The sequence below is a fragment of the Nicotiana tabacum genome, chromosome 11 (assembly GCF_000715075.1).
Source record: "Nicotiana tabacum cultivar K326 chromosome 11, ASM71507v2, whole genome shotgun sequence".
Classification (NCBI taxonomy): Eukaryota; Viridiplantae; Streptophyta; class Magnoliopsida; order Solanales; family Solanaceae; genus Nicotiana; species Nicotiana tabacum.
This window is the reverse complement of record NC_134090.1, coordinates 168,492,515-168,564,603: the sequence shown is the minus strand read 5'-3', so window position 1 is coordinate 168,564,603 and position 72,089 is coordinate 168,492,515. Positions and strand designations below refer to the sequence as shown.

Sequence of the window (72,089 nt, the reverse complement as noted above, 5' to 3'; positions counted from 1 at the left end):
CCTATTTGCCCCAATAATATCTTGTTCATAAATTTGGCCTCGCAAAAATCTCAAAGATTAGGAAGATAATTAAAATGCGTAGTTGCTTTAGGCGCGCTATTTAATAATTTACCTTCCTAAACTCGGGTGCGTATTTATGTGACCTAAATCCAAATCTCATCAACGTTGGATAAAATGTGTCGGGTACTGCGGGTGCATTTGTGTGACGTGGTTCGAGACGTGTTTTAATAACGTTGCAATCTTCTTAAAAATGAATAAAAGCGGTTAAGGTTGAAAAATGCTCATAGGTTTGAACATGTACTAAAATAAGCTAATTAAGCCGAATATAACAGTTGAGCGACCGTGCTAGAATCGCGGAACTCGAGAATGCCTAACACCTTCTCCCAGGTTAACAGAATTCCTTACCCGAATTTCTAGTTCGCGGACTGTAATACAAAGTCATTCTTTCCTCGATTCGGGATTTGAACCGGTGACTTGGGACACAATAATTATCCCAAGTGGCGACTCTGAATTTTTAATAAATTAATCCCGTTTTGATTGTCACTTTAAGTTGGAAAAAACTCTCTTATATACCCTTTACGGGGGTGTAGTGAAAAAGGAGGTATGACAACTCTGGCGACTCTGCTGAGGACCGAACCCAAAATCTCTGGTTCAGGGTTCAGAATTCGAGCTTAGATGAGTTGTTATATTTGGCTTTATTTATCATCTGATTTTATTACATGTTTGGGCCTAATGTGCTAAATGTTGCTTTTACCGCTTTGATATTATCTGAACTGTATATAAACTGCTACGAAACCCTTCTTTTCTCTCTCCCGAGGAGTGCACGCTGGTCGTGACTTCTTTCTGTTAGTGTCATATCCCAAATAGAACGAGGTTCGGACAAGTTGCAAAGCCGGACGATCTTTTGGTTACCGGTACGCAGCCCCCTTCCCTCGGCTCGAGTTGTCCGCTCGGGTAAGCCAGGTCTAGAACAATAAACCCAGGTTTTTAAACCTAGAATAACTCAGCCTCATACCGGATCCCTAGTAGGAACGCTTGTTTGCATCATGTGCACTTGACTTAGGGGACTCAACACAGGGGTTAGGTCCGTCTAGGACAGATATACCCCAAAAAATCAAAGACCATCTTGTTGCATCTTATGTGCTACATGTTGCATTTATTCAAGGGTAAAAAGGTCATTTGGCGGACCAATGATAGCTGAGGGTAAATGAAGAAATGAAAAAAACAATGGAAAAAGAAAGAAGAAATTAAAAAAAAAAAAAAGAGGGTGAAGTGTGAAAAATAAAGCAAGTAGGGCTCGATCATGTTTTCTCTCACATTTTTGTTAAGAAAAAAAGCATGAAAAATTCAAAAAAAAAATTGCACTTTTTCATCATTTTCCGAAAATCAAGAAATCAAAAAAAAAAGAGGAAAAGAAAATTCAAAAAAAGAGTTTACATGTTTCATCATTTTTCAAAAAAAAAAATATTTTTTTTAAATTAGTTTTTTTAAAATATCCAAATTGTCCGAACTACGCATACCTGATTCTCATCTCCCGGGGCGGGATACGTAGGCAACCCACATAGGATCCGGTCTTCCTAGTAAGTCTTAGGTTCTTGGCTTCGCGGGGTCTTAGCCAATCTTGCATTTTTATCCACTTTTAGCCGCATAGGTTAATTTTGCAGAAATAGCTTCAATCATGTCTGACATGTGTCTAGTAAGGAATGTTATTGTCTTACATAGTGTTGGTTTCAGTTTTCTCATACAGGTGTGGATTTACTTACTGGAGTTTGGGCATGACAGATACCCCAGGATTACTGCATTCAGAAGTTGCTCGAGGAGTCATTTTATATTTTTGAGTCAATTGTTCATGTTTTACTTTCTAGTCATGTATAGTAGTATTTGATATTTTAGGTGATGTTAGAGTTTGTAATAGTCTAGTTAAGTTTGCCTAGTCTTTTGTTATTGTATTCCTTATTTTGGTATTTGGAAATGTGTTACAAGTCAAAAGAAAAAAGAAAAAAGAAAACAAAAAAAAAGAAATTTTGCGTTTTTATATTTTCGTTATAAGTTTTCTTTAGAATACTAATTCTATGAATAAAAAAAATTCCCTTGAGGTTGTTTTTCCTTTAGGCAATTAATATCAAAATAAAAATTATTTTTATATTCCCTTTAGTATATTAAGACTAAAAAATTCAAAAAAAAGAGAAGAGAATTTTCTCTTAATACCTTTTCAAAAGTTTTGTTTAAGGCATTAATTCCAAAATCCAAAAAGATTTCTTGTGAGGTGTTTCTTTGGGAAATTAATGAAAGATGAAAAAAAAAATCTTTTTATTTTCATTAGAACTTTAGGATATTGTACATAGAAAAAAATATACTTTATCTTTTGTTTATCATTAGAATTTTTCCTTTAGGCAATCAAAATTAAAATCCAAAAATATTATATTTTATCTTTTTCATTGTTTGCTTCGAAATCTTGCGTCAAGATATCAAATGAAGATTCAAAATGTTTTTCTGTGGTTTATTCCTTAGATTTCTTTCATAAAAAAAAAAAGAATCAAAAAATATTTTTTTTTCTTTTAGGGTTTTTCCTTGATAATTTCTCATAGAGTATCTGTTTCCTTGATAATCAAAAAGAAGAAGAAGAAAATGAAAAAGAAAACGTTAGTTCATGTGCTTTACTCTCGATCTTCCAGAACTACGCAAAGATCTGATTCATGCGGCATCATGATACGTAGGCAATCTACATAGGGTTCGATCGAATCATTTTTTTTATTATTTAAAAGAAAAGAAAAAAAAAAGAGAAAAGATGGTGAAATTAGGGGAGGTGAGAATTGAGAAGGAAGAAAAGAGCGACAATCAGAAAGAAAAGGGGAAAGAAAGTGAGCGAGCTAAAAAGTGCGAGGAAAGAAAAGAAAAGAGAAGATCCAAATGGACAGATTGGGATGATGCCAAGTGACCTTATGACCCTCGAAGTCATTCTAGAACCATTAATTGTTGTTAGGTGCATTGCACGCAATGTGATATTTTTGTTGTTAAATGCCGTAACGCTAACGGGATGACCCCATTTTGTTCATTTTGATATCTTCATAGCAAAAAGGTGGTTGGTTTGTGGTTCTCGAAGTAGTAACTCCTCTCCACAACATAAAGTTAAAAGGCAATGGCAGACAACAACAAAACTGAGTTGGTTGATACAGGCGCCCAAAAGCAATTGGTTGAACATGACAATGGGTTAACTGAAGAGGTAAAGATGTTGAGACAACACATGTCGGACATGTATTAGGCTTGGATGACTGGGAAGGCACCACCTCCGCCACCACCTAGCTTCTTAGATGTCGCCCTTACCCAAGCTTCGAACACAATGCCAGATGATCCTCCATACTCTCCAGATCTACCCGCTTATCACAGCTTTCCCAACCGTCGCAGTAGCTCCATCACTCATCCTCCAATTGCCTCTCCCTAAAATCGCCCTCCTGTCACATCCACTATCCCCGATAATGAATACTCACTCAAAGCTCATGATGCCCAATATTACCCCTCAGAGGTTGCCCACAAGGTTTTCTACTCATACAAACAGGGCCCGCGGGACGAGCCTCATGTTGAAAATAAAAGATTCAAAAGAAGAGAAGGGAAAAATGGGATACCCAGGAGGCTGAAAGGCATAGAACAATCTTTGAAGAACAAGCAAGGAAGGGGAGACCATGGAAGTATGGCTCATAAAGAACTGCCTGTGTCCCCCTGACGTTCGTCTGTCGGCGGGGTTTCGAGTGTCAAGTTTAACTTGTACGATGGGTGTGGAGATCTGGTAGCCCATTTGAGGGATTATTGCAGTAAAATGAGAATTGTTGGAGAGAAAGATGACTTGATGATGGCATATTTCAGTGAGAGCCTGACTGGGGAAGCTTTGGACTGGCATACTCATCAAGATATTGGTTAGTGGCCCACATTGGGTGACATGGCTCGAGATTTTGTTCGATACTTTCAATACAGATCAGGTGTTACCCTAGACCACTTCTCCCTATCTAAAATGGAAAAGAAGCCAGAGGAAAGCTTTAGAGAGTTTGGGCTCAGATGGAGGGAACAGGCTGCTCGAGTCAATACCTCGATTGGTGAAAAAGAAATGGTTGAGCTTTTCCTACAAGCCCAGGGGCCCACCTACTTCAGTCATTTGATCCCGGCCTTGGGAAGGCCTTTCAAAGATGTCTTAAAAATTGGGTAGCTAGTAGATGAGGGAATCAAGTCAGGCAAAATCTTGAGTTGTTCGAAAAATATTCAGAACACCCCAGTAAGCTTGGGTGGAAGAAAGAGAAACAGAAAAGATGATCCGATGGTCTTTCCCGATCAACACTTCCAGCCTCGACATCATCCCCGTGGATATCCTTATGCGCCAGATGATCCTTCCCAATGCCACTTCTCTCCACGGAACTCCCAAAATCGTACATCACTTTCCCAGTACCCAGCTCTACAAAATGCCTATCCACCCCCACGAGCCTACCGAAAACCCCCTGGATCAGGTTTCTGGCCCAATCAAGTATTTAAGAATGAAAGGTTGCTAGAAAGAAAAGGCTTTCACCCCTATTGGAGAATCATATGCCAGTTTGTTCCAAAAGTTGAAGCAATTGGACATGTTGAAGCCGATTCATATAAAAATGTCAAACCCTCTATCAAAGAAGTTTGATTTTTCTCAAAGGTGTGCATATTGCTCAGATGACCCGAGGCATGACATAGAGAAGTGTTGGAATCTGAAGAAAGCAATTCAGAAGCTTATTGATGCATGTCACATTTTCGTGCAAAATCTAGATGCGACAAACACTAGCCAAAGCCTATCGCCTGTTCGTAGTGAGACGCATATGGCGAGTATGATTTGTTTTGAAAAGGAATATGAGAATTCTTCTGAGATCCTCAAAAGTCCACGCGTTACAAAGTTTTCAGTGCTATCAGTGGTTGATCTTAAGAACGAGCCAGCAAAGGGAACCCAAAAGCAATTTGTTAAGAACAATGTGATGGAAATTTGTGAAGGTCCTAGTAATGTTGATGCGGAATTCAGTGGCTAAGATGCCGAGCTTGGCAATTTTAAAGATGCTCCTTTCTTGGTTAGCCAGGGAGGAGTTTTGGTGGTTTAGTTTGTTGTCATTTCTGTTGTCCGGGTTATTGCAGGGTTGTAATCTGGATATCGTCTTGTGACTGAAATCCTTCTATCCTTTTATTTTGTCTAGTTCCTTTAGTCGTATTATCTCACTTAGTGTTTTCTAGGTTTGTTCTAGGTTTGTAACCCCGGTCTAGTTTGTCTATTTTGTTGTCCAAACTCTTTCACCATCTGTCTAATGCAATTTTCTATTTTCAGTTATTTCTAGTCATTTTTGTTTAGTTCTCTTTTCCTTTTATAGTCCTTTTGATGTTGACTCTAATGACATGACATGCACACGTAATTCTCAGCCTGGTTTTAAAAGTCAATTTAGTCACGAAGCAATGAAACAATGTTGAAGATGTAGGGACATTTGAGGGAAATAAGTGAAGGCATTTTGAGATCACTTCAAACCCGAGTTGTGTGAAACTGGGGCAGATAGAACATAAAAATACACTATTGAAATGCATCATGCTGCATCGGGTGAAGCTAAAGGCAAGTTTGCCCCAAATTGGCAGGGGCCATTCGTGGTAACGAGAGTGTTGCCCAATGGTGCTTTGTGTTTAACAGATGACAAATGTGTGCATATGGTTATCCATTCTAATGCAGTCAAAAGATATTGTGTAAGATTCCTTTAGTTTGTTTAATTGTGTTTATTTGTACTTGGCATATTTTGAAGATTGGAATGACGAATTTATTTTGTTCTGCTATCTAAACACCTTATCCTTCGTTACCCCTTTGAGCCTTGTTTATTTTCATTCATACCCCTCTTTTGAAATCAGTATTAAAGATGAGAAACACAAGCGTGAAAGATAAGTAAAGGAAAAAGAGAAAAGAAAATAACGAAAAGGGAGAGAAGAAAAAATGAAAATCGAAAAAAAAAGGGGGAAAAAAGAGGAAAAAGAAAGAAGAAAAAAAAACAACAAAACAACAAAAAGAGAAAAGGGAAGAAAGAAAAGAAAAGAGAAAGAGAAAGGAAAAATCACAACAAGAGAGCAATTCCTATGACATGAACTACGTTCGACCTGATTCCTTTTAAGGATACGTAGGCAGCCTCACGGTTCAGTCTCATCAAAATAAAAATTCAAAAGTCCCCAAGCAAGAAACTGGGGCAGAAGTTGTGGTTGTTGTAAGAAATCTGATTCTGAAAGTTGTAATTTTGAACCCATGTGAATTGTTTTGAGCCTTTGATATCCTTTATTTTTAACCCTATCCAAAATCCCACATTATGGTCCAAAGAAAGACCTTCCGATCAGTCTTCGAGAGATGCCAAGCAAGGAGAGGTAATTCATATCAGGGGCAACACTCTGGTCCAAGCAGAAAAATAATGAAAATGAGAGTCTTATTGGTGAAAACCCTCACGGGCACCGTAAGGCGAAAGTAAGTTGAGAGAAAGAACAAATGAGAGAGGCTTGATGGTGAAAACTCTTCGAGCACCACAAATCGAATAAGGATTGTGAATCAGATTGGATAATCGGAACATAGAAGCCCATTTTCATGGTTTAGAGGTATAACAGGAGTTGAACATCAGACTTGCTCAACAGAATAGGCCACAGGTGCATGGCATGGTCATTATAGTTGGTATCCACATCTGATAGGTTTCTGCTTTGTAGTTTTCTTGTTAGGAATCACCTCTTTCCTTTGTCCTTTACTCTGTTCCTTTTGTCTTGTTTACTTCCTCTTCCTGAGTCTGTTTGGTCAAAATAAGTGAGAAATGACTTCAAAATTTGCCACCAGCTTACCAATTGCACAAAACGGGATCTAGCCAGCACATCAGTGTCATAAGTCAGGAAAGAATAACAAGCGCATTGAGTTGGTAACAATCAATATGCTTTGGGGTCCATGAGAAATACAAAGGTTTGGTATATTTCAATTCATGTACAGTGAAACAGATAGAGGATGTTGGGTGAACGGGTCAAAGGTATTCTCTGTGATGAGATCAACAAAGAAAGTGTTTAACCAGTGACAAGCAAGGTATTCCAAGCAGAAATCAAAGTTATCGTGACAAGTGAGGGAACAATAGACTTCAAGGCCAAGGCCAGTGATTTAAGTCAGGAAGGAACAACATGCGCACTAAGTGGATGGCAATTAACGTGCTTTGGAATTCATGTCAACACAAGAGCACGATGCAACAGATGGAGGGTGTTAGGTGGACGGATCAAAGGTACTTTCGGTGAAACACAAAGGTAGGTAAATGTCAGTTCATGAAGCAATGCAACAGATAAAAGGTATTGGGTCTGAACGGAGAAGAGGTATTTTCTGTGATAAGGATGACAAAGAAAGTGGTTAGCAAGGTCTCCGGTTGGAAGTCAAAGTTATCATGGGAAGTGGAGGAGCAATCTCCCTCAAAGTCAAGGCCACAAACCAACCACCGCATTTTAAACTGGCAAGATTTTTCTTTGATTGAAACAGGGGCAGGAAATTTCGGTTGTTTCGGGGAAACCCTCCGTGGTGAAAGGCGATCACCACACAGGTTTGATTTTTGATTTTTCAGGACCCTCCTGGAAAATGGGACCTAGTTTAAAGTTCAGAAATAGCATAATCTAGCATAAATGTATCCTAAAGGAATATAAGTTGGCTTAGAAGTTTGCATGTTCGAGATATGATTCAATTAGGAATTTCCAAGACCCTCCTGAATAATGGGACTTAGCTTTAAGATTTCGATTAGATAACAACATTTAGCGTAAATTCTGTTGTAGGATAGTATAATCCAGCCATAAAAGCTGTCACTCTTAAGATAAATTTGACCTTTGAGCTTCAGGACCCTCCTGGATAATGGGGAGTAGTTTAAAGGCCCTCTTAGATAACAAGATTTAGCAAAATTCGCACCTTTAGAAGATATAACTTAGATTTAAAATTGTCGTTTAGGTAAGAATTGTCAGGACCCCCTGGATAATGGGACCTAGCTTTCAAATTCTTAGTAATACTTGGTAATATGATTAGTTTTACACTCACATCTGTGCCCAGCCACCAAACTGGGGCAGGAAATTTTTCTTTGTTTTTGTCTATCTTGTTGAAGTCAGGAGCCCGCCTGGAGAGCAGGGAATACACTTCAAGTCAGAAGTTAGGAGCCTGCCTGGAGAGCAGGGAATATATTTCAAGTTAGCAGTCAAGAGCCCGCCTGGAGAGCAGGGAATACATTTCAAGTTAGAAATCAGGTGCCTGCCTGGAGAGCAGGGAATACATTTCAAGTTAGAAATCAGGTGCCTGCCTCGAGAGCAGGGAATACATTTCAAGTTAGAAATCAGGAGCCCGCCTGGAGAGCAGGGAATACATTTCAAGTTAGAAATCAGGAGCCCGCCTGGAGAGCAGGGAATACATTTCAAGTTAGAAGTCAGGAGCCCGCCTGGAGAGCAGGGAATACATTTCAAGCTAGAAGTCAGGAGCCCGCCTGGAGAGCAGGGAATACATTTCAAGTCAGCAGTCAGGAGCCCGCCTGAAGAACAAGGGAGTACAATTCAAGTTTTAGTTTTCAAGTCCTTATTGATATTTGGTAATGTGATCCGTTTTACACTTAAATGTGTGCCCAGATACCCAAAAGGGGGCAGAAAGTTTTCTTTGTTTTTGTCTATTTTGTTGAAGTGAGGAGCCCGCCTGGAGAGCAGGGAATACATTTCAAGTTCAGCAATCAGGAGCCCATCTGGAGAGCAAGGGAATATAGTTCGAGTTTAACAATCAAACGTCCACCTGAAGAAAAGGAAAAACATCTCAGATTTCAATTCAAGTCAGCAACAAAAGAAGCTCACGGCAAGAATGCGAGTTAGCAGTCTGAGGTGATCAACAGAAATTAGTCACAATAAAGAAAAAAGAGAAAGGCAAGAAGTTAATCCAAATGCAGAAGTTTATGAAAGATGTGGGCTGCTCTAGACATTGCCGAGGTCACAAGCATTACATGTCCGATCTTGATCCGAAAATCTGAAGAAGAACGAGCTAGCACCTGCAACTAGCAAGGGTCAAGGTTCAAATCCAAAGTCTGCATGAAGAACCATTCAAGACTCAAGATCAAACTTCAGAAGACTTATAGATAGGAATCTTGTAACTCGTAGTTGACAGGTTTAGTTAGTCTTTTTCATTTGATTTCGATGTAATAACAGGAAACGCGGACCGGAACCTCGGCGGAACGGCACCTCGACCGACTCTCCACCTCGGTACTTCATCATCTCATTCACTTCTGAACTACACGTGGCCTGATTCGTTTACAGCCAAGGATATGTAGGCAGCTCAAATACCAGAGCTCGGCCACATTCCCCTCTCTCTTAGTTTTAGTCTCTTCAAATAAGGGTCGGGTCAAAAAACCTGTCTAGTCGTTCTTTGTCTGAAAATACTTCGTCTTTCCAGTCAAAGAGGGGCAGCTGCAGACATGTGATTTTTGACCCTCCCCAATATTTTTCATATTTTAGCACGTAAATATTTAATTTAGGCCCAATATAGCTATTTCAACTCATTTTTACCCTTTTACTTTATTTTACTATAAGAAAATGAAAATTACAACAAAACTATTTTTATTTTATGTACCTTTCATAAAGTAAAAGATATACAAAAAATAGTACCTTAATTTTATCTTTATATAATCTTGAAAAATACAAAAAATATGTAATAGTTTCATGTTTTAATATAGTTTAGTTTAATTAATTAGAATTTATTTCTGCATCGTGTAGTATAGTTATCTTATATTAAGGGAATTTAGCTATGATTTTAATTAATAATTTTTGGAGTCTACTTAGCCCAAAATTGAAACACAAAAAAAAAAAAAGACATGGTCCAACCCAATTACCCTTGGCCCATTCTTCCCAACCCATTAGCCCATTTAAGTACAAGATTTAATCCTAGCCTTCTATTTTCTTCCAATCTAATGGCCATCATCCTTTCCCACTTCCATATAAAATACCTAATTATAGAAACCATACTCTAACTTTTTCAATTCCTACAACTCTAAAGCAACAAAAACAGTACGAAAAGGTAATAACTGCAGGAGTGTTGTCAGCGATTAGTGACAGTGGCTCAGAAGATCACTGGCATTCAAAATCTTCAAGTCAGACGTCTTCTCCTCAAAGTACTTTTGGCGTTGTTATATTGGACCATTTAGACATTTTCTTCACTTAACTAGCATTGCACTGTGTAACGAAAGCATTGCACTATGTATAATGGCATTTTCGATCGTCTGCCATTTTCAAGGATCTAATCTGACCAAAAATTTTAGTTAGTCGATTTGGGTCTCGGGCGTGCCGATGTCAATTCGAGGTTCCGGTTCACAATTTTAGTTTATCAATTCGAGGTTTCGGTCCAAGGACTGTTGCTTTATTTAGCCCGATTGATTTGCAATTTTCAACGTTGTTCACCAATAAAAGATTCATTTCTCAATTTTCATTCTTATTTCATTGTGTTATGATAGCTTGGTACGTGTGTTGGTTGATTTGTGATTCTACGTTGTTTGAGTAGTATGCTTTAGTTTTCATTTAAATTATTTTAATTAGTTTTTATTTCGATTGTGATATATGTAGTTTTGGTTCTTGATTATATGCTTTTAATTGCGTAGATAGAAAAATTGAAGTTGTTTCTTTCTTGACAAGGAATAAGAATGGGCCATAAGGCGGGTTTGGACCATAAGGAATCTAGCCAAGTAATGATCATGTTAGCTAGCCTATTTGCTCCAATAATATCTTGTTCATAAATTTGGCCTCGCAACAATCTTAAAGATTAGGAAGATAATTAAAATGCGTAGTTGCTTTAGGCGCGCTATTTAATAATTTACCTTCCTAAACTCGGGTGCGCATTTATGTAACCCATCCAAATCTCAACAACGTTGGATAAAATGTGTCGGGGACCGCAGGTGCATTTATGTGACGTCGTTCGAGACGTATTTTAAAAACGTTGCAATCTTCTTAAAAATGAATAAAAGCGGTTAAGGTTGAAAAATGCACATAGGTTTGAACATGTACTAAAATCAGCTAATTAAGCCGAATATAACGGTTGAGCGACCGTGCTAGAACCGCGGAATTCGGGAATGCCTAACACCTTCTCCCGGGTTAACAGAATTCCTTACTCGGATTTCTGGTTCGCGGACTATAATACAGAGTCATTCTTTCCTCGATTCGGGATTTGAACCGGTGACTTGGGACACCATAAATTATCCCAAGTGGCGACTCTGAATTTTTAATAAATTAATCCCGTTTTGATTGTCACTTTAAGTTGGAAAAAACTCCCTTATATACCCTTTATGGGGATGTAGTGAAAAGGGAGGTGTGACACTAGCAAATCAGCAGCAGTCTTATCAACAACCTCCACAGCAACAGATTGTGAGACATGAAGATGGGTTTGCTAAACTCGAGGGTATGATGCAACAAGTGATTGGGTTCACTGGAAAGCTAGTTGACAGAGTATACTCACATGAGTCAGCGAATAAAAATATTAAGATCCAGCTAGGACAGATTTCCATGGCCCTAAATAATTGTCCTCATGGGACGTTACATGCAGACACCCAAATCAATTCGAAAGAGCAGGGCTCGAAGCAGCTAATGGTAGTGAGTCTCTGAAATGGTAGGGACTTAGATCTAGAGCAAGAAATTGCTCGCGAAAGTAGGCCGACTGAGACACTGGTGCCATTACCCATTGAGATAGATGATTCAGTAGGTTTAACTGAGGTGACTGTACATAATGCTCAAGAAAACACCAACAAGGAAGATGTGGTTGAGAAAGAGATTAAAGCTGTACCAGAACCGATAGTAGAAGCAGTGTCTGAACAAGAGAAAAATCAAATTACAGGGAAGAAGCGACCTCCAGCACCATTCCCACAACGATGGGTTAAGTATAAAAAAGATGAGCAGTACAAGAAATTCTTGGAGATCTTGTGGCAGATTCAGGTAAACATTCCATTGATTGATGATTTAAAGGAAATGCCTGGGTATGTAAAGATGATGAAAGACTTGATGTCCCGCAAGTTCGACTTCTAAGACTTGGCCACGGTTACACTGACTCAGACTTGCATTGTTGTTGTGACGAGACCCATAGCTGAGAAGTTGTCTGGCCCAGGGAGTTTCACAATCCCTTGCACAACAGGCAACTTTGCATTTGCTAAGGTACTATGTGATTTGGGAGCAAGCATAAACCTTATGCCCCTAGCTATCTATAAAAGGCTAGGCATTGGAAGAGCTAGACCCATGTCTATGCTACTACAGATACCTGACCAAACTATGAAAAGGCCCTCCAGGATTCTAGATGATGTATTGGTGCAGGTTGGGAAGTTTGTGTTTCCAGCAGATTTTGTCATCCTTGATTGTCGGGTTGACGAGGAAATTCCCATAATTTTGGGAAGACCATTCTTGGCCACTGGGAGAGCTCTAATTGATTGTGAAACTAGAGAACTCAAAATGAGATTAAACGATGAAGAGATAACATTTAACGTGCAGAAATCTATGCACAGACCCAGTGAATTTGCCAATTGCTCTCTAATAGATGTGGTGGATGTAGTGTTGGAGGAGGACGATGTAACATTGAACCTTAAAGACCCTCTAGCACATTGTCTTATGAACTTAGACGAAGCTAATGATAAATACTTGGCAGAGTGGGTACTTGTTCTTGAAGGCCAAGGTTTTTGGAAAAGGGAGCTTGAATTTGAGCCTTTGCACTTGGAGGTAGGGCTGGGCATATATCGGGTATAACCGACAGACCAAATCAAAAAAAGCTTATTGGGTATCGATATCGGGTTATTGGGTTAACGATTCGGTAATGGTTTAATATTTTTTCACTATTGGGTTATTGGCTCGGGCCTCAGTTTGCACAATTTCTTAATGGGTAAACCGATAACCCAATAAGAATTAGTACTATTTGGACAACTATTGAACTACTAGTACTCTTGTTGCTCTTGCTACAATTAGACTCTGAAAAAAGACAATGATCTCTTGATTATGGTTTGGCAGGAACCCAAAAAATTGTTATTTATGTTCCTGTTAACTTCTATTTCCAGCGAATTGGAGATGAAATGTTTGTGGAGTTGTAGTATCAATTTTTGAGATTGCACAAGTCTTGAATTTGTCAAAATGAAGCATGCTTCAAATATTAGCTGTGGCCAGAACACATAAATGGGTAGTATACTATATGTGAATTCTTCTCTTTAATTTTTTGCTTAACTCCAGTGAATTATTTCTTTTTTTGCTTAACCCTAGATTGAGTTATCTTATTGGGTAAATCGATAACCGAACCGATAATAGTCAATAACTGATCAACCGATAACTGATATCTTATCGGTTCGGTTATCGATTTATCATATTTGTAAACTGAAAATTGATATGCAAAACCGATAATATTCATAACTGAACTGAACTGACTGATGCTCACCCCTACTTGGAGGAAAGAAAAACTCCTCTAGCTAAGTCGTCAATAGAAGAGCCACCAAAGCTGGAACTGAAGCCATTGCCATCTCATCTCAGGTATGCATTCTTAGGACTTGACTCAACTCAACCTGTTATTATCTCATCCAGTTTGTTAGATGTGCAGGCAGAACAGCTTTTGCAGGTACTAACTGAGTGTGAGACTGCAATTGGGGTGGACTATTACAGATGTTAAGGGGATCAGCTCGGTCTTCTGTATGCATAAGATTCTGCTGGAAGATGGGCATAAACCTTCCAGAGAACATAAAAGAAGACCGAAACCCAACATGAAAGAAGTGGTGAAAAAGGAAGTGATTAAATGGTTAGATGCGACAATCATATTTTCCATCTCTGACAGCAACTGGGTTAGCCCAGTGCAATGTGTATCGAAAAAGGGAGGTATGACGGTAGTGAAAAATGAGAAGAAGGAGTTGATCTCTACACGAACAGTCACAGGATGGCGAATCTGTATGGACTACAGGAAGTTGAACTTGGCCATCAGGAAAGACCATTTCCCACTGCCATTCATTGATCAGATGCTAGATAGATTGGCAAGGAGGTCTCACTTTTGCTTTCTAGATGGGTACTCGGGGTATAATCAGATTTCCATTGCCCCAGAGGATAGAGAGAAAACGTCGTTCACTTACCTTTATGGAATCTATGCTTTTCGGCGAATGCCGTTTGGCCTATGCAATGCACACTACATTCCAAAAGTGCATGATGGCCATCTTCAAAGATATGGTAGAGGAGATAATGGAGGTTTTCATGGATGACTTCTCAGTGGTGGGGAATTCATTCGATGATTGCCTTGTGAACTTGAGGCGAGTTTTGAAAAGGTGTATCGAGACTAATCTAGTACTCAATTAGGAAAAGTGTCATTTCATGGTATAAGAAGGTATAGTCTTGGGGCACCTAGTGTCAAGTAAAGGTATTAAGGTGGATCGTGCAAAAGTTGATGTGATAGAAAATCTTTCACTACCCATCTCACTCAAAGCAATCAGAAGTTTTCTTGGGCACGCCGGTTTCTATAGGAGATTTATTAAAAAAATCCAAAATTTCTAACCTTTTGTGTAAATTGCTTGAAAAAAATTACCCTTCTATGTTTTCTAATGATTGTAGGGTAGCTTTTGAGGAATTAAAGAAGAGACTGGTGACAGCATCTATCATAGATACCCCCAACTGGGAGCAATCATTTGAGCTGATGTGTGATGCTAGTGACTATGCTGTGGGAGCTGTGCTTGGGCAGTGAAAAGATAAAATCATGCATCCAATATACTACGCAAGTAGGATGTTGAGTGGAGCCCAGCAAAATTACACTGTGACCGAAAAGGAGATGCTGGCAGTGGTGTTTGCATTTGACAAGTTCAGGTCTTACCTGATAGGCTTAAAGATAATTGCTTATACTGACCATGCAGCTCTCAGGTACTTAATTGAAAAGAAAGAGTCAAAATTGCGTCTGATTTGATGGGTGCTACTGCTGCAATAATTTGATTTGGAGATCCGTGACCGAAAGGGAACGGAGAACCAAGTAGTTGACCATTTATCTAGGCTAGAAGGAGCTGAAAAGAAGGTTGAGGTAGAAGAGATTCTGGAAACTTTTCCAGATGAACAACTATTAACCACGAGTCTCGAGGAAGCGCCATGGTATGCAGACATTGCAAACTTCATGGCGAGCGGTATTGTTCCTTATGACCTTTCTTCGGTTCAAAAGAAAAAGTTCTTTCGTGATTGTCGCATGTATTATTGGGATGAACCTTATCAGTTCAGGATTTATGTTGATAACATGATCTGGAGATGCATCCCCGAGATAGACCAGTCTTCTATTTTGTAGGCTTGCCACGTGTCACCATATAGTGGGCACTTTGGGGAGTGAGGACAGCTGCAAAAATCTTGGAGCCAGGGTTTTATTGGCCAACACTATTCAAAGATGCACATCTATAGATAAAGGGATGTGATGAATGCCAATGAACTAGGAACATTTCCCGCAGACATGAGATGCCCATAAACCTAATTCAGGAAGTAGAAGTGTTTGATGTATAGGGGATTGACTTCATGGAGCTGTTCGTCAGCTTATATGGCAACAAGTACATACTCATCGTTGTGGACTACGTGTCCAAATGGGTAGAAGCTGCAGCACTCCCTACAAATGATGCAAAGGGGTAATTGGTTTTCTGAGAAAGAATATTTTCACCCGATTTGGCACCCCAGGGGCAATAATCAGTGACAGAGGCACTCATTTTTGTAATCGAGCCTTTACAAAGTTATTGGAGAAGTATGATGTACACCACAAGGTGACCACCCCATATCATCCACAAATAAGCGGGCAAGTGGAAGTCTCAAGTAGAGAAATAAAGAGCGTGCTCACTAAAACTGTGAATGCAACTAGAACACATTGGGCAAGGAAGTTAGACGATGCACTGTGGGCGTATTGAGCTGCTTTCAAAACTCCAATTGGCATGTCGCCATACAAATAGGTGTTTGGGAAAGCATGTCATTTACCAGTAGAGTTGGAACATAGAGCTTGGTGGGCGTTGAGACAGTTGAATCTTGATAGTGAAGTAGCTGGAACAAGTAGAGTAACATAATTGCATGAGCTGGATGAGTTTAGATATCACGCTTTTGAGAGCACAAGATTATACAAGGAGAGAATGAAGATGATACATGATAAGAGTATTATTGAGCGGAATTTTAAACCTCGTGATACGGTATTGCTATACAACTCGCGTCTGAGGTTGTTTTCGGGCAAGTTGAAATCACGATGGTCAGGCCCTTTTCATGTGGTTGAAGTTTACCCCACAAGAGCAGTAGAGATTGCTGCGAGTAATGACTCTCGCACGTTTAGAGTCAATGGGCATAGACTAAAACATTATGTGGGCATGTAGGATGCAAAGGAAGTGTCAGTGACCCATTTGATCGAGCCTCCAAAGTTGAGAGTACCTTAAATGTGTTTATCTGCATCGTGCCGCGACGTTAGGTGCTTCATGTGAGGCAACCTATTGAATTGTTGTATTTGTCGTGCCATGACAGTAACTAAGGCTTTGGTTGGGAGGCAACCCAATGCATAGTGATTTTAGTATGGTTAGATCATACGCTGAAGGAATAGGTAAAAATTTGAGAAATCTCGAGGCCCAGGTGCGTGACCACGCTTAGACCATGCAAAACGCAAAGTATTCTACCTCAGGTTTTCTCCCAGGAGTGCGGCTGCACTCAAACCGCGTATGTGTCTAAGTATTCTGTTTTGCAAGCGTGGTCGCGCTTGGACAGCACTTGTACTGTTCCGCTTGCCACTTGAGTTTAAGCTATTTTTTGTTATTTATTTACTTTTTTCTTTTTTTAGTTGTTTTGTCCTTTTAATTGTAATATACTAACTTATCCCTTCCCCCTAACCTGATATCTCTCTCCCTCTTTTAATCTATTCATGCCTAAACCTAAGCCCTCACTCCGAAATCAAAACACCCAACTCCTATATTTCTTCCCAAAGAACCCCAACCCTCATACTCCTCATTCACGATCAAATCATACTCAATCCACTCTCTTCTCTCTTATAACAGTCTCTTCACCTACTTTAACCACATCTCTACCAGGTAAGATCCATTGTTTCAGTTCTTGTTAGGATAGCTAAGTTCTTGGTGATGTAGTAATTTTTCCTTTCTTTTATTTAGTAGATGTTTTTTGTAGTGTGCTCTTGTATGCTAGTAGGTTTGTTGAGGTTGTTGTATATGTAACTCTTGACATATGTTGGTGACATTGGGGCAATTGCGGTGGAGTTTGGCTTATAACTTTGTTAATTGGGGAATCCGGTGAATGGTGCATATAAAGTGTTTGTTAAAATGCCTCAGTGAGTTACTAATGTTAATTGTGACCAATTGTGCGGATGAAGTCTGAGTAACTGCCTTTGGTTCACATCTTTTGTGTTTCGCTGATGTTGTTCTTGATTTCAGGTACTATGGCACCTTCCAAGAAATGCCGAACCACCGGTGCTTTATCCAGTGGCCAAGATGGATCCTCCAGAGCATGCGCTTCAGCTCCCACTCTTCCTTATGACAGTAACAGGTTTGTCTCCACCGTAGTTCAAGACCATTTTGCTGCTAAGGAACCCAAGAAACCAATACCGGAGAGAGGCATGGATATAGGGTCATCCAATATGGTTGTCCCAACTTGTATAATGAGTTGGTCAGTCATGGGCTGGAAATTTTATTTGAAGAACCGGATGATGGAAATTTGATGGTTGTGCACGAAATTTACGCTAACGTTAAAGAACATGTGAATGGTGTGGTCATAGCATGCAAGAAGAATGTGGATGCCTCTATTGAGGCTATTCAGAGAGCATACCGACTGACCGCACCTGTAGCGGAGATGGAGGATTACTATGAAGCTTATGGCAGAAAGTACACTCAATGGGAGTTATTCTTTAAAACAATTTGTGTGCCTGACAAAGAGATTGCGTGGATGAAACATGGGCGTAAGTTTCATTCAGCGGCACTTACCTTTGAAGGGAAGTGTTATCTATATGTCATCAACAATCGTATGCTCCCGTCTTCCAATACTACGGAAGTGAATGCTCCTCGAGCTGCATTGATTTGGTGTTTTATGAATGGCCCGAATTTTGACGTGGCCAAGTTTATTCACGGGGAGATGTTTACTCGTTGTCCGGTGAAGAGGTTGGTTTCTTCTTCCCTTCCCTAGTCACTAGGCTATACCGGGCAGCTCGGGTGCCAGAAAACTTGAGCGTGGATGGAAAAATGTCGAGAGAGGAAAAGTTTCGAGCAGATAAGGTAACTACTGGGAAGGAGCTTGTGGCACCTAGTGGTAATGATAGTGATGACTCGGATGCACCTGGGAAGGGGGAGGATGAGCAGGAGGAAGTGGGAGCTGAATCGCCCACCCATGAGCATGCTGCGGAAGCCGCAGGACCGTCTGGGGTCGGTTGGGTTACTTGGTTAGCAGCCTTAGAGTAGGAGATGGTAGGGATGCGTACCACTGTCGCAGACTTGGGGACTAGAGTTGATGCTTTGGCCACCTAAAATGCAAAATCAGAGAGAAAATCATGGGCTGGCTGCGTGTGTTGGTCGGGCGTGTCACCTTGACCCTGGCACTGTCTCCGACTATGATTGATCTGTTAGGGAAGTTCCTTTACCTCGCATTTATTTATTTTGTATGACATGGGGACATGCCATCTTTTTAAGTGTGTGGTGGGGGATACTTCGTTTGTATGTTGTACACATGTAGGAACATAGCTTGACCTTGGTCTTTAGTTAGTTGTCTAAATATGTGATTCGACTTGGCCCGACGATGGATATCACTCGACCGGTTTCTTGAGGGTCTAAATCGATATAAAAAATAAATAAATTTTTTTTTTGTAGGTAGTGTATCAATTCCCCGTTAGTTTTTCTTTGGACCGCGGTTCTTTTCCAAGGGTTTTGTTTGAACCGGATGTAGTTATTTTTTTGTTATTTTTTTAGGTACTTATGGGCTATGAGGTGAGATAGAAAGAGAATCTCTTAACATTGTTACGCCTTGAATACAATAGACATTTTAGTGTGACGCTTAGTATCAGTTGTTGATTCTTGTTAGAGTGCCTTAAATTGTATATTCTTAACTTGACTTAAGTACTCAGACGAGAGTGTTTTGATAAGCCAATCTGGAGTGAGTCATGTGCCATGTTCTATGTGCGTGTGAGATTATTATATTATGCGCACTGCATTTGATGCCTATAACTTGTCCTGTGTGTTTGCAAAGCGAAATAGTAGTTTTGTTCAGTCTTGGAAGTGATATAGGCGTTTATTTGTTGAACCAAATATGTATATTTTACCCGTCTAATTGTTATGTACCGTAGTTAACCCCTTTGATCCTGTAATCCTATTTCATTGGCAGCCACATTACAAGCCCCGCCCAATTATTTGAATGAATCATTTGTTTGAACCCTTTCACCTCCCGTAAACATGTGAATTGTGATAAACTGGTAAAAGTTAAAGTGTGGGGTGTTTGGTTTGGCTTTTGAGTGGAACTAACAAAATCAGGAGAAAGGTGCACAGTTTTGAATAAGTAAGAGCCACTTGAATGAAAAAAAAAAGAATAAAATAGTTACATTGTTGTGAAAAAAAATAGTCTCCCGTAAACATGTGAATTGTGATAAACTGGTAAAAGTTAAAGTGTGGGGTGTTTGGTTTGGCTTTTGAGTGGAACTAACAAAATCAGGAGAAAGGTGCACGGTTTTGAATAAGTAAGAGCCACTTGAATGAAAAAAAAAAGAATAAAATAGTTACATTGTTGTGAAAAAAAATAGTCTTTGATAAATAGTGGTTCTTGATTAAGTGTGCTTAAAGAAGCAGGGAGTTAATATATATTGATGTAAAAGGTAGAGTCTTGGTTTGACATAAGTGTGGGGTTATGAATGTGAAAGTATATGTATTAAAGTGCTTAGGGAGGTGTAGTCACTCTTATATCCTAAATGTATCCTACCCGTCCCTTAGACTACATTACAACCAAATAAAGTCCTATTTGATCCTAGACTGAATGTGCTCGATTAGTAAAGTACTACACTACGGGCAAGCCAATGGTGCATCTTTTGTGGCATATGGATGTTCTTTCTGAGAGTGAGTGAATTTTGTCTATTTGAGTTCCTAATTGTTCTGAATGTTTATTGCTTGTGGAACTACTCTCGTTTGTGATGTGAGTGAACTTGATTCATGAAGGAAATGTACATCTTGACCTCTGTATAGAGTAAGTGAGTAAGTTAGGAATATTGCACGGCATGTGAGAGTCAACTCTTGAGGCAAAGATGTTACACTACTGGAGTCAATCCTTGTGGTATGTTCTTGGTGTGGTACGTTAGAAAAGTTGCTTAGTGAAGGAACCTTTATAGAGTATGGTTGGTTGCTCGGGGGCGAGCAATGATTTAAGTGTGAGGTGTTGATAATAGGCTATATTCATGTAGTTTAACGACCATTTACGCCCCAACTTAGCTATGCTTTATTGTTATATGAAGGTTAAATGACAACAAATGGCTCTAATTATGAATTTTGTGCTTTGCAGGAGCAAGTCTTGATTGTGAGGACATTGAACAATGTTTGGAGCTAATTTGGAGCAAGGAAAGTCAATCGAAGGTGAATGCGCGTGAAATAAGAAGGAAAAAAAATAGAAAACAACTTAACTTCATGAGCGCGGGCGCGCTCCAGCCGCGCTCGTTAGCAGAATAGAACGCGATATGCACGGCCCAAGCGCGGTCCAAGCGCAACCGCGCTCGTCACTTCGAGGAACATTATTTTCAAGGGCAATTTCGTAAGTTCGGGGACAACTATCCTTAACATATAAGAAGCCCAGGTCGCCCAAAGAGTAAGGTATCAAGGTTTTTGAAGGGTTATTGAAGGCAAGAAGAGGCAAGAGGCAAGGCAGAAGATTCGACATAGAGTTTTACCTTTCTTTCTCTTGTTTTGATAATTAATGATGAATTCTACTATTGCGATTGTGAAAACGATTATGTATAGCTAAACATTTAATCTAGGGTTTTGATGGAACCTCTTGGAGGATGAATTTCTGATATGTTAATATAGATTTGCCTTAATAATTTCTCTACTTGTTCAACTATATTGTGATTGTTGTTGATTGAAGGGCCCTCAATCGGTTGTGCCTATTTAGTATGCATTACTCGGGAGAGAGTGTATAATTAGGTAGTTGTTGAACAACACCACTCCTAACGTATATGAGGGATAAATACGAAGGGTTTAAAGGTGGGATTAGGGATAACGAAACCTTGGGTGCGATCTAAGTGAGCTGTAATTAAGGCCAACTAGCGTAATTTGGGAGAATATGTCTAGTATATTGTTGTAATTACTCGGGATAGAGTTACGACAATCAGAGTGCTTATGATCGATAGAGAAGATTTAGGCAAATTTATAGCAAACATAGCGGAAAGGATCCGACAAGAGGGGAAATTATAACCTTAGACCGTTCTCATTCTTGCTTACAATCAGTCTATAGCTAGTGTTAAATTACTGCATTTTTATTACATAATATTTAGTTAATAAACACCCAAATTGTTAATCAAATATCTTTGAAGATTGAATACGTGAATTTCTGTGAGTCCAATAGTTGTGATTGATAGGTTAATCCCCTGTGGGATTCTACTCGGACTTGTTAACCGGAATATATTTGCAGCGACCGCTTTGTCCTTTTTATAAGGCATAGTTGGGCGTGATCACGCCCCAGTGATTTATCAACCAGGGGAAATGCTTCACCTGGTCTTGTCGCCATGGTCGTTTATGAAGTAGGGGATGGACATCATTAGTCCCTTGCCATGGGCACCGGTAAAGCCCAATACATACTACTCATGACCGATTATTTCTCCAAGTGGGTCGAAGCTCAGGCGTTCAAAAAGGTTCGGGAGAAAGAAGTCATCGACTTCATCTAGGATCATATAATATGCCGATTTGGGATACCGTCCGAGATCGCTTGCGACAACGGGAAGCAATTCATCGGCAGCAAGGTAAGTAAGTTTCTCGAAGACCACAAAATTAATAAGATCTTGTCAACACCTTACCACACTAGTGGGAATGGTCGAGCGGACTCAACAAACAAAACTATACTACAAAACTTGAAGAAGAGATTGACCGATTCGAAGGAAAAAAATGGAAGGAAATCTTGCGCCAAGTTTTGTGGGCATATGAAGGACTTCAAAGTCAAGCACCGGTGTGACCCCCCTTCTCTTTAGTCTACAGTACAAAACCTCTAATACCGGTCGAAGTGGGGGAACCAAGCCTAAGGTTCTGGTACACTACCGAGACAACAAATGGCGAGGCCACAACCACGAGTTTGGACTTATTGGACGAAGGCGAGAAGCCACGTTGGTCCGGTTTGTTGCCCAAAAGCAACGAATGGGGAAGTACTGTAACTGAAGGGCTAACCTTCGATATTTCCTAGTAGAGAACTTGGTTTTAAAGAAAGTTATGCTACACAGCAAGAACCCAAATAACGGGAGACTAGGCCCGAATTAGGAAGGTCCATACAGAGTTGCCGGTATAACCGGGAAAGGTTCGTATAAGCTCGGAGACGTCCCAGTCCGTACCTAGAAAGTAAGGTCCTTACAAATGATTAAAACCAATTAAAAAAGGTCACCCTCAGTAAAACACCATCATGTGCAATTGAAACATTCAAGTATTTTAAAGTCTTCATTTTTTATCAAATATTCTGAAGCCTAAGCAACTCAGAGTTGTTGTCGAAACCAAGCCTCATTCGGGCTTTGGGGGAACGATCACTCTAAATTATGCACAATTTTATGTTAAGGCATTAATGACATTCTTCAAGTAAAAAGTTGCAAACAGATACTGAAAAGTAAAAGACATAGTATAGCCGAAGGGGAATTTTTTATATATATTCCAAAAATATTTACAAAGGCACGGTAAAATGACCTCAAAATAAACAAAAAAATGTACAAAAGAAAATGAAAAATGAACTAAGGCGTCCCCGCCTAGTCTTCGCTAGAGCCTGATTCACTATTGGAACCCCCGTGCTTGTATATCTCTTTAGCCTCGGCCTCAAGCCTCTTGGCCTCTTCAATCTCGGCCAATAGATCTTGGCAATGAATCTCCTCGAGGGGCTCCCTTCATAATAGCCATTTTATATATGCCTTGTTATTAAGTAGGCCTCGGCTATTTCCACGTTGTTCTTGTATTGGGCTATCATATCCTAGACCTCGAAGGAAATGGTCAAAGCTGCCTCTAACTTGGACTTCAATGCGGTATACTCCCGGACAAGGTCGTCCCATTCCAAAATGATCGTACCCAGTTGTGCCCGAAGCTCTTATCCGAGACCACTTGTTGGCCTAACCCTTCACTACCCTGAGCTTGTCCTTGACTAATGCCAACTCCTCTTTGGTAGCCTCATTTTCCGAGGCCAGAAGGTCCATCTTGCTCCTCAATGTCTCGGCCGAAGCTTTGGTCTCGTTCGTCTCGGCTTAGAGCTGGTCGATTAGGTCTATCTTCTCTTGGACCTACGAGGTTGAGGCGTTAACTACTACGCTTAATCTCTTATTATTAATCTCAAATATCCTTACCTTCTCGACCAATATGGCATGCTCCTGTTTCACCAACAAGGCCTCGTTTTGAGGTTTTTCCAGCTCAGCTTAGAGAATGTGGAGGTCTATAAGGGCCCCGTCTCTTTGCTTGCTGAGAGCTTTGTACATGTCCTTCGATTGGACTTACTCCTTGAGATCGAACTCGAGCTGGCTCACCTCCATCCGATATCGATGGAAGCTTTCGTGATGAATCACCAAAGCTTGAGAAACAAATCGATGAGATCTTGAAGATATACTGAGGCTAAATGAGCTACACAAAGAAATAGAAGCGTACCCGGTTCAACGCCTATTGTGCCTCATTTAAGAGGCTTAATGTGCTCACCTCATTCATTTTTGCATGGTGCTCTTCGGTCACCAAGCAATGAAGATAGCTGACAATGCTAGCCGGTCCGGACACCCAGGTATCCGTCGGGATCGTAAACACAACCATTCTTTTGTGGTCGAGATCCATGTTCGGGGCGGGGAATTGCCTCACCAGCTTCGGGCTCGAGCTCGACCTGCCTGACTCTAACGATGCATCCTTTTAGGGATCTATGGGTGGCCAAACCCGGAGTAGTTCTCTAATGCATCGATGTTCACGCCCTCAAAGAAATGGTTGAGGGCCTCTTCTGCGACCCGTAATGTCTCATTTGGTTTATCTTTGATGACTTATGCCTCGTCAAATAAAGACTATGCGTGGGATGGAGACTCCGCGATGTCAATGACACCAGCGGCTTCTCTCGGAGTAGGAGTAGCCTCTCGGGAGGTCATAGTCATTGGCTTTCCTTCGGGATCCCGAGCCATAGAGGGTTCGACCTCCCGGTCACTTCCCCCAAATGTAGCCCGCTCTCCTTCATCAGAGGCTGGAGCATGGGCGACAAACTCCAAGTCGTCATCTTTAGGGTAGTCCCTGAGCTGGTAAAGGGATTCGGGTCCAGTACCCTGGACCGGGTACTCTTCTTGTTGCTCTTTCGAACTCGGACCACTACCCTCTTCTTCTTGGCCTCGGTGTCCGTATCCGGGAAACCCGAAGACTTCTTCTTTTTTTTTTCTCCTCCTTCTCTGTAACGACCTCGAGCTATTGATAAGTAGGAATTTTGAGTACTTATTAGCGCCTTTTATCTTTTGTTTTAGTCTAAAAGCATTGAATTATATTCCCAAAACTGATGAAATGTGCAAAATTGCAGGAGTGTTGGAAGTTGGACTCCCGAGATGAAATCTGACTCAAATGGAATAATCTAAACACAATACAATAAAAGGAACATAAGCTTACAAAGTGTTAACATCAGAATTTCACCTACGGCCGCAAACAATGAAGGGAATCCCAGCAGACTTTCTAGCAAACTGCGGACCTCACAGGAATTGTGCGGCCGCAAAAGATGAGCTTGGGATCAACTTCAGAGAGTGTGCAAATTACCACGTTCAAAGACCCTCAAAATTATGGACCGTACAAGAATTGTGTGGCTGCAGAAGAAGTGCTTTACAACAACAACAACAACAACAACCCAATATAATCCCACAAGTGGGGTCTGGGAAGGGTAATATGTACGCAGAAGAAGTGCCTTGTAACCGCAAAAGTAAAGGTGCGGACCACAGAAGACTAAGTTGAGGCCGCAGTGCTAAATCTGCGGACCGCAGAAATGTTGCCTCGCGGCCGCAGTTAAGAATTGTGCGGTCATAGAACTCCTCCTCCTATAAGATGAAGAATTGTGCGGACTGCACATAGAATTGGGCGACCGCAGAACCTCCCAAAGGGCATTTTTTCCGAAATTGTTAGCCTTGTATAAATAGAAGAGTTTCACGAAGTTAGGTCAAGTTTTGGATATTTGAAGTACTGTAGCCGTTTCTCTTTGGTTCTTTAGGCTACTTTAGCTTATTTTAGTGATTTAACATTGGATTTCTCTATTTTTAATCCTTCAATATGAGTTTTATTATTTTTCTTCTTTGTTTTCTTCTACACCCATAATAAGTAGCTAGATTTTTACTAGGGTTGTCACCCAACCATAGTGTGTAAACCTTATGGGTGATTAATTGTATGCTTGTTTATGAGATTGGTGTTTATTATTTAGCTTATTTCATGCTTCAATTGTAAAATCAATGGTTGCAACATTGATTCATGCCTATTTGACTTAGTCTCTTCTTGAGAAAGAGGGTCCTAGTCTAGGTTAACTTAGCTAACAAGGAATTAGGTCAATTGAGAGAATGATTAACCCTATTAAAGGGTTCAACCTAGAGATAGTAGCAACCCGACTTGAGCTCTTATCAACCATTTTGGTAGATACCCATTTGGACTTAAGAAAGCCAAATTGGACAAAACCACTCTTTGTCCGAAAGGTATTGAGTGAGCAACGTAGTGTTGTGAGCTATAATACACCTAGTCAATAAAACGAGCATAAAAGTCTTTATCTCATTAGGCAAATATCTAGGTCATGACCACAACCCTATGCCTTTTTATATATTTGGAAAACACTCAAAAACAATCATCTTTAGTTTTATGTCTTTAGATTTGAAATCATTAGCTTAATTTTAGAAGTAGAAATGAAAACCTATTTGTGGAAGTGCAACTTAGATACTTCACTTGCTTATTCCGAATATATACTTCTAGAGGCGTGCATTTGCACGTGATCAGTTGTCCCGAAGTGAAAGGTTTAGCAGGTGGGGACGAAGCCTCGTCCTCGTCCACTACTCGGAGCTCAGTGGTCTTGGGCAAACCTGTGGCAGGAAGGTAAGGACTTAGTGAAAATGATAGTTGAACATGAAAGGAAACTTGATCGAGGGGGGGGGGGAGAACACTTACCATGGGATCGAGCCTCCCACTTGCCCTTTGATAGTTTGCGCCATTCGTGCTCGAAGTACGATAGTTGTTTGCAAATCTCCTCGATCCACTCTTTGAAGCAAGGAACTGTGTTGGGGACTCGGGCAACCGCTGCACGATAGTAGAACCAAGCGATAAGAAAGAAGAACAAAAATCCAAAAGAAATTATAAGTACTCAAAAAGGAGAGGAACTTATGGGCTAAGTTCAACTTTTCAGGGAACGACATGAACTCGAGGGGGATGAGATCCTCGGTTTTCACCCGAACGAATCTCCCCTACCATCCCTCGATCCCTATCGTTGTCAATGCTAGAGAATAGAGCTTTATTTGCCCGATAAACGAACTTGATTAATCCCCCCGAAAGATTCGGGGATTGTAGAGACGGAATAGATGGTCGATGGTAAATTGGGGTGCCTCAGTGTTATTAACAAAGTGGCGGAGGAGGATCACTATCCTCTAAAAGAACGGGTGAATTTGCCCGAGGCAGACCTCGTACCTTTTGCAAAAATCAAGGACTATGGTATCCACCGGGCCAAGTGTGAATGGGTATATGTAAACACTTAGATACCCCTCCACGTGTGTTGTAATGTCCTCATCAGGACCAGGGATGACTGCTTCTTTGCCCTTCCACTTGCAGTCCTCCTGAACTGTTGGGAGCGTATCCTTGGTAATTTAGCATATGTACCTCCACACCTCCTCGTCTCGATCCCCTTTCCTGGAAGCTTTTTCGACCTTGACGTCTATTTCTATAGAGCAGCCTCCGGGGATGAAATTCTTTAGAGGAGGCTCCGAGGCCATTTCAGGTACGACCACCTCAGCATCCATGACCAGGTTATAACTTGAAGGGACGATCTATAGGGGCATAGATTTTGAAGTCTTCGCCAATGAGTTATGGGAAATATGAATGTATGAAGGCAGGTATAAAGATTTGAAGACGAGGATGGAGGTTTGAAGATCAAACTTGAAGATTCAAGGATGAAGTATGAAGATTTGAGGATGGGAAGATGAAGATATGAGGTTATGAAGAACAATGTATGAATGTTTTAAAGGGTTAAGAGCGAGCGAAAAGTTCGAAGATAAATTAAGATGTTCTGGAATCGGAAAGTAAAAAGTGCAAAAGGACCGAAACTTTTATAGGGAAAAGGTAATTAATGCGTGGTGTTTCGCATTCGAGGACAGTTAACCGACTACTGACACGTGTCCAAAGTCAGAACGACGCGATTGATGGGACGTTTCACTGACCCGTCGACCCGATTGTAGCGTACAGAAGAAGGAACCAGGTTAACGAATCACTTCTCGCCACTTCGATAAATCTGCTCTCCAAAAAGTGAGGGAATTATCGGTGTATGGGTAAAATCGGGGATAATGTTACCCCCGATTTTTTGGTAAGAAAACGAAAGGAAGGCATGATCTGACGCAACCTCGAGCGAAGCCGAAGGGTCCATTGTTTCGGTGCCCGGGGGTATGAACGGTGCATCTGGGATCGAGCACGACCAAATAACGGATTCAGACCAAGTAAATTTTCAAGACAAGGAAAAAGAGAAACAATTGAGCATGACGAGCAGGGAGCCGAATATTCGCCCTCAACCTGATATTACAGTGCAAATCCTGTCCGATATCAACTGCAGAAAGACATTTGCCGAAAAAAAAAGATTCTTACCTTATTTAGACTTATATTAGGATTGAAATTACGCCACTGTATAAATGAAAGAACTTTTTTATTTTAAATCATTGTTGGCACACATATCAAAGCAGTAAAGTTCATTTTTGTTTTCTAGATGTTGTTCAAAAGTGTGGTTCAGTTCTCCTTCTCTTTAGTTACAACCGAGCCCAGATCGAGGGCTCGATCGGAGCCAATCTCAGTGTTCAATCAAATTCAGGCTTAATTGTTCCATTGCGTTGGGTTTGATCTTTTTATTTATCTTTAATTTAATTATTGGATGTTTTTACATCATTTGTGTTAAATTAAATCACGTATTCTTTAAATCGCAAACTAATTTAATTGTTACTTTTAAAGGATAAATCGGTATAACTACTCAAAGTGAAAGGATACAATAGATAAGAAGTGTCAGCTAATTAATGAGATGAGATGAATGCCACCAATATAGATACAAATCAACTAGAGGTGGTTCTCCACTTTGATCTAGTTATTGATTATAGTGTCCGAAGCACAATAACATCTAAGATAAGATGTAGCGAACAAGTTTGTAATGCTAGCTTTTCTAATTAAGTGGTTAATTTGTATATACTGAAAGTTTTGCGCAATCAATTCATCTCTCAAAAATATAATTAAAACTAACTACTCATAATCAGTTAAATTAGTAACCTTAAAATAAGCTAAGTAACCTTTTATAGCATGCCAAATTATAACAATTATATAAACGCTCATCTATCTACACTATTAGTGAATAGTGTAAGATAAATATCATACCACATAATAATTTATCTATTATAATTATTGCATAATTAGATTGTGGACCCAACGACCTTGCTAATAACATTACGTCTAACTGTTCTTGTAACTTTCCAAAATACATTATCAAAATGTTGCCCAAAATGGGAAGAAGATATGATAGAAACTTATTCCTATTGGATGTTTACCTTAAAGCATATAACATATATGTGCATAAGATCTAATTATTTAGAGCAAAATATCAAATTTGTGGGTCAGCTGATATTAATTGTATTTGCTAGCCAAAAGATGTATAATATTAGTATATATTAAAAAATATACATTTTATTAATTTTTTTTTTTAAATTGACGAAAAGTACATATTTCTCAATTGTTTATATTTATAATTAATTTGGTATAAACACGACTATAAACGATGCCCTTCCCGCCATTTGTTCCCTACGCCTTCCCGATGCGAAGCGTGAAGAGAAAGAAGTGAGACTGTAGAACTGTACTTCAGTGCCATCAACTCAATCGCGATATCAATCTTTTCTCTTCGGTAGAATCGGCGCGTGTAGCTTTCAAGAAAAATGGAGGATAGGGTTCCGGCGACAGGGAGGCCGAAGCGTCTAGAAGCGGGTATTATTTCAAAAATCCGACTGGAAAATTTCATGTGCCATAGTAACCTCGAGATCGATTTCGGTGATTCCGTTAATTTCATTACTGGTCAGAACGGAAGTAAGTTCTCTCTTCCTCTTACTGCGTTTAAGTTCCGTTACGTTCTCATTTTCCCCCTTTACTGTAATGGAAATTGCATAAAGTCACTGAGTTCCGAGTACCTCTGCACCCACCATTATTCCTCTGTGAGAATGCACGCGGACTTAGTATAAATATTATTTTTTCAAAATTTATGTGGCCTAGTGGTCAATAATGAAGTAAGAGGAGAACCATAAAGTACTCAGGTTCAAATCCTGGCGGATGCAAAAAATACTACTTCTTCCATTCCAAAACTAAAATAAGAAAAAAATAATACTTTTGAATCTTGGAGTCTAAAATAAGCCATAAATATATGTGTGGATGTACATCACGTTTAAAGTTAAATTGTTCTTAAATAAGGAAGTATGATATTCTTTTTGGACAGACTGAAAAACAAGTATGACCCATAAATTGGGACAGAGGGAGTAGATGATTTCTTCCCATTTGCTTAAGCCTTAGTGGGCAGAGTTGCTCGGTATTTGTGCTGGTGGGAGACTGCAGGTGCCCGGTAGAATATTCGAGGAGCTAGCAATCTGGCCCAAACTCCACATTGATAAAAAAAGAGTCACTATTACATATTTTTTCTAGAATTAAAAGGCTAGTAGGTACACCGTGCTATTGAGTGCAGACTTGGTCAAAATTTGATTTGTTTATAATTTATCTGCTATTGCCTTAAAATCTAGTTTGCTTTGCAAAGCAGGAGTACAACTTCCCCAAATTCATTTTCCCCTAGTGTATGCGCACAGTCCTAATTGAAAATGCGCTCGTACTTGTCTGCTCTACCTGGGTGCAGGGAATTGCAGATAGGTGGTTCACTCTTAATTAGTGGGGTGTCAGGTTGGGATTAGAGTGGCAGTTTGAGGTGCACAGCAGAGGGAATCCTGTTGTCAGCCTTTAGTAGTTTAGTATATGACTTGAGACCGGCCCTCAAGAGTGTGGCCTAGAGGTTGATGAAGTGGGAGGAGAACCATGAGGTCAAAGTTTCAAAATCAAATCTAGGCAAAAACACTAGGTGATTTCTCCTCATCTGCTTAAGTAGAGTTACCTGGTACTTGCGGTACTTGTGGGAGGTAGCGTATATCCGGTGGAATTTTTCAAGGTGTACGCAAGCTGGCGCGTACATCGCCATCATAAAACAATAACTTGAGACCAAATAACTTAATTATTTTGGTTAAAGAAAAGTTTACTATGTGTGAATCATTGACTAAGTTGGTGTTTGCTTTCTTATCATTTCCATGATGTGGCTTGAGAGGATCTATTTTTAGTTTTTGTACTGGTTTTTGATTGGCGTAGGTGGGAAAAGTGCTATACTCACAGCATTATGTGTGGCATTTGGGAGCCGCGCTAGAGGCACACAAAGGGCCAATACACTAAAGGATTTTATAAAGACAGGCTGCAGGTTTGTTATTGTTTGATTCTTACCTCGTTCTGTTTTGCGAAGAAGCATTTACTGTCCTCTATTTGTGGATTGTGTTACAAGCTTTGAGATTATCTTCTGGTTTTAAATTACTGTTAGAACTTAGATCTGATGAAGATAAGCTTTAGAGGAAATGCCCGTCTGATGTGATTCATGGATAAACCAGAAAGTTAAATATAGATTAATATCTTCAGTATATACCCATGTTATGGAGGCTTGAAAGTCGAATGATTCTCTTCTTAATGTATCAAAAAAAGAAAACATTGAATGAGTATAGCCACTAAAATAGTTTTGTTTTCTTTCTATATGTAAAAAAAATGGAAACAAACAAATGGATTCATACAACAACAACAACCCAGTAAAATACCACCAGTGGGGTCTGGGGAGGGTAGAGTGTACGCATACCTCACCCATACCCCAGAAGGGTAGAGAGGCTGTTTCCGCGAGACCCTCAGCTCAGAGACAATAGATCCGTGACAACAACAGAAACCAGAAAAATAATATCAGCAACGTGAGAGACAACAAATAAATGGAAAAGCAGTGACACCGATATTATGCAAAATATGAAACACAACATAAACCGCTAGCAGTGCTAGACAAAACATTATCATACTAGCCAGTACAAAGAGGAAAACTGGGACAAAGAGGAAAACCGCTCGACTCCCCCTTAACATGTAACCCTAATGTTCTACTTCCACACCTTCCTGCCAAGAGCCATGTCCTCGAAAATCTGGAGCCGCACCATGTCCTGTCTAATCACCTCTCCCCAATACTTCTTAGGCCGCCCTCTACCTCTTCTCGTACCTGCAGGTGCCTGAACCATCTAAGCCGCACTTTCCACATCTTGTTGTCCATCGGAGCCACGCCCACCCTCTCCCGAATATCTTCATCCCTAATCTTATCCAGCCTAGTGTACCCGTACATCCATCTCAACATCCTCATTTCTGCTACTTTCAATTTCTGGATATGTGAATTCTTGACTGGCCAACACTCCGCCCAATACAACATGGCCGGTCTAACCACCGCTATATAGAACTTACTTTAAGTTTCGGTGACACATACTTGTCACACAGGACTCCAGATGCTAACCTCCACTTCATCCACCCTACCTCAATACGGTGCGTAACATCCCCGTCGATCTCCCCATCTCCCGGGATAATTGACCCTAGGTACTTGAAACTTTCTCTCTTGGGGATGACTTGTGAGTCAAGCCTCACTTCCACGTCCGCTTTCCCCATCACGTCGTTGAACTTACACTCCACAAATGGATACATAATATCATAGATTTATACCTGGGAATTTCTTTTATTTTCTTAATGAAGTAGGAAATACTATTCAGTCTGGTATTCATCTCATTATGCACCTTTCCTTTAGCAAGATAATCTAAGTTGAATTCTACGTTTGAGTTTCTACTAATGTGCTTATAAGGTGCTGCTAATTTGTATCTATTCACAGCCATGCCCTTGTTCACGTTGAAATAAAAAACCGAGGAGAGGATGCTTTCAAGGCAGAAACTTATGGTGACCTCATAATTGTAGAGCGCAGGATCTCAGAGTCTACCGGTTCTATCGTTCTAAAGAATTACCAAGGTTTTGTATTGTGATTTCAATAGCTCTTTCTAGTTGATAGAATATGCTAGTATCTATGAACATATAGAATATGTAAAAGGGCAGCAATCTAAAGTTATGTGATATTAGAAAGCTTATATCTTGCTTTTTACTGAAGATATCTGTTAATTAAGATGTTATTGTCTTGTGTGCTTGCTTATTTTTGTTTCCTGAGATGTTCTGTTGAGGAATTCTTTGCATTACAGAACTGAAGTAGTTGTTGGTTATTGCTTTTAAAAGATTTCTTGGTAAAGCAAGTTTTTAATCATAAACCTTTGTCCAAAGTCCAGCTGAACCTTGTTTTGTTCCTTGATTTTTCTTTTTTCTGAATTTGGTTTGGCAGTTTGTTAGGGTCTTCCTGAAGCACATTGATATGGAAATTCGTTTGAATCTCGTACTAGCTTTGCTCAACTGTATTTGGGAGTAATTTGTGTTGATATTGGTTGTGTGGCCTGATGAATTTACAATATACTAATTCTCTTTTTATCTGTGTCTGTTCCTCCTTTTAAGTTCCCAACTTTAGAAGTTTAATCAAATTCTCCTGAAATTTGAAGACCAAGTTGGACACCAAGCCGTGCAGCATTTGTGCATCATGTTTTCAGTTTCCAGTTCACAAATTCTAAATGATTGCTTTTCATGTCACATTTGATTATTCATTTAATAATCAAAGTTAAGAAAAGTTCATCAAGCTTCCAATTTATGCTTGTGGAGGCAGAGCTCAACTAAACTATGTTACCTTGCTTATTATCCTTGGCTCATTGGGCGGAGCTTGTCGATTTCATGCTGGATCTTCTTGTTTTTCCTTATCCTTTTTTCCTTCTTCTAATGGCATTTAACAGGTAAAAAGGTGGCTGCCAAAAGAGAGGAACTCCAAGAACTTATAGTTCATTTCAATGTGAGTGCATGCCTAGACAGAGAATTTGTTCTTAATTTTATTGGTGAAGCTTAAGCTTTACTTCTCCAAAACTGATAGACTTTTTAGTTTTTATTCCTTAATAAGCACGAATATGAGCAAGTGCAGGGAATCATTGACTTCTTTTTTAGGCCATTATAGAAATTAGGTGTTCAGTTATTGTGCATTTTATATTATGCAGATTGATGTGGAAAATCCATGTGTAATAATGAGTCAAGATAAAAGCAGGGAATTCTTACATTCCGGAAATGCCAAAGACAAGTTCAAGGTGAGGGGCTTAATTGCTAACATTATCAGGTGATGCTTGTGTAATTTGATCTTCCACTTGGTAGCCTTCTTTCTGCCGTGTTTATATTTCATTCTGAGTTTAGAGGTTGGCCAGCATTGTTCGTTGAACTTTGTCTTTTTCTGTTTCATATTTTTAGTTTATCAATGACTACTGCTTAATGGAGGGAGATCCTATTTAGCGATTAATCTGCCACTATCATGATACTTTGCAGTTCTTTTTCAAGGCAACACTACTTCAGCAAGTGGAAGATCTTCTGATTGGTATTGAGGATCAATTGAAAAATGCAAATGAACTAGTTGCTGAACTGGAGAAATCAATAAGTCCTATAGTGAAAGAACTTGATGAGTTGCAAGTAAAGATTAGAAACATGGAACATATAGAGGAGATCTCTCATCAGGTAGACTTGTTGAAGAAGAAATTGGCATGGGCATGGGTATACAGTGTAGACAAGCAGTTACAAGATAAAAGTAAACGGATTGAGGAGTTGAAAGGACGGATTCCCACATGTCAATCTCGAATAGATCAGCATCTTGTAAGTGCTCTGATCTTTCCCTGAGAAAGTTATGCTCAGAGTCATAATGCCTTTGTTATAACCATCTCTAGAAGCTTTCTCCTCTTCTGCATATGCTACCGGAGACTTCTTCATTTCTTTGCTGTAATGTTTATTAGTATGACAATCCTGCCCTTGTTAGAAGCGGCTGGCCTTAGTGCCTTTCTGGAGATGGTGCTATCCTATATATATAAGAAAGAAGTAGATAATAAAGAGTTGAGTGTTGTTGTTCTTATTATATTATCAAATGAGAACGAACATCAGTAAATATACAGCGGAGAGATAACATTTCTCAACCAACAACAAAAATAACGACCCAGTAAAATCCCACCAGTGGGGTCTGGGGAGGGTAGAGGGTACGCGGACCTTACCCCTACCCTGGAGGGGGTAGAGAGGCTGTTTCCGGGAGACCCTCGGCTCATAGACACTAGATCTGTAACAACACAAACCCGAAAACCTGAAAAACAATATCAGCAACGTGAGAGACAACAAATAAATGGAAAAGCAGTAACACAAATATTATGCAAAAGTGTGAAACATAACATAAATCGCTAGTAGTGCTAGACAAAACACTACCATACTCGCCGGAACAAAGAGGGAAATAGGGACAGAGGAAAACCGCTCGACTACCCCTTAACCTACAACCTTAATGCTCGACCTTCACACCTTCCTATCAAGAGCCATGTCCTCGGAAATCTGGAGCCGCGCCATGTCCTGTCTGATCATCTCGCCCTAATACTTCTTAGGCCGTCCTCTACCTTTTCTCGTACCTGCCAAAGCCAACCTCTCACACCTCCTAACCAGGGCATCTAGGCTTCTCATCTGCACGTGCCTGAACCATCTAAGTCGCGCTTCCCGCATCTTGTCCTCCACCGGAGCCACGCCCACCTTCTCCCGAATATCTTCATTCCTAATCTTATCCAGCCTAGTGTGCCACACATCCATCTCAACATCCTCATTTCTGCTACTTTCATCTTTTGGATATGTGAATTCTTGACTGGCCAACACTCAGCCCCATACAACATGGCCGGTCTAACCACCGCTCTATAGAACTTACCTTTGAGTTTCGGTGGCACATTCTTGTCACACAGGACTCCAGATGCTAACCTCCATTTCATCCACCTTACCCCAATACGGTGAGCAACATCCCCGTCGATCTCTCCATCTCCCTGGATAATTTCCCCTAAGTACTTAAAACTTTCTCTCTTGCGGATGACCTGTGAGTCAAGCCTGACTTCCACGTCCGATTCCCTCTTCACATCGCTGAACTTACATTCCACATATTCTGTCTTAGTCCTACTCAACTTGAAACCTTTAGACTCCAGGGCCTGCCTCCATACCTCCAGTCTCCCATTAACGCCGCTTCGCGTCTCATCAATCAGAACTATATCATCAGCGAACAACATACACCATGGCACCTCTCCTTGGATAAGGTGTGTCAGTGCGTCAATCGCCAGGGCAAATAAGAACGGGCTTAGGGCAGATCCTTGGTGTAACCCCATTACCACCGGAAAAGGCTCTGAGTCATCCCCCACAGTCCCAACCCGAGTCATAACTCCATCATACATATTCTTTATCGCCGTAATGTAAGCCACCGGCACACCTTTTGCCTCCAAACATCTCCAAAGGACGTCCCTAGGGACCTTGTCATACGCCTTCTCTAGGTTAATAAACACCATATGCAAATCCCTCTTCCTATCCCTGTATTGTTCCACCAACCTCCTGATAAGGTGGATAGCTTCCGTAGTAGAACGACTCGGCGTGAACCCAAACTGGTTTTCCGATACAGACACCGCCCTCCTTATCCTCCTTTCCACCACCGTTTCCCAAACTTTCATGGTATGACTTAGTAATTTGATACCCCTATAGTTGTTACAATTCTGGATATCCCCTTTGTTCTTGTACACCGGAACCATTGTACTCCATCGCCACTCATCAGGCATCCTCTTCGTCTTGAAGATAACATTAAACAACTCAGTCAGCCACTCCAAGCCTGCTCTACCCGCATAATATATCTCCAAAACTCTACTGGAATCTCGTCTGGTCTGTCGCTTTGCCCCGACTCATCTTACCAATCGCACCCACGACCTCCTCAACAATGAATTTGAATAATTATGAAAGAAAATTGAATTTTTCGATTGATCTTTCCGCTATTGTCAGACTTCTGTTTCTTTCTTCCTTATGGATTCCTGAAGTAACTAATCTTCCCCTTCCTCGTGTGTAGTAACGTGTTGACTAGTATGCTAAAGAGCTAGCGTTGGATATTGAGATAAAGAAAGATGATCCATCATCTTTGGTTGCATCCCCTGCCTTTGATCTTGTTTCCCCTGGTCTCTCCTACTTCAAAAATGGCAAGTAGCGTGATAACCATTGTCCAGCCATTTTCTTCTGCTTGATCTGCACTGGCTTCAGTGGCTGCTTCAACTTTGTCTTTTTTCTGTCAGGCAGATAGAGCAGAAAGGTTATGTTTACTCTTGGGAGTAGGAATTTCAATGGCCCTTTATTTAACTTTTATGTCTTTGGTTTATCCGAACTTCTCAGGCTGGTCCTCCTGTTGTGAGTTAATGGTTATCCAGGCAAAATTTTGTGCTGCCTTCGAATGGGCGTTTTCTGCTGAAAGCTTGGTTCATTTTTTATTTATTATGGACTTAACTAGCTTTTGGCCTTGCCTGTGGACCTACTTAATCGATGTTTAAAACACCCTACTGTACTTGCTTCCTCTGACAGTATGAATATCTTGTCCTTGCCTTGACTGTGGGGCCATCTGCACTGCTAATGGCTTCTTCAGGGTTTTCCGGATAGTTTCTTGCAACCAGCTCTCTGTTTTGGCTGCAACCTGTTTTCCATCATGGTATTGTTGTGGTTCAATGGGTTGGGCACAATTTCGCTCCTCTCCACCAACAACCAAATACTGTTAAACAAAACATTCCGTCGGCTATTATAACAGATTTAGAATGGCTGACTCGTCCATTCCAAGTGAGTAGTTTCACTCGACATGTCTGCTCTTCCACTAATGTGACAGCAACATCAAGGAGTCTGTCACACAACTCAACTATTCACCGTAACTGGTCAGTCGTAAGCCAACAATGCAAACAACAACAACAAACCCAGTGTAATCCTACAAGTGGGGTCTGGGGAGGGTAGTGTGTACACAGACCTTACCCCTAGCTTATAGAGGCTGTTTCCGATAGTCGTAAGCCAGCAATGCGTCTTGCAATAATCTCCTTTTATCTCCTTTGCACATTTCAACCTCCTTGGAAAGGCTTGTGGTCCACGAGGAGGAATGGGTCCCCCAGCTGCCAATGTCCTTGTCCAGTACCCATTTTGCCTAAATGTTGATGGATTCGAACAGTACAACAGCTTCCTTAGTGGAGAAACTCTCAAATTGGGCTGAGACGTGCTATTGCCTTTTCTACATGTGGATATTGTCTCTCAGGCGGTACAACTTGCTTGTCAATGTTCTGACTAGACTTGCTTTAAGAACTCTTTTCTCCTTTCTACTTCATCAATAAAGCCTGAGCATATGAAGTAGGCGTTTGGACAATATTTTGTTGAAGTTAAAGAAAGGCTTTTTGAAATTGAAGTTGAAATTAAGTTTGTGGAAGTTGAAGTTTTGTTTGGGAATGAACTTCACTTGAAAATAAGAGGGTGATTTATGATTGGAAATCATTATTTCACTTGAAACACCCCTCAAACTAGCAGTTCAGTATTTCAAATAAACGTTCATGCAAATACTGATGTCTAACCAGTATTTGCAATACTGATATATTTGTATATGACGAAACAAGTTCGGGTCTTCATTCTTTCCATATTGCATTTTCCTTCTAAATAAAGAGTTGGCCATGCTGTCATAATGGTGCACACAGTGTATGTGATTTTTTCTAGTCTGATTCAGTGGTTTCTCTTATTCTTTTCTCCTCTTGTTTTTCAAAGATTAAATATCTATATAGCTAGAAGGAATTAGGGTATACAGTCTCTCTCTCTCTCCCCCAAAGATTCATCTAGCTTGAGTCAAATACAAGATAGGTAAGATATTGTTGCTATTCCTTTCTGTACCAACCTCCACTAGTTTGGGATTGAGGCGTTGTTGCTGTTATTGATCTCTTTCTGTACCAAAGTCATAGAAGTCTTAGTGGTTAGGCGGTTACGGTAATTTTACTTGTGACCAGAAGGGAACATTCACTATTTGTCGTTTGTATTCTGTGGTGAAACTTTTGTTTGTGACTGTATTTTCTACCCTTCTCTTTCTCTTCTTGCATAGTTCATTTGTTACTTCACATTGCTTGATCATATGATGTCTTATTCCTAGAAAAGCACTAAGCAAACTTGGTTTGGATGACAGAGGAAGATGGAGGAATTGAACGATCAGTTGACCAAGAAGAAAGCTCAAATTGCTCATTTGATGGAAAAGACATCTGAGGTGAGGAGGATGACAGAAGAATTGAAGCAGAGTCTTTCTTCGGTATGTGAGCACTTCTCATATAATTCCTTTTCTGATTTGGATAGTGTTATTTGATAAGTATGATGATTGAATGATTGTTTTGTTGTCATCCTAGTTTTCAGTTTTAGCTGACTCCCAATTCTGCTACTCTTGTTCTTTGTACAAAAACAACTATGCCTCAATTCCAAGCTAGTTGGAGTCGGCTATATGATCCTCATTATCCATGTTCATCCTTTTAGACCCTGTTTGTTATACTGAAAGAAATTTGTTCCTTTCCTTTGTCTCCTTACATATTGTCCATATATAGTTGGGAAATTAAGTAATCAGTATGTATGTATAGATCACCTTCGGTTGTGAACTATTAGTACAAAGTACTTGCCATGTGTTGCTCCTTCGGCTGCGTATTTCCTGCTGAAGATGACTGAAAGCTGTATATATTCAAATGCTCTTTCTCTACTTCTATCTTGATGGCAAAACTTTTCTTTAATATGTGAATTTCGTTTGTTAGGCTACAAAGGAAAAGCTTGAGCTGGAGGAGGAGTGGCATCGTAGAGGTAATTACATCCAAAAGATGGCAAAACGGGTCAAGATGCTTGAACAACAAATACATGATGTGGATGAGCAGAATATTAGAAATACACAGGTTCACTACAGTGATTTTCTGTACCTCTGCGAATTGATACTCTATTTAATTAGTTCTCAGTACACCCTGGTATTGCAAACCTAGAAAGAAAGTCTGCTCCTTATAGAAATGAATGCAAGCTCTTTCTGACCTATTCTTTTATTTCGATCCTTCAGATATTCCTTTCAGCCTTTCTTGGTGTGATTTGGTACCTAGTTTAACTGTAGCTTTCCAGTATTTAAGCTAACAATAGTAAGTCTACTGTACAGTATGGAATTTTCACTGTACTATCTCAGAGGGCAGGGACAGATGGGTGAGGCTTTCTTATGCTATATGCTGACTTTGAGGCTAGCTAGTAATAATGACGCAAAACACCTCTATTTTACTGCCAAGTTGTGATCATCCAAAAAGGTCGTTCTCCATGCACCTCTATTTTACAGCCAAGAGTTTTGTGATCACCCAACAAGGCCGCTTTCCATGTCTGGGGCTAATGCAGAAGCTATAATTTGTAGACATTTCTCGTGTAAGCGCTGCAATTTGGGCAGAAATGTTGAAAGTGATTTTGACCTCAATAAATCTGCTCGTTCTTGAGCCGATGGTCTATCTGAAACAACCTCTCTACCTTCACAAGGTAGGGATAAGGTTTGCGTACACGTTACCCTCCCCAGACCCCACTTGAGAGATTACACTGGGTTTGTTGTTGTAAATCTGCTCATTCTCTATTAGTAGCATAGCCTTTTGATATAAAAATGATACTCTGACGTGTTTCCAGCCAGGTGAAAAATTTAGTTTTTCAGATAATGTCTGTGCCTCATAAAAGCTGTTACTGTAATGTTCGGTTCCATTGTGTATTCTGGTGTTGAGATAAAAAATAGTCATCCAGGATAAATGTGTGTTCCATTGAATTCAATTCTTCAGCTGACTAAATGTGGGGTTTATGTATATCTTGTGGAAATGATTTACATGCTTCTACGTTCCAATTTACTGTAGGCCGAAGAACATGATATGGAGGTGAAACTGGAGGAGTTCCAAGCTGAGGTTGATAAGGCTAATGCTGTATTTCAAAGGTCATAGGATTTTATGTTTAAGAAATATTTGATTGTGTTACTGCTTGACTGCTTCATGAGTACAGTTCCTTTTTTTTGAGAAATTACTCTTGATCCAACTGAAATTTTGAAGCTGTAATATGCAGGTTGAAAAATGAAGAAGTTACCTTAATTGAGAAAATCAATCAGGCGAAGGATCAGATAAGCAGTATTGTTCATGAGGTATGAAGATATTAGCTGATTTTCCTCTTTTGAACAAGCATGCCAGAGTATGAGGAAAGTTTTCCTGACTTTGATAACCTTGTTGATTAATGCTGTGTTCTTTCTTACATCCTTTGTAACAAGACGTTGTAGTTCTACTGTCACGATCCAAAATTGGCTGATTTTCCTAGTTTTTATTTCCATTTTTCTCTTAATTTTCATTTTAGGTGCAATTTATATCTTTTGCTTTGGGAATCTTGGTCTTATACTATTATTTTTGGGTTCTTTTAGATTGAAGAGAATGACAAGAAGGATCGTGACACACGCTCTCGCATTCGTGAGTTTCAACTTCATAAAAGCAACAAGGTATCTTAGTTCTATCTGTCAAGGGTTGTTCTTTATTCATCTTAGCTTGCTTGGAGGGAGAAATTCATTTTTGCAAAGTTCTTAGGTTCCCCAACTCTAACAATTGATACCTTAGTGGTCTTCCAAATTTTATTAGTTACTTGGGTTTGTATCTTGACACTGTCATATGATTTTCTATTGACCTATTGTTAAATGGTAAATGAACCATTTTATTTACCACTTTCAACAATAGTTTCAAAGATCATCAGATAGAATTGTATATTGGCTGTCAAGAGCTCAAATATAGAGACATACGATAGCTAAGAGAATTAAACATAGGACAATATATATCTCAGTGACGTATAACGCCATCTTTTACAATCACTCCTTTGTTTTTTATTCTTATCTTTGTTGAATGAATGCAAAGAGCACCTCAATATTCTCTCTGATTTTTCTTGTGTCTTCTCTGCCTTCTGTTTACATTTGCCATCTTTATCGTATTATAGCAATAAGCTATGCTTTCATCATTTACTAAAAGATCTTCTCTGTCTGTGTGTTGTTCAATTGATGTTAATAGACTGAGGATGGAAACTTGGCATGACGATAGCCATATACATAAGCAAGCAGAACTGTTCTACAGTTTCTGTTGTTTTTTATTCAGCCATCTGTGGAGTTTTTCCTGTTTTCTTATGTATTAACATGACAAGAAGATTAATATTCCAAATCTCACTTTAAGAGGAAGTTTCTGATTTTTTTAACTGTGCGGTTAACACGCAGCTTAACTTAATATAATACCCAACAGGGTTGGAGGCTAGAGTTTAGAAGATATTATCAGGATTGTGAAATATTGACAGAACATCCTGTTAATTGGAAGAACCGAAGAGGTCAAGGAACTAACAGCTGAATATAACTTCATATCCTTGATCTTGGGAGTAAAAAGTTGTGGGTGATTCTCAGTGAAGCCTTATTACCATGCATTGCAAGGAAATGAAGTCACTGTGACTGTCCTTGGAGATGATATGGGAAAACAAACCGTCTATTTTTGCAGTGTATAAGTGCAACACCATTATGGAATATGGAGCATGTTACTTTAACTTTTCTGATATCAAGTGGTTGATACCAAGATCTCTGAAGGAAGTGCTTTTGAGCTGGTCAGGTTGGAGGACTGAAAGAATTTGGCAATATTCGAAATAGAACTCGGATGCATTTTGTGGATCTTTTGGAAGGAGAGGAACACTACGTGCTAACAGAAGGGAAGCAAAACACACTCAAATGCTTGTGTGTTTTAACTTCATCACGCAACATGACAGATGTATTCGGTTCACTTATCTATAAAAGTAAAAGAAAAAGAAAACAAAGATGTATAAAATATCAACTCCATTCTTGGAACTCTTAACTCTCTAGGATCTATGGGAGAGTGGGGTTCGTGCACTTTTTTAATCTCAATGTAAATAGTCAGCACCTCCTTGGTTTTTATTCAATAATTTAATACAATCATCGACGTACAAATGGAGGGAGCTTTCTCTAATCAATAAAAAGAGAACAATGTCTTTTTATTGAAGACTTTTTTAAATCATAGGTTATGCCTTGTTGTCAATTTAAGGTGTAAAGATGATAGTAAAATAAATGAAATTTTATTGTGATTCACTTTTGGTTTCAACATAGATGCCCCGGTGAGTAGGTATGAGAGGCTAGCCATGGTGGGGCTGAGGAGAGGTAGGGGTAGGCCTAATAAGTATTGGGGAAATGTGATTAGGCATGATGTGGCGCAACTTTAGCTTATTGAGGACATGACCCTTGATAGGAGGTTGTGGAGGTCGAGAATTAGGTTAGAAGGTTAGTAAGTAGTCGTGTGTGTCTCCTTTCCATAACATAGCTTTAGTATTAGTCTTATATTTTTCATTTTCATTCTTCCGCTTCGGTTATTATCATCTTATCTTGCTGTTTTATTGCTTCTTTTCATACGGGGGTCTATCGGAAACAATCTCTCTACCTTCTCATGGTAAGGGTAAGGCTGCGTACACTCTACCCTCCCTAGACCCCACTTTGTGGGATTACACTAGGTTTGTTGTTCTTCTGGTTTGTGGTCCACCTCTGGCAACATAAGAATCTGTATAAGAATTTATACGGAAGCAAAAATTGAGGACTTATTTGCATTTCCTAAATCATTATTTTGTCTTTGTTTCTCTGCAAACCTTTGCTGTTTGTACTAATTTCCTTTTCTCAGGTTACAGCCTTTGGAGGAGGTAGAGTGATGGGCCTTCTGGAGGTTATTGAAAGGCATCATAGAAAGTTCAAGAGGGCGCCGATTGGTCCAATAGGTGCTCATATGGTATGTGATGGATAAAAATTATGGTACATCTATGGAGTATCTCTTGTCCTGTTTTTCTTGTCCGAGCTTACAAGCAACTGAAGACTGATTCTTTTGTCATTTCCACAGTCAGATACGCTCATTATTCCATTATAAATGTTTCATTATTCTCTCAGTTTGTTAGGGTTATTTACTTTTACAGTTGGCCATCAACATCCGAAGATGATGGAATGTACCAAGTGGAAAAAATTGGACAAAAGTGGTGAATCATTTAGATTGTTATGTACCTTAGAGTTAAGTATAATAGTTAACTAAAACATTGTGCTAAGAGGGTGAATCTGTTAGATAGTTATGTAAAGAAGATTAGACTTAAATGCAATATAGTTTATTATATGTGTCTACCTTGGGTAAATGTTAATTTGTACATTAAAACGATTTAGGCCTATGGCATTGGAACTCTCATGCACTCCTCTCAACTCTTTCGCCGCTCTCTTATTCTCATGGCATCTATCAATCAATGAAATGTTTGAATAATATTCCTACAAGTATGGTCTTATATACGTGCTTCTTCAGCAAAAAATAGGATTACTGTCCTTCAATTTGGAACCCTCAGCATCATTCTTTACATGCTACTTTACTACCCAAAAGTCATGCTAGAATTGGCATTTCTTTCAGCTTTTAGGATCTACAGTTTGCCTGCCTCACCTCTTGTCCATATTTCTTGCAACAACCTCATGTTTTGTGTTTTGTCCCAAAGCTCCATTCTAAGAACAATTCCACCTGCCACAATTCAAGTGAGAACTCAGTCATTGTAGCTTCACTAAGAATCAGACAAATTGTTATATAACATATCCAAATGAAGCCAGCGGATTGCACAAAAGAACAAAAGCTAACCTATTGTTAATATAGTTCAGAAGAAAAGTAAGCTCATTTGTTTGAAGGATTTCCAGACTCGGATAGGTGTTTGTAGCTAGGTATACCCTCTATCCTCTTAGGCATTTGTAACTGATAGCAAATCTCCTTTATAGTCGAAAAGGGAGATTTTTGAGGGAGCATATCATATACTTGATTGTTAGTTTGTATTTGAACGCAAGCATAGAAAGAGGCATGTACCCAAAAGGAGATGTGCTTGGTTATTGCAGGTAGATCTATCCTCTCATCCAGGGAGCCTTTTTTTGGCAAATTGTGCAATTTATGTATAGTGTTTAATACTTTCGTCAATTCTCGTCATTTAAATCCTCCTCAACCTCTGTTCTTATGTCAATTCATTCTACTGAAAAGTGAAACCAAATTAAAATGTAAGGTGATCGCTTCTGTGAACCAAGCTTCAAACAGCTGCCTGTCTGCATTTTCTAGGGGAAATGCATGCTACAGAACATAGAATGGAGCTCATCCTACCTTTGGATGAAATACTGGAAACCCTCTCCTCAATTAACTGTATCTTTTACCGGGACCACTCCCAATATGCTTTCCATTTATGTATGTGAATAGGTATTCGACTTGGCCTCCTTGCTACTCTTTAGTTCACTTGTCCTGAGATTCTGTAGTATAACTGTGTCAGATCTACACGAGACGCCCTCCCATAATCACAGTTCTTTGCCCATGCCCTTTTAATTTTTTCCCCATATTATTCTGCCTTCCATGTAGTATAAGTGGATCTGTGGTGTCTTTTGTTTTCTATTTCCTTTATTGGTTTTAACTGCATATGCAATTAATATGTTTAGCTTTCTTGCTTGTTTAACTTTTGAGAGCCCATGCTAAACATTTATCAACTTGTTATTGCAGACCTTGATTGATGGTGACAAATGGGGTATTGCTATTGAAAGTGCCATTGGCTCGCTGCTTAACGGTTTTATCGTAACAGATCATAAGGATTCCCTTTTATTAAGAGCTTGTGCAAGGGAAGCGAATTATAATAACTTACAGATTATCATTTATGAGTTCTCTAGACCAAGGTAATGATCTTGCTCTATATGTTTGATGTATGTATGTATGTATGTATGTATGTATGTATGTATGTTTGTGTGCGCGCGCGTGTGTGTATTGTTAGGGGTGATTTATGCCCTTACACATCGTTGATGACAATGTATACCAGTCACTTCTGGGTAGATAGATACTTTTCTGGTTTCTGATAAAGCTTTTGCTTGTATTTGTTGGTGTAGGTTGAACATTCCCGATCACATGCTTCCCCGGACTCATCATCCAACTGCAATTTCGGTTCTACGTTCTGACAATCCTACCGTACTAAATGTCTTGATTGATGTGGTAAAGTTGCCATTTCTGTGGGTAAAATTATTCTTACCAAAGCTAAGCTGTTCTTTAGTTTTATAGCTTCTTACTGATCATACTAAGCGGTTTCGAGTTCAGATTTAATTTATGTGTGGACAGATGATTGCCAATTTGCAGAAAACTCTTTTTATTTTCATATCGATTATGATTATGATAGCTTGGCTTATCCCTGGCGGTCAAGTTCACAATTCCTTTTTTCATTATTCTCCTCTCTGCTGGGGTTTCTCTAAGTTTTTAGTCACGATTTGGGTTCTTATTTATTGCCATGAACTTCAGACTATTTTCCAGTCTCTTGTGTTGATCTTTTGTCACTGTTACATCTGTATTTTTCTGTTGTTTAGGTTAGTTATGCTGATTATGCCTTGATGTTTCCTTTCTCTTGTTAGGGTAATGCTGAGAGGCAAGTGCTTGTTAAAGACTATGATGCTGGAAAAGCAGTTGCTTTTGAGCAAAGGATTTCAAATTTGAAGGAGGTTTACACTTCTGATGGGTACAAAATGTAAGATTATGTGGTCTCTCATATGCCGCTCAATTTAGTATCTTCATGCTTAATTGCTTTCCTGTATTCCTGTGAGTAACTTCCTCTTCAAGTTATTGGCTAGGTTGTACATAGTTCGTGTATAGATTCATCAAGTACTTGGCGGACGAAATTCATCAAGTTCGTGTATTAATTAAATCTATGAATTGACTTCCATCGTTTATTTTGTGTGGAGCTGTTTAGGATGACTAACCCGATGCTCTAAACCTGTCCAAAATTTTGAAGTATCCATTCCAACGACAGCAAGTCTGGCAAGAGGTGTTTATTTCATGGAGAACTGTGGCCATCATTTTAATTCAAGATGGTTTAAAAATTATAGTTTGCATTTTGTGAGCCTTAATTGATCTACTTTACTCTTTTCGCATTGCTTGGTTTAGTATTGGCTAGGATAGAACAGTACATTTTGCACTGGCATGATTAACATACTCTAAACTTCCTAGGTTTTCTCGGGGTTCAGTCCAAACTATTCTTCCACCAATGAAGAATGTGAGGAGTGGACGTCTTTCTGGTTCATATGACAATCTAATTAAAACTCTGGAAAGCGAAGCATCTGAGGCACAGATGAAAGCTCGACAAACCAGGGGTATGAAGAGGAGTATTGATGAAGAGCTTCAAGGACTCCAAGATAATTTGCAAAGCGCTAAGGTATTGATATTTTAGCTAAGTGTTCCACCAGAATAATAGCTTTTACTCCCTTTCTAAAGCTGTTACACGTTTCACTTTGGTTTTACTTATCATAATCAAAGTGTTTTCCCTTTCTTCAGTAGTTATTCAAGTTTCACTATATTCCTTCCTTTTTGTGGGTCAAGGAAGATTTATGGCATCCTCAAATTGAGATCTAGCACCTTCAGATTATTCTGCAAAAAAGAATGCTTGCAGCTTGTGCCTCGCCAGAATAGTTCCATGTGACTGATCATTTTCTTGACAAATCAGCTAACATTCAGAACATGATAAATTAGAGTATCTTGTAAACCAAGTATAATTAACTTGTCTCTGTAATTTATTAGTTGTTCGAATATATTGAAAATTTGCCTCATTTTATGATATCTTTAGATTGTCCGGACAACTCCTCTTTCTCTGGTTGTTTGAAAACATCTGTGTGTACCCACATATATATGGGAAAAAATGTAATTTGATTACCTAGTTATAAAGAAATATATTTCCCACAGCCACTTGAAGAATATTTGGGAATGTGAAAACCGCAGGACACAGGAGGATCCATTGCTAAGCTTTTAATATGCTTTTCATGGATGGTTCTTTCCTGAATCAAACAACCGATTTAGGTACAACAAGAAACCTTGACTTGCTGTTATTTTTTCTTCTCACAGAGGTTTGCTGCCTCATCGAGAGTAAAACAATGCTAAACCCTCTAAAAAGATAAAAACAGGAAAATATGTACTTATGCTACAGAGAAATTGGTGATACTCTCATCTAATAGGGTGCGGTATTCTTTCTGGCTCATTTATATGGTCAAGTCATCAAGACAAAGGTGTTCTTGGTAGTACTACTGACTGTCATCCATGTTCTTTTGGATTTTGATCCATATTGCTCCTGAATAACTTGCTATAATAAACTTTCTTTTAACTAGTTCTGGTAAGACTAATTCAGACCGATATATGCGAGTGAGGCTTTCTAAGTTTCGAATGATATGCCCAACTATTGATTTAACCAGTTTCTCTGCTCCTGCAGAAGAGGCGCCATGATGCAGAGCGCGTTTTGAGGTCCAAGGAGTTTCGCTTGCAAGATTTTAAAAAGTCATATCTTGCAGAATCTAGCTCCACCGCTGTATCAACAGTAGATGAGCTTCACGTCGAGCAGTCGGTCTGTTCCTCTTTCCATCCTTCTCCACTAAAAATTGCACTTCGGTTTCTGGGTCTTCAGTTTCAAATTCAATGTTTTCTTGATCTTTTAGATGGTATTCCACTATAGTTTATATTTTCTTAAAACTATGTACAGAAAATCCGTGATGAGATACATGAAAGAGAAAATTCATTGGAAGAGCTTCAATTGAGGCTGAGTGAAGCCGACACCAAAGCTAATGATGTCAAAATATCCTTTGAAAATTTGTGTGGTATGCCATTTTTGCTTCCTTTGTCAGGTTGGAATATCTCCAAGTATATTCCTTCTATATATGCCATTTAGTAAAAGCTCTTCCATTCTGGAACTGTAGAATCAGCAAAAGTGGAAATTGGAGCCTTGGAGGAAGCAGAGCGTGAGTTAATGATGATTGATAAAGATCTAAAAGACGCAGAATTGGTTCAGTCCTACGTTTCTTATTTTTATTGACACTTCATATTTATTTTTTCACGCATTGTGATGTTTAATTAAATTCATGGATGTATTACAATTTAAACTCTTATTTCAGAAGAAGAATCATTATGAAGATGTAATGAGTAAGAAGGTTCTTTCCCAACTCAAAGGCGCAGAAGAAGAATATCAGGAACTTGAGCACAACCGTAGGGTATGAATAGTTGCTTATATTCATATGAATCCTATGAGCACTGACTGGGGTTGATTAAGAAATTATTTATTGTAATACTTACCAAAATTAAAAAATATTTATAATACTCCATTATCGCTTGTGAAGTTCAACTAGTTAAATATTGGCCAGAAAAGCTTGATAAAGTGCTAAACACAAAGGTTCTTAATTAATTAGGATATTTATAGTATACTGGTTGACACTTTTGGCTTTCCTAGATCCTTTTCCTATTGTAATGCATTTGCATTTGTGAGTTTATGATGTTTTCGACTTTATATCATTCTAATTTGGTTTTTGGGCCTGTACGTTTTGATTTTTACTAAAATTTTTTAGTTACTATTAGGAAAAGAATATTGTCGGATTCCTTCCAACAAAATCTATTTTTAAGAAGCATATTCATTGCACTTAGAAGTTAGAACTGCAAGTACTTGAGATTTTTTTAATAAAATTATTCGTCTTATATTCTGAATTTCATGAAATCACTTAAATGGAGAGATTCAAATTAAGATAGGCATGGAATTAACCAGAAGTATACTTTTGGTACATTGCTATATTTAGAGATTGATTATTAGGGATTTGGATCAGTTACTGGTAGACCTATGTACTTAGGTATTTTTGAGTAAGACACTTATTTTAAAGTATGAGATTCCATGAAAGGCTTAAGTCTTAGCATCCGTGATTAAGTATATTGTATAATTAGTCAAAATGGTAAAGGGAAGTATTAACATAAGGAAAACTATGACCACAAATATTTTCAGCATTTACATTAGTAGTTTGTTAGTTGCTCACTGCTTGTCCCCCCTCTCCATGGTCTACCTTATTGGCGCATCTTTCTCTCTCTCTCTCTCTCTCTCTCTCTCTCTACTCCAGTTTCCATTTCATGTCACAGAAAGCATCTTATATTACCTTGCTTTAACTGTATCCCTGGCTGCAGGAGAGCTACAAAAAAGCTTCAATCATTTGTCCTGAAAGTGAAATCGAGACTGTAGGAGGCTGTGATGGAAGCACTCCGGAGCAATTAAGTGCCCAATTAACTAGGCTAAGTCAAAGACTTCAGCAAGAGAGTCGGAGGTAAGGACTTGACTGTATTTGATTGGCTACCAATTCAATCTCATTTATGAAACTTCTTTGCAGACATCCAGAGTCTATTGAGGATCTCCGCATGTTGTACAACAAAAAAGAACGCAAAATTTTAAAAAAGCAGCAAATGTACAAAGCATTTCGCGAGAAACTAGGTGTAAGTTACCTCCTTTTTGGCTATAATCCAGTCTCCTCCATCTGGGAAAAATAAAATTTGTTTTTGGCTCATGGAGAGATTATAATGAAGGACTTCATGTGGTTACAGAGGCTTAACAACGCATCTCTAGTTGCATTGTATGTGAAAACCAATCTGATTTTGCTTTGTCATCATCTTAGAGTACTAAGATGTTAAATTTTGTTTTGCGAAGAAAAGTATGCAATGCTCATATGAAGGATTTGTTTCCCACGGAATCTCGGTGCTGTATCCTAGTAAGGAGGGTAAGCTTTCATGGAAGACGTCATGCTTATAGTTTTCAGAGGTTTTCCTTGTGTTATTGATCTTTAATTGAGTACAGAGGGATGTTAGTGGGGGGAAATAAATTTTGCCAAAGTTGTGTAACATCCTCAGAAGAAGGCAATTTGCTTAAAATCTCAGCAAACGAACTTTTCATACACCGGTTTGCAAGTTGGGCATGTGCGCATCTTTGCGCCAACTTGAGGGGAGTGTTGACCAGCTTAATTGTGGGAGAAGAATAGTATTTTAATTACTAGCTTGATTGTAGGAAGATTGTGTCCTAATTAGCTGTAACTAAATGTTCAGTTGGGTGAAAGGGTCAGGAACGAGATTGTCTTCACTGAAGATCTTTCATTGCCTAGGCAAGTTAGAGCTTACTTGAAGCAATAACAGGGTGGCTTTCCAAACTTCAGAGTTAGGCCAAAGAAGAGTCTTCTGTGTTAACCATGGAGGAGTTTAAGTATGTTATACACTTAAACTGTTTAGCTTTGTGCTTTATAGTTGGCTGTTCAAATTTTGTAATGGAAGAGTCCTCCCATATCTTAGCTACATTTCTTCTGCATTTTTTGCATAGGAATGACTAGAATCACCTTTCATCATGCTCTGGAGGCTATGGTCTATCTCCTCCTCCATGTACTTTTGTTGTTCGATTTATGTATAGGTTAGGGCTATTCCTAACCACCCACCAACCTAATGGATCTTTTGACTTAAAAAAGATATTCTTTTATTATTTTCTTTCCTAGTATAACTGCATAATACTTTTATATAAATACCCATATACTTGGGACGTAAAATATACTGAAATACAAAAAAAAGCTCTTACTAATTTGGCCCGAAAAAAGATGATCCAAAAAATTAATGAATTTAAAAAGGTTAAAAATAATTTTATTATTAAAAAATGCCATGTGGACTGAGGTTTTGGGGGGGGGGGGTGGGGGGTCAAAGCTATCAAATAGAGTCTAGAGGGTAATTAGGACAGAAAATAATTCAGGGCTGCACCGAATAAACAGTGCCAAGTTCAGGGGTTGATATATGCCTTATTTTTCCTAATTCTTCCAACCAAAGGACCTTTTATAGGTTGTGTTTTTTTTCCTCATACAGTTTAGTGGTATTCCATAGGTCGAGTCTCAATTCTTATTTTGAATTGCATTTATCTTTGTTTTGGTGTTTTCTGCTTTTATACTTGAGTGCTGTAAACAGATAATTGTTGGGGTCTTGTATAAATTATACGCTGCTATTTCTAGATACTTGCTATTTGATTACCTACTAAGTGATTGTTCAAGATTGATTAATGAAAATTTTACATTGAATTCGCAGCTTATCTATGAGTTGATTGAAATGACTAGAAAGCTCACCATCTTAATATAAAGTGTCTTGACCTCCAATTTTACTTAAGTTTCTGGCTCACAGTAGAGTTGGTTAGGCAATAACTCCTTAAGATAAATGTCATAATTGTTAGTTTAGTAGTAGCAATTCAGCCAGTATTCATGACATAAGGGGAACCATGCTATATATCAAATCACTGACGTTTCTTCTTAATACTTACCTTTCTTATTGCTTCGTCCAATATTGATACTCATTTTCATTTGATGTTCTTTTACCTGCTTGTTTTGTGCTAATATAATCCATCTTGTGTCTTGACTTTCTGTTTTGTAAGCGTTATCTAATAGAAACCTTCCTAAACGTACTGTCAGGCATGCCATAAAGCCCTCGAGCTACGATGGAGTAAATTCCATAGAAATGCAACTCTCTTGAAGCGCCAATTAACATGGCAGTAAGATCTGTCATTTACTTATCCATCTTATTTATGATTCTTCATTGGTAGTCCCTTCATATCTCAAATTTCTTGTTTGCTAATTTTGCGTTAGATTTAATGGCCACTTGGGTAAGAAAGGGATCAGTGGGCACATCAAAGTTTGTTATGAAGAGAAGACCCTTTCGATAGAGGTGACTTGAACTGAAATGACATGGTTCTGTTTGCCTAGGCTAGTCATCCAATATTATTATTACTATTATGTTAAACTGATTCTTAAAAGTTTAATTTTTGTTTCTGCCTGAAATCTTCTGCAGGTAAAAATGCCCCAAGATGCATCAAGCAGCAGTGTTCGCGACACACGAGGACTTTCAGGTTTCCTTCTCATTCTTTACAAATACTTGGAAAGTGAATGCAAGAAACAACGGGCAAAAGCCCTAGTGCAAAAAAGTTGACTGTTAAAGTCCCTTTTCTCAAATTTGTATTTATACTCACACCACAATTAATCAACTGGGCCTTAATTCATAAATAGTTGGGTCCGCATTGTGATGGCATGTCGTAGTGGTTTGGGAAAGAGAAGTATTTTTAACACCTTGAGAAAGAAACTTTAGATCATTAAATTGATGGGGAACTGGTTTGTTGCTTTTAATCCCTGAAGTTCAAAAGATTTTCTATCTAGATAGCGGCAGATACACTATGAATAGTTCACACATAGAGGATATACTGAGAGGTCTCATATGATTATTTGGTTATGTCCTATGTGAACTAAGTAGATGGCACATTTGAACTATTCTATCTTGGCTCATTTACGGCAAGCATCATTTAAGTGTAAATCGTTACTTCTAGTAACGTAATACTGTCATAATCAACACAACGTTGACTTGTAAAAAATAATAGTAATAGTAGTAATAATAATAATGATAATAATAAAAATCTCAACACAATGTGGAGTTAGCGAACAGTCTAACAGACGCTTTCTTTCGGCAAAAGCCAGCCCCGTTTCCAGTAATCTTCCATTGTTTTCTCAAATCCAAGCTGAGATACTTTAAGAAAGTGTGTTTTGGGTGAGAGATCGCTGTTGATAGAGTAAAAACTTGGAGATTCAAACAAGAAACCAGTGCCATATATAGCCTTGTTGCGATTTGTTTTTTAAAATAAATAAATAAATAAATAAATAAATGTGTGTGTGTGTGTATATACATATATATATACACACATACATTATTAGTTAGTGTTTTTTGCTAGTTTTTTCTTTCTTTCTATATTCTGTGAGTTTAAGAAAAAGCAGTTGCGGTTGCTGCCATTTTCTTTTTTGAAATGTCGATTGCACTAGGTATGGGGCTCAATTTCCAGCTTAGTGAGGGTTGTTTGTTGTTTGAGCTGTAATTCTGCTATTTTTGGTAATAATATTCTTTATTTACCGAAAAAATGCCAATTGCTGATTGAAAGATTGTGCTTTTTTCTATTTCCTTTTTTTGGAATTTTCATTTTTTGATGTTGTAAAGATTTTGAAGCTTGATTTGCTCCAACTGCGGGATTCACATTCCATTGCCCATTTGTATTTGAATTAGTTTTTGATGTAAAAAAAAAGAGTATTCTAGCGGTGTTAAGGAATCAGCTGTTAAACTGTTGCTGAGACAGAGATTAGTATTAACCAAATAATACCAAGGGTGTAAGGGGCATGGCCTTCTCTCTACCTTCTAAATGAATAGGAGTTTCATAGCAGAAGATATGCCAGAAGGTTACTGTCAGAATGTAAATTTCAGTTCCTGCTATGTTACTAGCAGTGTCACTATTTACAGTAACGAACTAGTAACCGTAGATAGAGTATTTGGACTTGGTCAATGGTACCTGGTGCTATTTTTTGGAGTTTTTGGAATGAAAGGAACCGTAGATGTTTTGATGGGATTTCAACTCCCAACCACACTCTTAAAGCCACTGTTTAATTAACTTATTTAGTTGGTTCAATCAAGCCCCTATAACTAGTGTTGAACTATTTCTGGATTTTGTCTGCTCCTTAGTTGTCCTGTAAGTTTTTGTATATGAGCAGACAAATACCTTTATGTTGTAATTTTTGCTATGCATCTTCTTGATGCCATTTAATGAAATTTCCTTACTTCATCAAAAAAAAAACGTTACCGTGTTTAAATCTCCGTTTACCCTGCCAGTCGTTAGTTTCTGCCTGTTGGAATTTTAAAATAAAATAATAGCTAAAACATTACTGAGACATACGTTTATTCTATTAATTTCATTCCTCTTGCAGCGTTTGTTATTTTTGTTCTTTCCGTAGGGATATGGAGTTATGGACTCGATGCCTTCGTTGAGTATCCTGGTTATTTAGATCCGATGTGAAACTATTTTGCTTTTGTTCTGATGTAAAATCAGGGGGAGAACGTTCTTTCTCAACTTTGTGCTTTGCACTTGCTCTTCATGAGATGACTGAAGCTCCGTTTAGAGCAATGGATGAATTTGATGTATTTATGGTGAGTTTTGCAACATGGCTTCTTTTCTTACTAATTAGGAAATACCCCCCCTTTTTTTTTAATTTGGAGAAATTGCAGTTTTGGTTCTTAGTTACTGCTTTATTCCGGTTTAGCCTGTATTATTCACTTGAGCACATTTTGATGTTTAATTAAGAAAAATGTGCAATTTTAGCCCCTCGCTCGTTGAAACTAACAGATGTTTTAATGGACATCAACTTGTTCTACACATTTGTGCTTTCAACTTCAAATTAACCGGAATCTGAAATATGCTTCTAATTGTCAAATTTCGCGCCATCATCTTTTGCGTTGTCATTTACTTCACCTTTTGTTAGTCTTCTTCTAAAGCCTCCAAATAGAGATCCAAATGACTTAGAGAATGCAACTGGCCTTCAAGGGCAATTGCAGTATACAAGCACGATGCCAGAGCGGGTCTGTCCTTTGTTGGTAGTCTCCATGTTCAATACAAAAGCCATCATCAGTGTAATAAACCTATTTTCCTACCTCGCTCCAGGCTCAAAAGAAACATAGAGTTGGGCATGACAAGTACATACACATCTGGTGTATGTTGTTGATAGATACATTAATTACGATTTTGATGGAGGGCAGTGAATGAAGCCTAAGGGATAAAGAGCTTCGTCAGAAGAAGGAACTCAATAAGCTATGTTGAAAGCTGAAGGAATTTACTGTCAGCTAGTGAATATCTCCGACTACTTGTTGCCTGTAATGTTCAGATGGTAGAAATGGCATAATATTCATAACCATATCTCTTCAAAGCTAAGTCACAGTTAGGACACAAATTGGTGTTCTGGATATTTGTTACTTTTATTGACATCTAAACCATGAAATTGCTGACTCTTCATTTAAAAAAGGTTAATAAGAAGTCTCTTTCTCTGTCAGATAAATGAATGAAAGCACTTAGATGTCTTTTAACTATTCACAGTTTGTCCACGATAACTTCCATATATCGTCAGGGATCACAATGGATGGATGATTATGAATATTTATATTATTCTGATAATAATGAATATGGCTCAAATGGAGTAATGCAGATGCTGCTAAAGGATTGTGAGACTTTAAAGTGTTCTTATGTAGATCATATCCTCATCAATTAATGGCACCCTCATGTATATGAGGATGGATGGATCTTTTGGTGCAATCATGGTGGGGGTGAACTATTGTAATGGAGGACTGGTTTACAATCATTTGTTCCTAATCGTGCACAAGACGGGCATTCTATTTGTTTAAATTTACTAATCGGTTATGCATCTATAAATCCTTATTCTAGTGGATTACATGGGAACATGTTTAGTTGCACTTTACATCGTAGAGAAACAGTCTATTGGTTGCAATCTTTAACTTTCCATTAATGTACAGGATGCCGTTAGCAGAAAAATCAGTCTAGATGCTATCGTGGATTTTGCATTGGCACAAGGATCACAGTGGATATTTATTACCCCTCATGACATCAGGTAATGAAAGCATGGATAAATATTGTCTATTAATCCAGCAGCCTGAGTCTTTGCTTTGCCTTCGGTATACTGCTTGCTTAATTTGACTTATTTGAAACATGTATAATGAGTATATGTCTCTTCAATTTTTCCGTTCTCCCTTCGGAGTCTAGTAAAGTTAGTTCTTTTTATAATACTGGTTTATTATCAAGCCCAATCTAAAAGATTTTCCTTTTTGTCATCAGTCAGCATAAAAACTTTCGTCTGACTAAGTGCGTCTTTTTGAAAAAGGAAAAGTTGAAAAAGAGTGGGATAATTGTTATTTTCCTATACTGGTTGGAGTGGATGCATCACTGTAATATAGCAAGCATTTATTTATCTCTTTACTTTGAATTGGTTGCAATGTTGATCCATCAAACATTCTTTTGTATTCAGTATGGTGAAGCAGGATGAGAGGGTAAAGAAGCAGCAAATGGCGGCTCCTCGTGCGTGATTGGTTTTGCATTTTCTTTTTGTGGGAGATGATTATTTTGGGGATTTCAGGTGGGCATGAAGAAGAGTTCGCTAGTAAAAGCGGTCTTGTTTTACTAATCTTTGGCTTAACATGTCCTAAATAATTCACAGTTAAATACACTTTATGGAAGTTAACCTACTACCATTAGAAATTCTAGTGAAATGTAAAACTAGAAGGTGAGTTTATAAATTTAATGTGTTCTATGTTTAGTCTTGTTTCCAATTTTCTTATTGAGGTACCATTGGTTTTTCCAAGTCCCCTAGAACAAAGCCAAGCTCACACTGTCCTATGTATATAAGTAGTCTTTTAGCACGTTTCGACATTTGCTATGTGAAAGTATCATGCAAACCTAAATCATTTTGGGGAGTTGAGAAGAGAGAAAATAGAGTCGAATGTTCTTCGATGCATATTCTTTGGATATTACATCAAACGAAAAGGATGGAGATGTTTTGCCCTACCCGTAGAAGATATGTTTTGGAAAGATGGTACTTCGGTTTCCGTTTCATGTTCTCACTAAAACGAAGACTGTGGTTATAGTAATATCAAGCATATGAGCTAAGGACTCTACCCCATTCTGACGGTAAGACAAGCGATAGCAGTATATTTAACAAAGAGTCAAACAAAGAGACAATACATTGGATGATAGGATTTGGATCATTGTTTTAGATTTTAACTATTGTTCTTTTTAACATAGTAAAATTTTCTCGTAGGTAGATTTTCATAAGGACATAAACATCATTGTCAAAAATTTTGAGTCTTAGGTCGACCTATATTGCTATTGAGCCATAACATATTAGTTTGGGCCAATTTACTTTTGCGCGAAATATCATTTGCGGAAGTAAATGTACCTTTGTGATATTGAAATCGTGCTTATGACATGCTATTGCAACTTCAACAAGGTGCATTTAGCTCACTTTGATTTTATAGTAATGTTAAATAGTATGACACTTTGCGTTCTAAAAGTAAAGATAATAGTTTGCAATATCAACTTCAGTACAAACTTTATTTTAATAGTTATCTGGTACAAACTTCAAACATACACATGAAAAATGGAGGAGAAGTCATATACACCACCAAAGTTGCAAGCCAAAGAAGAATAGTTTCAAGGAGATCCCTTTTTTATCTCATTGGTTGGGGTAAGAGGCAAGGGCGGATTTAGGGGCGGAAGGGTGTTCACCCGAAACCCCTTCGCCGAAAAAGTACACTGTATATGTAAAGCAAAATCTGCTTTTTATTATTATGTTTTGAATCCCCTTGACACAGCCCAAAAGCATAGCTTAGTGGTCAGGGGGTTCAAAACCTTTGTAAGGTCATCGGTTCTATTCTCACTAGCTACAACCTTTTCCTTTTTTTGAACCCACTTGGCGGTCCGCCACTGGTGAGAGGGAGAGCAGCGATATAGAAAAAAATACATGAAATGAATGTACTATAGAAACTAGAAAGCAGAATACAATATCTTTTTATTATGGGTTAGTCTTTTTACCTTTTACTCTAAATAAATTTAATGGAGTTCTGAAACACTCAAAACAAAAGAGTGCACTAGAGTGCAAATGCCGCTACTCATTTGCAGTTCAATACATAATTGGCCGAACCTGTGCAGCAAAAAATGCCAATTTCATCACAACAAGAAGTTGAAGAGCTATTTTCCTCTAAAACAATGACCATCTTTTCTTGTATAACTTAGCTCGAAGGACACACTCACGCGAACTCTTTGAGCAGCAAATCTGATATAGTAAATTGATTTTTAGTTTTCATAGAGCTTGCATCTCGAGGTTGGTTTGTTCGGTGCTATTTGCTGAGGAAGGTACAGATTCACGGTTGTCACGAGCAGCATTCATCTCCTGGACAGGGGGAGGATTGACTATTGTCATTGGCATAGCAGCGTTATCTGACAGACGGCTTTTCATCTCTCTATGCTCCTGGCACAAGGCACACCAGTGCAAGCAGCAATGCACCATGCAAGGATCACACGGAGAATTCTGCATCATTGAGAAAGTTGCAATATTAGCAAACAAACGTTTAGTCTCACTCTAATCTCCTTTTTAATTATTTTATACCCGGTTGTTGTAACCTAGCTTATGTGCATAATCCAGGGTACCTGCTAAATGCTAACTACTACCTCCCACCAGTACAAATTCCGAGTACCTCTGTCCAACAAGGTTTAGACAAATGGGAAAAACCACCTAGCATTTTTTTTGCCCTGCCGTGATTTGAACCCTAGTCTACCATGGTTCATTCCAGTTTCCTTAATCGCTAGGTTACACACTTCTTAGGGTGCTGAAGTCTCACTATCATCTCCCAGCAGTTAATTTGGGACAGATAGAGATAAGACTGCATTGTACAGTAAAAGCACGCTGTTGATATTCCCCCATCTTACATTATCCATGCTCCAGATGTCCACGGCGTGCGAGACGGGGGTGGGGGTGTTGATATTCCTACATCGGATGGGGATGGAGCCATTGGTCTCCTTATATGGTTTTGGGGAATCGCCTCTTGAGCTAACTTTTCGGGTTGAGTTAGGCCCAATATCCATTTCTTTAACACACCAAAACTCAGCTAATTCAATAAACAGTATACTCCAAAGCTTCTTGCGACTGGTGTTTAAGATGATCACTGTACTCTAGATAGATCGAATTCTAGGATAGCAACTTTTTAACCCTCAAAATTTGCAGGACTTTCAAGAACACAGTGAGAAATTGATCAAGGACATAGAATTTGATCCTAATTAAAATTATGCATAACCACATATGAAATGAAGTTACCTTGAGATGATACTTCTTCTGCAGTGACTGCCGGAAAAGGCCAGTATATATTCCACACATCCACCAACCAAATAATAAGCCTTCACCAATGAGGAACGACGTACTTGGATCAATACCATGAAATGCTGCTGTTGCGGCTGCACAAGCAATGCCACCCTCGACAAAAATGGCATGACAAACACAAGGGGTAGACCAAGGAGTATCTTCTCTCAGGCTCTCGACATTACGGCCAAACAAGATGCACGGGCAGAAAAGTCCCGTCCAGCCTATAAAGGTAAGATAAAACCAGTGTGTTAAAAGAAGCAAGAGCTGCACACTGACTGGCATAAAGTGCACAATCCTCAGCCAAGACTATGATAAAAAGTTTTTTTACTGAGATGGAACGATCCCAGAAATAAAACCAGAGTTGAGCTAAAATAGTGTTAGGAGTTTTTTTTTAACAAATTAAATAAGGATGAATATTTGTTTATCAATAATACTTGACGTATAGAGAGCTTATTCTTCCAAACTGCAACGAGAGACTAATTTATGTCCCCTCTTAAGTTTCTGAATGATGAGATGCCGGTTACACAATTGGACAATTGGTTAAGAACAAAGAGGTCTAAATTGTAACAGAGAGACTATATTTCAAGTGCTTTTTGCCACAACAGGATATGGGTTAATAAAAATATGAAAATGATAAAGAGCAGTATTGACTTAATTTAGACAAGCGGACCTCAGTCTCTATTAAATAATGTATATAAATGACTCCTTAATTAGCTTACTCTGAGGGATGTAACCTGTAAGTCCTCCCAAAATGATAGAGTAGTAGCATGAGCTTCTTTCACATATATTTTTTAAAAAAGAATGTGAAAAGAGAAACTAAAACAATTTTGTTAAGTTTTTGGTGAAATAGCTGCAATGAAAGTGCTCTTTTTCAAACACTGTTACCATATAGAGAAACACAAAGATCAAACCAAAGTGGAGCAAGGAAAAATCTGGAGACGAGCAGCTCATACGTAACAATGTCTTTTGCAAATTATTTAGACAGTGTAATGAGGAGCATATGCAAGTGATTACAAGCTTTATGTACATAACATAAGGAAGAACTCGTACAACTATCTTTGTCCTCCGCACATCCAAAAATCCCACTTGTCCAAGGCTCATCTGCAGGAGGCTCAAAACTTTCAGGTAAAGCTTGTCCACATTCATTGCACTTGTGAACGACTAGCTGTTCAATGAGACATGAAAATTGTAATAGAAGGAAAGATAGAGAAGAACCAAACCCTAGTACAAAAGCAACACCAATCAAGAACATAGTAATATGATAATATCTGGCAGATGTATTGGCATTCAGTTACATGTTTATTGGTAAATTCAATAATGTATTCAGTTATACGCTAGGCCAATTAAAATACAAAATGGGATAACACTCGATCTAGGTGATGAAAAACCTGTTTTTCCCGTTTTAGTCATTATTTTCGTCTGCATCTTCAGTAAAGCCAGTGAAGGATTAAAACACAATACCACTAATTTTTTGTAGGGTAGCCTTAGCTTGGAGTTCACCAACTGCCAATGCGAAGAAGAAATTAAAAATGTTCTGATGACGATGCTGATCTTAATACTGGAGATGGATAACTAATTTACTGCGACGGCTTTTAAGTTTACTTTTCATTATCCTTTCATACTGTTAGCCTGTACTGTAATAGCTTGAGTACTGTCAATAGCATCTCGTTAGATTGAGATTTTTGACGTATCTTTTAGTTACTGACATATAAGTAATGGTTGGTGATTTGCAACCATGCTACCACATCAAAATAGATCACTAAACTGTCATCATCAATCTTCCTAGGAACCTCTTATGTTCGGCATAAGGTCATATAAAGGTAGGCCTCTTACAATTCTGACAGGTATTCCCTAGCCGCCCTATCCATCTTATGGCCGTCCATATAGATAACCAAGTCGAACTATACTATCTCGCCCACACACGCTAAACTTTGGGGTTCGGAGTTTTGATGGATTCTAAAGATATCTAATTATTAAAAACTTTTTATGACGGTTGTGTGTTTAGGCCAGCTTGTGTAGGGGCGGTTCTGGTGTAATAGTTACGGCTTCACGTGAACCCAATAACTTTTGCTTCAACCCTAGAATTTGTATTAAAAATTCATTAACTGTGTAAGAATATTTAGCTTGGAATCTAATCCATTGGTTCCATTATTATTGTATATTAACTTGAGATAGATGTAGAAACCCATAAACTTAAAATCCTGGATCCGTCTCTGAGCTTGTGCACATCTCGACTATTCCACCAGGTATTTGCTGTTAATTTGAGATAGCTGTAGGAACCCAAAAACTTAAAATCCTAGATCCGTCTCTGAGCTTGTGCACATCTCGACTATTCCACCAGGTATTGACCGAACTATTGGATCTTATTATCAATACATATTAGGAGAAGTACATAGTTTCTGTCTAGCAAAGAAATCAAGAAGCAAATATCCATACATTTTTTCACACAGTGTAATCCAAATTACTGCTAATTACATCAATCCCACAAAGTTATTTGTTAAGACCTATACACCATTACCCTTAGAAGATTAATTGACTAGAACATTTAGAGACAGATCTAGTACAAATATTAAGCAATGCACTCACTACAAAAGTCCAAACGACAACAAAATTAGTATTATTACGAAGAATTAAAACAGATCAAAGAGAGAAAGAGACCTGAGGGACATGAATTGGTTGATTGAGTTCCCCAGGCTTAATATCTTCTTCAAAAGGTGCTTGATCTTTCGTTAACTTTACATACCTTGACTGATTTCCTCCTTCCTCCATATTATTGATCTGTTTAATACAATTAATCAACGAACAAATTTACCAATATATATATATATAGAGAGAGAGAAGTCAAGTCAACTCAAATTTGTACAGAAATTTGAGGTTTCGTCGTACCTTGTAATAGACCGGAAACACAAATGAGGTAAAATGTATAACTGCTATTGAATAACAAACAAGTAGAAAGAGTGAAGGGTTTTTGGATTTGGTACGATCAGAGGATTAAGTATATTTTTGTAGTTAGTATTTACACAAAGAGAAAGAGATCTTCGGCGTTTATTACAACGCTGAAATAGCAGATTGTGTTCCCAGAGTTGCGGGCTTGAGTCCTTTTTGTTTAGTTAAGTCATACTTTGTACGGCATCCACGCCGGTCTACTTTAGCTTAGTGATCTATTCGTTTTATATTAAAAAAAAAAAAAGTTTTAGGCAATACCAATTTGGCCAAAAATAGTTTTTTTTGGTCAAAATTATTTTTTTAAAGTTAAGGTTTTTGGCCAAACTTTAGAAAAATAATAATTGCTCTTTAGTTTTCTAAATATATTATCTTGCTATTAGTTGTTATCGGTACCTCTTTCATATTTTCTGTTGCTATCTTCGATTTAGTTTTCTAATTATTTGCTATCAGGGTTTCTTTCACCTTCTTTAGCTGAGGGTCTATCGAAAAAAGTCTTTCTTCCCTTCCAGGGTAGGGGTAAGGCTACGTACATCCTACCCTCCCCAGATCCCACTTGTACGATTATACTGGGTGGTTATTGTTGTTGCTCTTGAGTAGAAATAAAAATAATTTTTGAGAAGTAGAAAAAAAATAGTAGTCTCTTTTTAAAGGCATTTTTTTAAAAAGTACTTTTGAATACACTTAAAAACACTTATCAAAAGCTTTACCAAACGCTAATTACTGCTAACAATTATTTTTTAAAGTAATTAGCCAAATACAAACTGTTTCTTACCAAAAATATTTTCTAAAAACGTATTTTTTAAAAAAGTGTACTTTTCAAAATAAGTTTATTTTAGAAACTTCGCGAAACATGCTGTTAGATATAACTATTACTCCATGACTTCCCTCTGTCCCAATTTATGTATCATATTTTTAATTTTGGTCAAGAATGATATATTTTATATTTAAAAAGTAATTTAATTTTAAACTTTTTATTTTATTGTTAATGAGATACTTTACAACCACACAAATATTTATGACTTGTTTTAGACCATAAATTTTAAAAATATTTTTTTCTATCTTAAATTTCGTATGCAGTCAAATACGATCGTATAAAATGAGACGATGGAGTATTCGAGAATTACAGGCGGAGTGCATTCAATATAGTCATGTTTAAAAGGAAGAGTTGATCATCACGCTTAACTTGTGTTTTTGAGCCAATATCTATATATGCAATATTTGTTTACGACTCTGATTAATTTAAGGATAATATATAATTATCCCATTAGAATTGTCTCACTTTATCAGTTGCATTCTCATACTTTGCGGGTGTCCTATGACCCTTCCTTGTATTTATTAGAAGTATAATAAATACCTATCGTAAAGTATGAGAGTGCAACTGATAAAGCGTAACAACTCCAAGGGATAATTATGTATTATCCCATTAATTTACCTATAAATCTACAATTCAGGACAAAACATGTTACTCTATTCTAGAGCAGATAAACACATATTGGATGTTGTAACGAATATCTTAATTTAGGGTTTCACGTTGTTACTTTACGAGCCAAACATTCCATCCTTTCCTTGAAACTACCTCTTTTTCTTTTCTTTTCATTTTCCTATTGGAATTGTTCTAGTAATCTATGAAATATTTTATAAAAAAACAATTACTTTAACAGAATTATATTTCATTGATTTAAAGTAATGAATAATGCAGGAAAATTGATTTGCATCATTTTCGGGAACAAGTCATATTTTGTTTTTTCAAGCCTTGACTTTTAATTTATATTGCTTGTTTTAATCAAGAAATTTTGTTTTCAGTCTTTAATATTCAAAAGAGTCACCAAATATTATTTCATGCATTATTTTTCTGAATTCATTCAACCTAGAATTTTTTTACATCATCTGACTAGAAACTTACTTTAATTGCATTTCAAGTAATAATTTGCTTAACTCATAATAACATCAGATATTATTTTGTGTCAATAGTACTAAGATTTGCAATTTCCTAAAGACCTCAGAGATAAAGAAGAAAAGACAACAATAAAAGAATCAGCTTGAGCTCGATTGCATAGAAGCAACAGTAGCTCGATCAGGAAAGCTGCAGATTTACTAGATACTAGTATTACTATCCGCACAATGTGCGGATAATATTATGATCCTCCTAAATTCTATAAATTAAATAAAACAAATTACATGAATAACTATTGACATAAACTTAAATATTATAACCCCATATGTGGTCGGTGATACAGACAAATAAATATACAATATTATTCACCAAAAATAAATACTCCTTTTCTTTCAATTTATATAAAGTATTTTTCTTATTAGTCTGTTCCAAAAAAAGACACATTTATGTATTTAAAAATAATTCAACTTTAAATTTTTTTATTTTACCCATTTTACATATTATGAGAAGTTTGTACACCCGTATAAATATCATGGCCCCACAAAACTATTAGGATCATAAGTTTCAAAAGTTTTCTTTTTTGTTCATAAATTCCGTGTCAAGTCAATATCTCATCTATATTGAAACTGAGTGAAGTCATACTATATAGAGTAATAACAAATAAAAATACATTTAGTAATATCTTAATTTAAATTATAAAAATATATTATATTATTATCTCAACATAATAAATTCTCGCATCAACGTCAACTTCTACTAACCTAAAATTATACAATGACAAATTAATATATACATACATGATAATTTATTAACAACCAATATATTCTAACTTTTGGGAGTTACCAACTTATAAAACAGTTGGATCGTAATTTGCTCAATAATTTTGCTAGTTAACTCAATTTTAACCACACAATTAAAGTTACTTTATTTTTAACAATTTAAATGATACCTCTGGGATATAGTTAAGATTAATATATTATAATTAAATAAATATTAACCTACTTCAAAATATTTTTCTTCTACGATGCACGTGTACTAAAAGAAGATGAGTTCTTATATGAAATTCTTAATTAAATGAATCTTACCTTATGATTTTTGTAATTCATTTTATTTTGTGTAAATAGTAATTCCAAATAGTGCAATTATTTTCATTTATGTGTTTACCCTATCCAAATCTATGTCATTCTAATTGACACACACACACACATCGACCCCATCGGTTGCTTGATCAATTAGCTCATACTATTTGAGAGAAGAGTCTGTCCTCTCTTATCTATTTAGCATAGCAACTGCTAGCACTAATAGAAAAATAATAAAAATATATGTATTGCTCCCAAACAATTGAGATATAAAAAAATTATAAAGAATTGAATAACTAAGTTTACCGTAAGGCAACACAATTGCCATTTGTTTAGCCGATGTCTGAGTCGATTCATAGTTTAAAACATTATCCCCACAGAAATGTATGTCATCAGTTCCTTTATTCTTGTGTAATTTTATGGTTGATCTACTCCCTTCCAACATTATTGGAGTTGCTTTAAATATTGATAGAATCGAACTATATTTATGTGACCATTCTCTTTTTGAGAATCATTTTAAAAGTATTCGACTCCAAACCACATACATCACACGTCTTGATTCTCAAAACTGAAAATGCTAATTGAGCAAGAGATATAGATTTATTTTTGAATTAATTAAAAATATCAATTTACCCACACTATCTTTATACCCCCTCCCCCCGATATTATTCCCTCTACTATGAAATTTTAAATAATTATTTTATTTATATGGAAGTTTGACTTTAAATTTCCATTTAAATTAGATATATAATAATTTAATTTATATTTAATTTTTTTATCTATTATAACGATTTTAAATACGTGTATCTTATTTATACAGTGTGACTTAGATCATTAATATTTTAAAAGCTTTCTCTTCTCAAAGATCAAATAAGTCTTATCATTACGTTACATCTACTACTGAAATTATTTAATTACATATTTTTTCTTCTTTTTTTTGATTCCTTATTCATGTTATTGCATTACCCATAACTTAGAGTTGATCATATTATAGTGCACAACTCTCATTAATAGATGAATTTAATTTTTCTTTTTCTTGTAATAAAAATTATATTCATTAATTGTTTATTCTACTGCTCAAATTAATATTTAAATTTATCAATAATATTTTTGAGTATCATTTATTTATTATCTTCATTGTATATTTTAGCCTTTAAAAAAATTATTTTTATTGTATACTTGTTTAAAATTCAAAAAATTTAGTCTAAAACAGACACTTTGGATTATCCATTATGAAATAAATAAATTATTAAATATAGATATATTCTGAACTTTAGGTTAAAAGCTTAAAATATATTTATCTTCAACTCATTAAAAAGTATTGAATTTTTACAATAAACTAAAATTACACATTAGATTACGGTAGGATATATTCTTCTCACTCGATATCAGAAAAGGAATCAAAATACTATTGATATCAAAATTCTTTACTTTCCAAATAAAAAAGTTACAGTTAGAAAATATTAGTAGAATGATTGAACTTTATTTTTTTTAAAGAATTCTTATTTTAATTTAATTTTAATAAATGGAATTCCATATATGGTTCTTAAGTGATATTTCTTTATTTGACAATCTCCCACAATCTTAAATTTAAGATTGCCAAGTGGCTTTATAGTAGCTTGCCACCTGACTTAACCACAATGCAAACTTTCTTGTTTTAATATATATATAGATGTTCATTTTCTTTTGTTACTTCCTATTAGTAATATTTATGACACATCTTAGATCTATCAACATTTCATAAGAAAAGAATTTGTTTTTGTTTAAATCTCAAAGTATATCGTATACTCTTATTTATGCTAATTTTTATTAAGCACCACTTTCTACTGTTATTAATCATTTCGTCTGATAATAAATTGTAGAAGTATTAGCTTTCTCGTAATCAACCAAAGTGATTAGCTTGTACGTTTTTGAGAAATGCTTTCTCGTAATCAAGCTAATAGATTAGCTAATGAGCACTTTTATTTTCTTTCTTTTTTGGTCTTTGAAAAATAATAGAGTTTTTTTTTTGGCAATCCGCTAGGCAAGCGCCTAGGGCTAGTTTTTTATTAATAAAAGAAAGAAAAATACAACAATTAGGAAAAATACAAATAAGGGGGACAATAGCACCTGTATTGTTACCCATAAGCCTTGGCTATATAATCACTCTTCTGCGCCTCACATTGCCTTATGATGGCAGCCTCATGTAGAGGATTCATGGTATAGCTGCCAGCAAAGTCTCACGAGGGCATATAATCTCATAGCCGTGTGGATATTTTCCAAAGGCATTGGACCAAGGCAACACAAACCGGGCTAAACCTTACCTTACTAATCCTATTGAGGCGTAAAAAACTTCACCTACTAGCATGCATGTAAAAAATAAGAACTGGAAAGTACCAAATATTCAATGATCATCACAGAGTTTATAGCATACTCTGTGATGATATTACAAATGAGAATACTAATATAATGGTAGAATAAAATGATGAAGGAATTAAAGTGTTGTCCCTTCTTGTCCGAACTTGTAATTTCTTCAATTTTTAACTCTTTTTCATCACTGTCCGAGCTCTTCAAGATGTATTCAAAATTCATGACTTCTTTTTTGAACGATTGGACTTTGTAGATGTAGTAGTGGCGGCCTTCTTTTGTTTGGCAACTCTCATTGGAGGTCGCCTAACATTTAAAAAATCACTAACCTTGTCGTCCCAACTATTTTTCCTTGTATGAGTCTTTTTACCTTTGCCGCTATGCATTGGTGATAGATCCCCTTTTCTTGCTGCCTCTGCTCTACACTGTTGTAACATTGTTTCTTCTTCTCCTTGTTCAAAAAACTCTCTCCCTAAATTCATAGGTTGTGGTTCATTTTGAATCGTATCTAGTGACATCAAGGCAGATTCTCCAGTTGCCACCATTGCCTTACTTTGTTGTTGTCCAATGTGTTGTAATTTGTTGTTATTCTTACCTACATGACCTGTGCTAGATGTAATAGGATTTACAAGTATGGAACTTACCATAGCTTCCAAAAGCTTTCTCTCCTCCTCTGAAATAACTGATTTAGTGGTCACCAATTGTTGCTACCCAGAATTTGCTCGATCAGCTGTAGGATGTGCAGCTTTAACAGTCTGCCTTATACCAGCTGTTTCAGCTTGACTTGAACTTGTAGTTGGGGAACTTCTGTTAGCACCTATAGTAAGCTGCTTGGAAGATGTTGCTACATCTTGAGGCAAAATTCCAGCTGGGACAATTGGAATTGCAGCACTAGGATACATTCTAGGAACAAATGCAGGAGCATGGAGGTTTAATTTGCTCGTGGGGACTGCTGCAATTTTCCCATGAGACTTTGACTTAACTAGAGAGTCAAACTCCTCAACTGCACTCTCTTGATCCACCTCCTCGTCAACTTATTCAGCTGAGTAACCTGCAAAACCATCGCCCCAGTCCTCCTCTTCATCTTCCTCTAGTTGATCTTGCCACAATTTTGATTTAATAGCCTTAAGCCTCACGTTTGTTTGTATAACTTCGTTGTTATTCCCCGTTGACAACATAAGCTTCCCAGATTCACCTTCAAAATCCCCAAACAACTCCACAGATTGAGAAGGGATATCATATACAGAGGTGTTCAAGGTTGCCAACGGTTGTTTCAGCAAAGTAGGCTTCATCATCATTTCATACTGGGCATCCTTGATTATGTTTTCTACATTAGGATAGGAAAAATGCAACTTAGGAGCATTGGAATTGTGTGCTTCTGCCTTTTTCGCATCAACAAGAACAATGTCCTTCGAAATAATTATCCGATCACCTGTGTTTGTGAAAGTTTGCTGATGTGTGTTACTGCCTGGGGCTTGTGGTTGCCCATTTTTTGAAGTTGTGTTCATCAGCATAGCTGCCAGGGCATTCTCTACCATTTTAGTTAGCTCAGAGTGATTATCAACAGTTGCAATCTCAAGTCGAGCACCTATGTCCTTTGCATTTATCTGCTGTTTCCCACTACCTGTAGAGCTGGTTTTTCCAACTATTGATCGTGTGTCATCATCCATTTGTTGCTCCCTATTTTCAGCCTCATTCGTAACATGCTCACCCTCATTCACCAAAGCATCAAAGAGTTCGAGACCCCAATAACATTTGATGGAACAATATGATTTTGCGCACCTGTAGCTTGCTTCTTGTTAGTCGATTTATTCACCACTACCCAGTTTTTGCTCTTTGTATCTGAGTTGCATGGAACTGTAGCCTTTTGCCTTGGAGTATTCGATACCTGCCCCTCAACATGTACGACTGTAGCCATTAGACCTGATGATCTTCCAACAATATCAGCTGCAACATTAATTTTAGGATCCCCCACAGTAGCTCGATAACCAGTTGTGTTCAATGCAACAGTAGCCCCCACATTTGAACGTATAATAGCTGCTTCAATTCCAGATTTTTGTCCTACAAACACATTTGTTGCATGATTATTGGCATTAGTTGCTCGATCAGCTGTTGGTTCAGCAACCCCACCAGCATCTCGATCACTAGCTCCCTTCAATGCAACAGTAGCCTTCAATTTTTTAACTTCAGTAGCTCCACGATCATCTGCAGCAGTATCATCCAACTTCGAAACAGTAGAAGCTGCACCAGTTTGATATGGTATTGCAGTATCATTCAAAGTCGCATCTTTAGTTACACTAATAGGAGGCTTAGCATCTGAATTCTGCCCCATATCACCTCTAACACCACCTGCCATAGACTTAAATTGCACAGACTCACCATCTCGATCAGCAGCTTCCATTAAATTTGCAGCAGTTGACGCAACTGTTACTGCTGGATTCTTCTTGGCAAAGAGTGCTCGAACAGCTGCAGCTAAAGCACTGTCATCCATCAGCCCAGGTTCAAAATCTGAACCTTTAGAAGTTCTAGCTAAACTTGATCAACCACAGTATTTTTTGTGGCCTTCAGGTCTTGAGTAAATCTAGCAATGGCTTCAGCAACTGGAACAATTGCACTAGAAACAACATTTTGCCCTGCATCCTGAGAGTCAACATTAACTCGATGTGTTGCTGCTATAAACCCTGCAACATTAACTTCACTTGCACGATTCACCATTCTACAATTGTCCACAGTAGCTATTTGTTTTCCTCCTACTGTTTGCACTACCTGCTCCTGTTCAGATCTTTGTTGTTCTGCTTCACCATTTAGTTGTAAAACCCTCTTTGAATTAAGAAATTCCCTAGCATCACCCTGTAATTTCTCAACACTGCCCAGATCCTCTACTACATCTGCATCCCTCTCAACTACATCCTCCTTACTATTCTCAATCCTCCAACGACATGATCTTTCCTCATGCCCTTGATGTTTACAACATGAACAATATTTTGGAAGATTATCATACACAATCTCCTGATAATGTTCAATGGTTTTTCCTGAATTTCCATCAACAATATGAATCCTAACTTTCTTAGGATGCTTACCCTGTAAGTCTAGCAACACCTTAACCCTAGCCGTATTTGGTCGCGTTCGTTCTTGTGTCGCTTTGTCCACAGCTAAAGGCTTACCTACTGCTGCAGCTATGGACATTAAGGATTTCTTTGCAAATAAATTTGCAGCAAGATCAGGCATTGAAATCTAAACGACTGCCCTTGAGGTTTCTTCACGTGGATTAAATCCCATCGTCCATGGGAATGATGTATAGAAGAATTCATCTCCCTTTGACTTAATATAACCTGTAGACCTTGACAAAACTTGAACGAAATCTTCAAAGAGATCAAACCTTACCAGGATATGTCGATATTCAAGCGGTCCAACATTGCAATAACCTTTGACGTCAAACTGTTTTGGAATGAGTTGTCGCAACTCTTGGATATCTGGTTTTCCATAGGAAAATTTGAGAACAACAGCTTGATGTAAACCTTCTTCCATGGTGAAAACATTCACCTCTTCAATGGTGAATTCTACAGTTGGTTCTCCATGTACAAACGTAACTGGACATAGCTCCGATCTTGAAGATTTTGCGGCAGTTTGTTTTGACAGTAGATGCGATGCATAAGACTGCTTGGTATTATGATTAGGAACTGATTCTTGATTGTTTTGGATTGCCTCTCCCACAGCCAAAGGCTGGGGAGAGATCGCAACATCCATGAAGATCTTCAAGGCTCCATTGACGTGAAGAAGTAGATGAATTTAGTAAAAATTTCTGCTCGCTACAGTAATCGTTACAGTATTTGCGAAATGAAAATTAAGATCTGGAAAAATTGGCTATGGATTTGAGGACAAAACCAGCTGTGGATTGTTCGAAAAGAGAAGGGGATTCTTTTGAGACCAATTTGGTGAATTTCCACTGTCGGAATATAGAGTTATGGCCAGTGATCTGTTGCGTCGCTACTGTTCATCGCAGCTAGAGAGAGAAAGACGAGATACTTTCCGTTATGCAATCTTTAATAGTAGAGCTTTATTAGAAGTTTCATAGACGTTTTTTTTTCTTTCACCTTTTGCAAAGTAAATCTTCAAATTCCTGGGAAAAGCATGTTCCAAGTGTTTACCCTCAAAATCGGATAAAATTAAATTTATATGCGGTTCTAAGGACACGTAATATAAATTGATACCAGAGCGAGAAATTAAATTAATGTGAAAATAATCAATAGAAAGATATATACCACCTTCACAAATTGAGCAAACTTTAGCCTTCTGGGATTGATTTCCCTTTAGCTAATAATGATATTGCGAAAGATAGAGTAAAAATGAGCTATGACCAAACTAGGAATAACAATATATTTCTTTTCATAATGTGTTACAATGTGTCCCTAAATTACTTAGTCCCCCCCACCCCCATTTATTGGGGGAAATCTGCCTTTTTTGACATTATTCTATAAGAAAAATAGGTCCTTTATTTTGAAGACCGTTGGCTACCTTCTCCATTAATTCCGTGATTCACGCCATAATGATTAGTTAGTGGCGAGAGCTATGGACCCCAGTCGGATGAGCTGGCATAGTTTTTCTTTGAGGTTGTTAAGAATAGGACCGGTTATGTCTTCAGTAAATTCGAGGGCATGTCTGTTAATCTCGATGGCTGGTTTTGATGATGTTTTTGAGTCCGATATTATCATATTATGATTCTGGCTTACTGTGCTGGTCATTAGATCGATGGC

The 72,089-nt window shown here is 38.0% G+C and overlaps 2 protein-coding genes across 3 annotated transcripts; one reads left to right on the top strand and one right to left on the bottom strand.

The window, feature by feature from the left end:
• Positions 1-29,153: 29,153 nt before the first annotated feature.
• Positions 29,154-56,472, top strand: LOC107786915 (structural maintenance of chromosomes protein 6B). 2 transcript variants are annotated; one of them, XM_016608428.2, is made up of 28 exons: positions 29,154-29,465; positions 30,777-30,882; positions 32,356-32,489; positions 33,347-33,402; positions 33,602-33,688; positions 33,921-34,241; positions 38,602-38,721; positions 39,209-39,343; positions 40,313-40,389; positions 40,515-40,590; positions 40,861-40,935; positions 43,142-43,246; positions 45,011-45,180; positions 45,388-45,490; positions 45,901-46,013; positions 46,493-46,697; positions 47,742-47,873; positions 48,009-48,123; positions 48,223-48,308; positions 48,418-48,513; positions 49,466-49,602; positions 49,666-49,768; positions 51,760-51,839; positions 51,934-52,012; positions 52,136-52,193; positions 54,204-54,301; positions 55,676-55,770; positions 56,185-56,472. In XM_016608428.2, the coding sequence occupies exons 1-28, from the start codon at positions 29,318-29,320 to the stop codon at positions 56,240-56,242; spliced, it is 3,168 nt and encodes a 1,055-aa protein (XP_016463914.2). In that variant the 5' UTR covers positions 29,154-29,317; the 3' UTR covers positions 56,243-56,472. The 2 variants fall into 2 exon arrangements, with proteins under 2 accessions (XP_016463914.2, XP_016463913.2); XM_016608427.2 differs by having other exon boundaries at positions 45,388-45,511.
• A 1,192-nt stretch (positions 56,473-57,664) lies between these two features.
• LOC107786916 (cell number regulator 6) lies at positions 57,665-62,210 on the bottom strand. The gene is made up of 5 exons (XM_016608429.2): positions 61,957-62,210; positions 61,729-61,848; positions 60,121-60,235; positions 59,026-59,291; positions 57,665-58,242 (listed from the first exon to the last, which is right to left on the bottom strand). Exons 2-5 carry the CDS (start codon positions 61,837-61,839, stop codon positions 58,015-58,017), a joined length of 720 nt encoding a protein of 239 aa, XP_016463915.1. The 5' UTR covers positions 61,840-61,848; positions 61,957-62,210; the 3' UTR covers positions 57,665-58,014.
• Positions 62,211-72,089: the final 9,879 nt, after the last annotated feature.

What these genes read in the sequence shown, in the direction of transcription:
- LOC107786915 (XM_016608427.2), top strand. Translation starts at nt 29,318, where the DNA reads ATGGAGGATAGGGTTCCGGCGACAGGGAGGCCGAAGCGTCTAGAAGCG. An exon ending in AACTTCATAAAAGCAACAAG is followed by an intron (nt 40,936 to 43,141) that starts GTATCTTAGTTC and finishes TCCTTTTCTCAG; the next exon opens with GTTACAGCCTTTGGAGGAGG. An exon ending in CGACACACGAGGACTTTCAG is followed by an intron (nt 52,194 to 54,203) that starts GTTTCCTTCTCA and finishes ATGTAAAATCAG; the next exon opens with GGGGAGAACGTTCTTTCTCA.
- LOC107786916 (XM_016608429.2), bottom strand. Translation starts at nt 61,839, where the DNA reads ATGGAGGAAGGAGGAAATCAGTCAAGGTATGTAAAGTTAACGAAAGAT. An exon ending in TGCGGAGGACAAAGATAGTT is followed by an intron (nt 59,292 to 60,120) that starts GTACGAGTTCTT and finishes TTACCTTTATAG; the next exon opens with GCTGGACGGGACTTTTCTGC. An exon ending in AGAAGAAGTATCATCTCAAG is followed by an intron (nt 58,243 to 59,025) that starts GTAACTTCATTT and finishes TCAATGATGCAG; the next exon opens with AATTCTCCGTGTGATCCTTG.